Source organism: Anser brachyrhynchus (assembly GCF_964034855.1).
Source record: "Anser brachyrhynchus genome assembly, chromosome: 2".
NCBI classification, from domain to species: Eukaryota; Metazoa; Chordata; class Aves; order Anseriformes; family Anatidae; genus Anser; species Anser brachyrhynchus.
In genome coordinates, this window is record NC_137695.1 from 22,723,614 (window position 1) to 22,784,561 (window position 60,948).

Consider the following 60,948-nt stretch of genomic DNA (forward strand, 5'->3'; position numbering starts at 1 on the left):
GCTAGTGAACTAACAGAGAATGTGGTTTTGAGGATAAGTTCCTGATTCTTGTAGACAGTTCCAGACCGTAATCATCTTTTGAAGTTTTGATGCCTATCAATTGCTACTTAGAACGACAAAAGAAAGGGTATTAGATTTTACCAGTTTTAATTCTTTTGTTATAAAGTAAGTAAGAAAATGGGAAGCAAACAAAAGTGTCAACATAATTTTGCATAGGGAGAAGTGTAAGATCAAAATAAAACAACAACAGCAATAAAAAAAAAAACAACAGTGTTTTATATGTTCAGGAATAAAAGTTGTCTGTAAAAATGCCAACAGTATGTAAAACAAGGAGAAGTCATGGTTGTTGTGGGAAACCATAAATTTGAAATCCTTCACTTTGTGTGTTCCAAAGCAGATGTTCAGCTGCTATAAATCAGCATAGCTCCCTGACCCCTAATTTCCTAACCACGGGATTGTGCTGGGGTTTTTTACACTGAATTTATTTAGAGTATCATTATCCTAGCTATTCTAAGAACTACAACACCCCCTAGTGGGCAGAGATTTTTTACTCAGAGATACTAAAGTATACTTAATTTGAATGACCTGAAGCAACCACTGGTTGCATTCTTCAAAATGTCGAGTTTGAGTGCATGACTCACGAGTGCATTACAGTCTATAAAATAAGCTATACATAAGACATAATGACGCATACCATCCTGTGATTTATTTTGGTGTGATAACATTCTGTAAAGAGGAAGTAGGATTTCATCTCAACAAATAAGGAAGCATCACATCTTCTGATGAAAGACCCATCTTAAATCAATTTTTAAGTTACAGTAACTTACTTATGAGCTCCATCTCCCTACTGTTGCCCATCTGATTGGTGCTTTTCTCAGTACTGGCCAATGTCTCCACCGAGTTCTGATTGTCCACAACTCAATGTTCCCAATATATTCACTCCCTGCAAACCTCTTGTCTTTGCATTCTTCCTTACGTATTCTTAAAATGAGGTATGTGATACTTTTGGAGCATGCATAGAAGAAACAAACCGATCACATACCCAAGGAACGCACAGACAGTTGTAGAAAAGGTATCAATACGAAAAGGTATCAATATGAAAAGCACATGAGCTTTTCAGTTATCTCTGTGAAATAAAAAAGATGAAATTATGGATTTTCATAAGAGACCTGAAGGACAAAATTCCATATAGAAAGAAAGAGCTCATTCCAATAATAAAAAAGCAATAGCATTTATATTAGTACTTGAGGAGACAAAACAATGGAAAGATGGAAAATTCAAAGGCAAGGGTCATTAAAAATAAGTACTGTACGTAAAAATGAGATGAGAACATACAGAAAGGCTTTAAGAAAAGAGGAATTTGAAACAGAAAAGCTGAGAAACTAAGAAAAAGAATTTAGAGGGCAAGACTGTTAAGTTGGTAAATGTTTTGATCGCCACATTTAAAGAAAGAGGTTTCTGTCTATTAATACAGACCATTCTCTGACCTTTTTTCCCCTTACCAGCCATCTGACTGACCATCTTCACTGTGCATTCTTCCCACACACAGCCAGCTTGAAAACTAAACTTCCCCGTTAAAACCATTTTTCCCCAGCCTCTCCAACCTAGAAAGAAAATCTGGGCTAAATACTTCAGTGGAATTTTCTGTGGGAAACCAGCCCTTTTGTCTAGATTATGTGTATTAACTACTTTAACATTTAAATACATTGCAGTTATAAAATCAAATAACTCAGTCTTTTGTCTCAAAGTAATTTTTCAGTTTGAAATATAGTTCACATGACTTTTGAAAATTTAACTGCATTACTAGCTCTATCTTTTCTTCTGAGCTTTGTCTCTGCTAGGTGATCTCCTCAATTAACCAGAGTACTGATTGCACGGCAAGTTATTAGCTCATTCATGTCACACCAAGCCCGTCTGAGCCATTTGTAACTAACAAAGCCAGACATATGGTATTAGCATCACTGTGTTGGCATTTGACATTCCTAATTTAATTATATCTCTAATAGTTTTAATAATTACAAACTTTTTGTTGATAATTACAATGCCGTTTTTTTCCCCAAAATTGCAGTCCGTAATCCAAAACAATTTGCTGTGAGCCATACAGTGACCATATAAGCATAATGGCAGGTTAGATCTTAAGCTGTCTCTGTAAGATAACTTTATTTGAAAGGCACAGAAAACCTCAGATGCTTTGGGAGGAAACACTCTTCTCTTTAAACATGAAAGTGCCATGGTAACTCACAAAAAGTGAATAAATGACTGTTTCTAAAGCAGTTTATCTTCTGTCATACTTTTTTTCCCTGCTAACACTTACAAACCCTGAATGAAATGCAACTGTAATTATGAGTAGAATCATTATGTTTTGATGTAGCTTGTCCTGTCCTGTGAAATGTATAGGGATGTTTACTCTTGCCAGTGTTTCTGCAAATGATGGCGTTATAGTTCCACCGGCCTTAAACTGCTTTCCTAGAGCTAAACTATTTTCTATACCATAAAGATAACATATATATGGTATATACACAAGAAAAAAAAAATTCTCACTTGCTCTATGGCTATCACTGAAAGTTGTGATTCTCCTGGAACTTCTTCCCATCCCAAAGGGATGCCAATCATAAACATTCACACATCCAGGACACGGAGTAGCTTGTTTTGTCTCACTTATAGAAGCTGAGAGTGAATATCTACACAGAAATTGGCCATTGTCTCTTTTCTATGATTTTAGTAGGAGTACGTCCTCTAAAACCTTTACTAAATCTAGCATTAATTCATCATTTGAAAAGAGAAAACAGGAGACGACAGAGCTTTCTGCTTCTTAGCCTTGGAGTTCACCTTCTCAGAGGAAGTGGTGCTGAGGTACAGGTAGGAAGTTTTAACTTCTCAAAACAAGGAGGACTATGGAGGGGAAAAGTGAACCACACAAGACTCAGGGTGACTTCATGTCCCTTGGCACTTGAAGAGCTTTGGCAAGCAACAAACTCTGCAGAACTACCCCAATTTGGGATGCAGATATAGAGAAGAAGAACATGACGCTGTTCTGTCCATTTAGTGTCTCGCTGCCTGGCTCAGGATGTGTCCCTCTCCCCCTGCCACTTTGTCATTGCAGTTGTTGAGGTTATCTGTGCCTCTCAACTGAGAAAAAGTTGGAAGAATTGAGGTCACCCATTCTTGTTGCTTACCCAAAGTCCAGAGCTTATCTCTGATGCAATGGATTGAATAATCTTCATTTTGTAAACTGGGAACATTAATTATTCCCCAGACAAAAATGTGCACACAAACAGAATTTTGAGTCGGGGAAGTTTAGTTTAGATATCAGGAAGAATTTCTTCACAGAAAGCGCAGTTAGGCATTTTAGGACTAGAAGGAATGGCTTCAAGTTGCACCAGGGGAGGTTCAGGTTGGAAATTAGGAGACATTTCTTCTCAGAAAGAGTATTCAGGCATTGGAATGGGTTGCCCAGGGAGGTGGTGGCGTTACTTTCCCTGGGGGTGTTTAAGGAGAGGTTGGACGTGGTGCTTAGGGACATGGTTTGGACATGGTTTAGTGGGTGACATTGGTAGTAGGGTGATGGTTGGACCAGATGATCCTGAAGGTCTTTTCCAAGCTTAATGATTCTATGATTCTGTGATTGGAACAGGCTTCCCCAGGGAAGTGGTGGAGCCACCATTCCTGGAGGTATTTAAGAGACGTGTGGATGTGACACTTATGGTCATCATTCAGTGGTGGACTTGGTAGCATTATGTGATGGTTGGACCTGATGATCTTGGGGGTCTTGTCCAACCTAAATTATTCTATGTCTCTATGATTACCATAATTCCTTCTCAGAAATCATCCCCAGAACAAATAGCTACATAACACTTCATGTTGTGCTGTGGACAAAGTCCAAGTACACAATTTTTTTTAGCTAACGTGCACCAGTCGGAAGTTAGGTATCCAGGCAACAGATAAACAACCAAATAATTCTGTGTTTTGGTATATGTGGGTGTTTTTTTTTTTTTTTTTTTTTGGAGGGGGGGCAGGTGACATTTGTTTTATAGGCAATTAAAAGTAAGGAGAGCAAACAAAAGAGGGACCTGTAGCAAACTTTCACTGTAATACATATATTAAATATTAAGTAAATACTCAGTTATAGCTCCTTGCTGATGTCAGAACACGTTAGTCATAAAAGTGTGTCACACAAGTCATACCGGTGTGATTCCCTTTGGAGCTGAATGCACCAAGTAGCTTGGCATTTACTTTCTTATTAATATACTTGTTTTTCCTACCACCCAAGCCAAACAATGTTTTTTGAAGTCAAGACAAAAAAAAATAAAAATTACCTCAGTGCAGATGATCTTCAATGAGATTTGCCTGGCAAAAACATACAATAAGTAAAATAGTAAGTCTTACAGCAGTCTGTCAACAGTTCCTACTGGTAAACCCATAAATCCTTAATTACTTCAAGAACCTTCATGGATAGGTGTTATGCTTTTGGCTGGGATAGAGTTCACTTTCTTTGTAGAAGCTTGTATGGTGCTGTGGTTTGGATTTAGGATGAGAACGATGCTGGTAACGTATGGATGTGTAGTTGCTGCTGGCAGTGCTCACCCAGAGCCAAGGCCTCTCCTGCTCCGTGCGCTGCCCAGCCAGCGAGGGGCTGGGGGTGCACCGGGAGCTGGGAGGGGACACAGCCGGGACAGCTGGCCCAGGCTGCCCAAAGGGGTGTCCCACCCACCCCACGGGGCGTCAGGCTCGGCAATAACAACTGGGGGAGAGGAGGAGGAAGTGGGGGGACATTCGGAGTGATGGCACTTGTCTTCCCAAGGAACTGCTGCACGTGATGGGCCCTGCTTTCCTGGGAGCGGCTGACACCTGCCTGCCAGTGGGAAGCAGCGAGTGAACTCCTTCTTTTGCTTTGCCTGTACGCACGGCTTCTGCTTTACCTCATAAACTGCCAGTATCTCAGCCCGTGGGTTCTCACACTTTTACCTTCCCCATTCTCTCCCCCATCCCGCCTGGGGAGAGTGAGAGAATGGCCGTGTGGTGCTGAGCTGCCTGCCAGGGTTAAAGCATGACAATAGCCTTAATCCTTAAAAAATGCACTGAAGTAATCCAAAAGGGACTGTGCACATGGAGGATGCATGCTGATGTTCTTTACCTCCTCCTTCCACGAAGAACTGTTTTAAGATGCCATATACTGAAATTAATAGAGCCAAGCTAAACCAAATGAGTTTAGATTAGAGGTTAGAAGGGAGAAAATGGTAGTTGCTTTGTTTTCCTAAAACAACAACAGAAACACCACCACATACACACAAACAGCCTGCAAAGGGAATTAGCAGCTTTTGACAAAGAAAAAAATAAGTGAATAGCGCACAGTATTTAAAAGGAAAAATAGAAAGCTTAAGGATTTTTTTAAAGTGCAATTGAAGTCACCAAACCAACCACATGGTGGCAGCACAACGTTTAAAAAATAAATTAAAAACACACACTTCTGTGTACTTAATAGAAGCCATTCAAAAAAATACATAAATAAAATAAATAAAACAAATAAAATAAAAGGAGGTAACTTGCAGAGGAGTCTGCTGTTATCTTCCACACACTCCTAACTTTATAGTACAGCTCATACATCCCAGACTATACAGAAACACAGTTTAAATGACTGTTTCAGAAATTTAGAAAATATTATTTCCATGTATTAATGTGTTAATTTGCACACTCTTCATTCACAGCCCCCAAATCCATGCATATTCTGTTTCTGTAATACAGTATATAGTTTGCCTTCATATAATATAGGTCAACCTGATGTTAGACCTGACTGAAGTCTTAGTTTCCCCCTCAACAAACTGAAAAAAATAAGTCTTGGTGCAATCTAATTCCAAAATATCAGATTTTCGGACCGATGCTTTTCTCCAAATCCCCTTTGTTTCCTCCTCTCTGATTTCAGGACAACTACCTACACAAATTCACATACATATCTTCCAGTCCAATTCATTAGTATATTCAATATATGCATATATAACATATATGCAGTATAAGACTAGTTTATGGATGCCCAGAACTTTAAAGATAATCAGTGACAGATCAAAAGTCATAACAGATGACATCCACGGCCCCGTTTGCTTGTAGCCAGTGTTGTTTTCTATTACTGACTGCACGGTTTGACTTTTACCATTTGTATCACTGAGGCTAACAATTTCAGCGATATTTCCAAAATATTTTCCTAATGCTTTTCTAACCAGCATGGGGCAGATTGTTCCAGTTGGCGCATAAACCCAAGACTGCTCCCTTGTTCCCAGATTCATTAATATGTAGTTGTCTACATCGAATTCCATGTGCTGCACGCCAACTACATCATCAAAATGGGTCAAAATATTTTACACCTTGTATCTCATTACTGTCTTTGCTTTCATCAGTATACTGAAAAACTCTGAAGATGAGTTCACTCTTATCCGCATTCAAACCACATTTTTAGCAGCAAATTGATAGTGTCAGAGGTATTTAAGAGTGAATAGCTGGTGAGACATTTTATACAACATACAGCATAGCAGATTAGCCTGAAATCTCATCGTTACCGCTACACAACTAAACTTACTTCACCAAAATGTGACAATTTGTGATTCTAACTCTGTTGTATCTTCTTTTTATCTTTCAAAGGTTAGAAATATGGGTGCAATTTAGCTTGATATTGTGACTTTTACAGGGTATTAGCTGCTAGCTCACCGATGAGTCTATAATCACAGACACACAGCTGGTGAGCAGTCTTCCACTCTGTGATGAGAAAGTAAACCTGTTGCACTTAGAGCACATTAAACTACAATACCTCTTCCGGCTCAAAACACCTGAAGCTGTGACTGAACTTTTCCTTACATTCACTTCAATGTGAATACCTGTTTGCACCCAGGAAATCAAATGGGACTTTTGGTAACATGCAAATGATTATCCAACTCACCAGAGAAGGAAGTGGAGGAGGATGATATTTTCAGGCCTTTTGGTGCTGCTGGGTAGCGCTACCGAACTCCATATAGTGGTGGCCATTGTCCAGTTGCAGGGTTTGGCATCCTTGTTTGAAGGTGCCCTCTTACCCAACTCTTTCCACTGGCTTCACTGAACACAGTTTCTTGGATTTCACTCTCAGCATCCATGCCAAATTTAAGTTTTCTTCCTCAGAACAAGCCCATCAATGTGAAGAGAGAACCAAATCTTCCAGTTCTTTCTTCCTCCTACGGCCTGACCATCAATGGACAGCCTAAACTTTGTTGAGTTAGTGGACTTAATGCTTGTAGCATAGCTCCATTTTGAAATGTTTCTATTAACCTCCTGCTCATGGGATGCTTACAATAACAAGCCTGTTATACCTAACATTAAGCTCAAAGTATTACATCTACAAGAAAATTTCTATTTTATTGCACATCATTGATTCAAAATTTTTAAATCTAAAGAACACCCTTATTATAATACATATAGAATCAGATTTTGTTATGATGCTTTCAATTCCAATTTCTTTTTTTTTTCACTTGTTTGGAGTTACTCTTTCTTCATGCTAAAACTCAAAATGTGGACATTACAAGCATTATTTATGTAAAATCCAAAATCAATTCTGTTCATCAGTATTGAAGGAAAATAATGTCAGTAACTCAAGTGAATGCTTAATTATGCAAGTACTTGAAAATGCTTACACATCAGAAGTACAACCACACCATCTTCTGATCCATTTCTGGTATTACAGAGGAGAAAGTTTACAAACACACTGATTCTGCCTGTTTTCACAGTTAATTCAGTATGATTGCACATATAACAGTCTTGATATATGCTCAGTCTCTGTAAAGATAGTAACTGTATGATAAAGATAAAATGGATGGGCACAATATTCCAGCCCAATTTCACCTCCAGATGACGAGTTCTGAGTGGCACATGCACTACAGTTTCACGTAGAAAACTTCTAAATTTAAATGTTTTTGTTGCTGTTGTTTAGGTTTGTTTTGTTTTTCCCAAGGGAACATCCTTAATCCAGTTTTGTCAGGGGTAATGGTTACCACCTTTCTGAAGAATTTTGTTTATTGAAGTCTCTCGAGCTTGTGCATGACGCTGACCACAACTCCTTCCATGAAGAATTCCCATTCAAATGGCAATTACCTTCCAGAAAAACAATGGCAGTTATCCCTTGTAAAAATACCAACTCTTGATTTCTAAAACCTCTAACAGGAAAATAATTGTTACTAAACTAGATAAACCCAATTTGAGTTTGTTTGTTTATTTGTTTTGCAAAGTTGAATCTCCAAGTTCATGGGATGTACATTTGACACTGCTCTTAACTGGTTTAAGAAAATCATATGGCTGTCTTCACTCATCATTTCAAGTGATTGTATGAATTTAGGTAAGAGAGCTGTTTCTAAACCAGTAAAAATATTTAAGGTACTCATGCAAGCACTGCATTGTACTTATGCGTCAGGTCGGTGCTTCCACAGAACTTATGCATAAAGAAATCTCTGTGAATACATTAGTAGTCTGACTGAACTCCACAGCTCCCTTGGCACACCCAGCCCACATGCAAGATTACGACTCTTCACACTGACCGCCGTTTTCTTTGTTTCTATGATTCTGTGATATTAAGCCTTAAAGCCTTATTCAGGCATTGAAACGGGTTGCCCGGGGAGGTGGTGGTGTCACCATCCCTATGGGTGTTTAAGGAAAGGCTGGACGTGGTGCTTAGGGACATGGTTTAGTGGGTGACACTGGTGGTAGGGGATGGTTGGACCAGATGACCACGAAACTCTTTCCAACCCCAGCGATTCTGTGCCTAAAAGGCCGCCCCCCGACACCGCCCCTCACACACCAACGGCCGCCAAAAGGCACCGCGCCCCCCCCACCCCCTCCCCCTTCCAGCACCGGGGGCTGCTGGGCAGGCGGAAAAGAAGCGGCGGCGCATGCGCGGCCCCCAGCGCCCGCCCCGCCCTCCCGGCGCGGCCCGGCCCCGGCCCCTCCCCTGCGCAGGGGCCGCCGCCGCCGGCAGCCGCCGCCTCGCCAGCCCGGCCCCGGGGCCGCCGCCGCCCCCTTCTCCCCCCCTTCCCCCTCCCCTGTCCCCGTCATGTCCGAGGCGGCCCAGGAGCTTGTCCAGCTGGTGTGGGGCAAGAAAGCCGGGCCCCGCGGGCTGGCCGACACCATCTTCTGCCGCTGGGCGCAAGGTAGCTCCTTCCCTCCCTCCCTCCGTCCCTCCCTGTCTGTCCGTGTGTCCGTCCGTGTGTCCGTCCGTCTGTCCTCACAGCCCTGCCTGGCTGCCCGGGGGGTGGCCGAGGAGGAGGAGGCGGTGGCGTGGTGGTAAATGATGCAGCAGTTTCGCTTGGGAAAGAAGTTTGGGGTTTGGGGTGGTGTTTTTTTATATATATATTTTTTATTTATTTTTATTTTTTGTCCTCTCGGTCGCCTTTTGCCTCAAATCTCCAAGGGAGCTGCAAGGAGGAGGGATAGAAACCCGTTTCTCGCATCGTTATTTTTTTTCAAAAACCTTCCTTAACGCCTGTTCCCAAGGGCGTCTCGCTCCTTTATTCCACACAGCTTTTGGAAGCGGGAAGGCTAACTTGCCTTTTTTCCCCCCAAGAACATGGGAGCCCCAAATAGGCTCCCCAGGCGTGGGGGTTGGCTTGGGACGGAGTCCCCCTGGCTGTTTATTTATTTATTTCCTAATGGGTTCTCTAATGGTTCAACTAATGGCAGTTGGAGCAGGTGCAGATCGTCCCCAGGAGGTGGCCAGAGATAAAGCAGCAATAACCGTGGCTCCTGGGGGCTTTGCAGTGCGATTTTTCTGTATGTAAATTACACAACCTGCGCGTAATTTCTTCTCGGTGCAGATTTTCTGGTGCTATTTCAGAACTACAATCGAAAGGTGCAATCCAGAGACTTGCCGGTAAAAGTGGTATTCAGACAGTACCAAAATTGGTACCAACAAATAATTCTCTCTTTACTGATAATGTTAGTTTACCTAAACTGATAGTTTTAGGACAGCTTGTTCATAAATGGAGTTTCAGCAGTTTCAAAATGTATTGAAGGATTGATGGAAAGGTCTCTGGTGGCCTTTGGTGGCTCCTGGGAAGAAGCTGATATTTCCCGTCTTTCCATCTGTCCTTAGGCAAAGTCCCGTAACTGTATTGTGTAGCGTTTCTGCTCCCTTCCCTTATATCCTGTTTAGTATAATCAGTTTCGTGTAGTAAAAGCACACGACAGCAGGTTAGTGTGATGTTTGGAGTCCCCGTGCTGAGAAAAAAAGTCAGTTTCAGTCTACTATGTTGTATAGCAACATAATACCTTTACCAACTGTAAATTTCCGTCTTGAAAAGGTACTGCACTGTTTTCCTGCTGCCAAGGAGTCTTGTGAACATTGACTTACCAAGATAAAGCTTGATTTTCATCTGTGTGTGTGTGTATATATATGTATATACATATATTATATATACACACTTATTTCCACAGCCTTCGAAGTTGAGAGGGACTCTTGTTTTGCATCACTTGTGCAAAAGTTACCGAAAACATATAAATGGTGTTTGCCTAAAATAACTGGTTTGAGATTTTTTTGTATGTCTTTTTTCTTGTTGCTGCTTGTGGGTGTTTTGTTTTTTTGGTTGGTCGGCTTTGGGTTTTTGTGTTTCAGAGTGTAGTGACAACACTGGCGTTTATTTCAGATACTTTCTGAATATGGTCTAATCTTTCTCATACTCTTTGGAAGTTGAGAGCTGTAACTTACATTTAGAAAGGAAAATAAGTAGTAGGGAGGGTGTAGAGGAATGTAAGACTCAAACCAGTCGGTTTCTTAGTAAAGATAGCAGTGTTCTGGGAAACCTAGTCATGCACAAAACTCGGTTAACCATTGTATGCGTTTGGTCAAAACTAAGATCAACTGATCCATGGCGACTTAGCAGAACAGACCTGGCTAATGTGGATATGTTGTCTGAGGTTATTGACGGTTCAAAACTCAGAAGTAATTCCTGCAGTTTGTTGCGTTGGCGACTTGAAACACGTTGTCTTGGTTCCAGACCTCACAGAGGCATAACCGCAAAGCTGTTATTGTGTTTGAATTTTCTCTGTGGTGGTGTTTGTCGTTGGTTTTTCCCAAGGAAAATCTTTGTGTGTTTGCAGCAGAAGTTGCAGTGTGAACCTTGTGAGTCCCACTCACCAGAATCCTCAAAGTGGGCGCAGAGGAATATGGAGCAAAGGCTTGGTCTGCACTTCAGTGTTTACTGGTATAGATATGGGGACTTGAGAAGCAGGTAGGAGGAGGGCTGAACCCTAAAGAACCATACCTGCAATAGGAGCAATTTTTTCTTTGATCCAAGAGACAGACTCCATTCACAAAGCTGCTCTGCAGATCAGCAGATACGTAACTGGGAATGTCTGGCAGGTTTAAGTGCAACAGCATTTCAGAATGACCTAAGCTGTTTTCTCCCTGGCCTTTGCAGAAAAGGACATGGAACTGTCTTTTCAAAACAACTGCTTAACTTCAGAAGCATAGCATGAGGGTATTAATACTACAATTTATGCATATATGTATAACATACGATGGAAATAGGTCTGTTTTATCCAGATCCCCTTCTAACTTCCTTCCATATTGAGAGCCGGATGAGTAGTTTGACAGCTTTCCTTTTCGTTCTACCTTTCTCTTTCTAGGTTTCCATGTTTTTACATACCAGGAACTCTTTGGACTGGTCTAGTATATTTAAACATCACCAGATTGGCTTTTATTGCATCCTTGGTTGAGGAGCTACCTCCTATTGCACTGCTTTTAAGTCATTGGAGCTGTAATGTCATTAGACCGTGATCAAGTCGAGGTTACCAGGGAAAAATATTTTTTACCAGATAAGCATGTATATTTTTAAGGAAAAGTAAAGGGAAAAGGATTTGCTATTCTTTAAGCCTTAAATAGAAGTAGCAATTTGAAGAGCGTGCCTTTAACTTAATAATTTGTAATTCACTTGGGTAATTGGAGAGGAGTAGTGCCTGTTATCTGTGTAATTTTTTTTATTTTATAATTACTAGTTATGAAAACACATCTGCATTTCTGTCTGCTTTCTGTCTCTGTGAATTCCATGTTAGTACAAACAGTAAATCAGAAAGAAAAATTTTCATTTTTCATAATATGTGCAGTTAGGGTATAGACGGCTGTTGATTGTGCAAACAGGTGGAGGAAGCGGTTACACCTATTGTGCCAGCTCTACCTGCTTGTTACTGCTTGTCTGCCCGAAGTATTGCCTCTCCAAGTCGGGTGGTGGAACTGTTGTTGAAGCTCCTGCTTTATTAGTGCCTGTCAAAGCAAAAATAAACCCTGGTGGGTGGTATTTGAGTTATGGTCTGGGGACTGCTTCTAAGGCTTCTGTAAAAGTAAAAAGAAGCCAAACCTGCTGCCAGGAATTGGTACATCATGCGAAAAAGTATTGAGGTTTTCAAATCAGCAAGTACTGTAAACTACTGACCTGAAACTTCAGTTTAAACAGAAAATGTTGCTAGTTCAGCCAGTAGGAAGTGGTTTTTTATTAGCACAAGCAATACCTCTAAGTTTGAGAGAACAGTAGCTTTTGGGAAAAACAACAGGGACGTTCTGCTTGAAAACAGCAATCTAACACTTTGGGCAAGAGAAGTTTCGTTTCTTGATTTTATGTTTGTTGACCTCTTTTCTCCCCTTGGAGTGGCAGATTTGTTTTGGGGCAGTGATCCTGTCTTTACAGACCAAGTAACCACATCTTGCTGTTTTGAACAGCAACTGAAAGACCGTCAAATCCCTTTCTGTTCTGTGAGATTTAATTTCTTTATTTCACACCCTTCTGTAACACAGAGTTGTCTTAAAAATAACGGATAAATTCTGACGAACGCGAATGCCTTTGTGAAGTAATGGACTGGGGAACAGCCAGAGCGCTTGTGTAATTGAGATGGGGAAGGATCGGGGAGGCTCTGCACGGGCAGAAGGTTAGCGCTGCCTGAGCTGTGGGTTCCTGCTTCACAGGAAATTTCCTTCATTTGGTTTGAGTACAAGTGAAACTGAACCCAAGATTTCTTGAAATTTCTCCAACTAGGACTTCCCTAAGTTTTGTGTCTGTCCAGTATTATGGATGTTGTTGCCAATTTCTCCTATTTTAGTGAACTTCATTTTGTACCAGAAGGAGGAAATCAGACACACCATGACGCTTGCTGATTGAAAGGTTAGGCTTTGGGGTGGTAATGCAGTTTTTCGAGGGACTGTTGGACTCATTATGTGTAAGGTACAGCCCTTTTGGCACCGTTAAACTGGAAGGGAAATAGAATATATCAATGACTGCCCGAAAACGGGGTGTGAACATGTAAATTAAATTAAGTTAATGAGAAGATTGTATTCTCTGGCCAAAAGGCATAGTGGTTAATGTAGTTGAATGTAGATGTAGTAAGAACTTCAAATGCTCTGTAACACAATTTTCTAAACAGTAAACCCTAAAACTCTATTGCTGCCTGGGTCCAAAGAGGAAAATCACAAGAGGTATTGCTCGTACTGTAAGGAAGGATGTGGTACAAGTAAGACCATTCCCTTCTCTCGATAAGGGTGACAGTCTTAACAAAAATAAAAGCTCTTGAGGAGGGCTCACATAGAAAATATACACATTTATTGAAATTCAAAAGTTTCACAGGGCTCTATTTTTGACAGAGGTGGAGAAAAGCAGACAGGTTGGGACCTTACCTTGTTTTCTGGCAGGTCCTTGCCCAATGTAGCGGCAGCTTGCCAGGTAATTTGGGTACTTTCCTCAAACCCTTCCAGGGCATCCTGGCTCCTTAACCGCAACCCAGTAAGTAGAGGTTTTTTGTGGTATTGCTGTAGTAAATCCTCATTTCTTTTTGTATGTAAGAAAATGTTGTTTGTTTTTTTTTTTTCAGCAAAGAAAATTTCAGAAGTTTAAATTAACAATGTAGCTTCAGAACCCAAAGCCGTATGCAAAATGTGCGTTACCATTCTGCATTTGTCTTTAGAGAAAGGATGAAACATTAAGACATGTTGCAAACCTTGTACTTTGGTAGTAACAGGTTATTCTACTAGTCCTGTCAGGCAGTTCTTACATCCCCAAAAAGAGAGGAATACAGTACTCTGAGAGAAGAGGCCAACTCCGCAGAGAATAGCACAAAAAATGAATAGCACAGCATCTTTGTAGTTAGACTGGGTCAGCGATGGAATAAATTGTTTTTTCTGACGTGGTTAAGGCCACGTGCTCTTTAGCTTCTCCTCTTCTCCCCTTTTATTCAGCTAGAATTGGTTCGTGCACAGGGTGAAAGCACTAAAGGTATATACCACATCGTTTGTGAAATGACGCTTACTGCTGTCTGCAGTGGCATGGATGTAAGATACTTTACTGTCTAATATCTATCTATCTGTATGCACAAAGTGGTGGGGTGATCAGAATAGAAAAATCAATGTTTTTTATAGTGCTTTTTGCCATGATGTGGTGTATTAGATAAAAGGCAATAATATGTAACTAAGTCATACGTTTGTTTTGGCAAAATGTACGTAGAAAAGTTGAGGATTATCTGTAAGAAATATAAGCCTTGGTAAATGCCAAATTTTGGGAACTAAGGATAGTTCCTTCTTTTGTGTGGTTAGTAGTGAATAAAGGATATGAAGACACATCTGCAAATAGCATAGTCGGTGTAACAGAAAATATTGGTGGCATTGATTACCGGCAGCAATCTAAATCGACCATTGTTGCTGTTCTCCACAGCCAAAAGGATACAGCAGGGCAGTGGTGTTGGGGGGGGAAAGGGGGAGGTCAATGGAACAGTTGCTAGGATTATAAACAGCAATGAAAAAAAGTAATCGTTTCTCACGGGCAAATTATGATAATGGTATTTATGAATAAAGACAGGGAGATAGGGAAAAAAAGATTCTTTCAGCTGCGTTACGTCTCTTTTGCTTTTAAGGCTTTATCTTGAGTGAAAGGAGCTGTATGAGAGAAATAACTTGTTGAGAGTGACAGTCGAAATTGGGCTGGATCAGAGATGCTGGTCTTAGCTGGTAGATTACAAGGTGGCTAGGCCATTCCTGTGGATCATTAGGAAAAGTGTGGGGGACTGCCCAAGATGTGATTACTATGCAAAAAAAGCAAGGAGATGGTGAGTGCAAGCTGAGGTAGATTTGAACCCAGTTGGACTTCAGACTGCTGGTTTCTGAAATTTTACCTAAGTTGACTTTAGTTTTTGTAGAAGTTTAGAAAATAGAAGAAGGAAAACAAGGCCAAAACTCCGAAGCCCCTTTTTTTGCTAGGCAGATTTTGGAAGGTTGACAGTTATTAAGGAATAAGCAGCATTTAGCTAAAAAGAAAATGTTTGCATGTTGCATTTGTTTTTTTTCTTTTTTTTCTAGGGTTGTATTCTGTCAAATTCTGCATAATAGCAGTTTTGCATCATCTATCCCGTATTTCTCTCTGATTGATCACACTTCATTTTCTTTACTTTTAGGAGATGGTTTTCAAAAACGGGCAGGGTAAGCAGCAACAGTTTGTGCTTTCTGTAAGACCCCTGAAGAAAGCGAAACAAACTCAGGATTTCCTAAGTGTGCTTTAATGGTACCATGTCCAAGTATGTTTTTTCACTGCAGTGGCTAAATCATTAAAACAACTAAAAATGTTGCAGTGTGCTTGGATGGCATGTAATAATGCTTCAAAGTAGAAGAAAACTAAAGTTTTAATACGGATAAGTGTGATTGTTGAAATGGCTGGTGATACTTCTTGTTAGGGCATGTTAACGGGGGAATGAAATCACGCTAGGGCAAACTTTGAAGTACGGATTAATGCAGCATCACTGCTAAATTTGGTGATGCTGGATCTAACTTAGTAGGCGTGACAAACAGCTGAGATTTGGATAGTAAAGGACATCATTGTAATGCACATGTGCACGTTTGGTTCCAAAAAAAAAAAGTCGCAGCCTCCCTGTCGGATACAGGGGAAAGCCCACTTTTGAAGAGCTATGGCTATGCTGATCTGTCTCATTTTTTTTCACACTGTTGTTGAACAGCTGCCATTTCTGTGCTGAATCTGGCCTCACAGACATACAGTAGTCCTTCCTTGTGCTGCTTGGCATGAGGTACCTGTCCTGCAGAAGTACTGAAGTCTGCACTGGGAGGGACACGTTCCCCAAGTTCAAATTCACATCTAGGAGTTGGGGACACTTCTGATGCGGCAGGGTGTAATGATACAGAGTAGGGGAAAGGAGAAGCTGTGGGAAATATGTGCTGAATATTCTGCTGAGACTGGCACTGCTGAGAAAATATGCATGTGTATCCCTTTTCTTCCTGTCCCCACTTGCTTACGTTTGCTGGTTAGTTGCTGACTACAGTTGCATGGTTTCTAGATTATAATGAACTAGAGTCACTTTAGCACAATGCTACTAGAACTTAAATAATGCAAAATGCTGCTCACTGTAAGCTGTTATGCATCAGCTTCATCAAGGTAATTGTGTATATGCTTTTATCTGTGAGAAATGCAAGCTACGAATCAACAACTGTTGAAGAGAAGTTTAAGAGCAAAGTGATAAATAATTCTGCAATAGTGGCTCCAGCATGTGCTCTATTAAGTGACTGTAAAATAATTCTGACTTCAAAGATGGAGGGGGAAAATAGGTAATCTTGCATCTTGATAGATACAGTGTATCTACTGCAAAACACTACCAGTAAGAGGCTTGCTTCTGTGGTTACAAGTGAATATTTGAGTTACTCAACCTATTTCAACTTCAATAGGAAGCACTGATAGGCCGAAAATGAGATCAGTGAGAGGCAGAACATGTTCTTCATAGAGAATAGAAATGCATTATACGTGTTCAGTGAAGCTCCATTTTTTACATATGCAGGGCAAAAATATCACAAATTTTAGTTGATTAGTAAGAAATAATAAATTAAAAATTGTTTTAAGTGTTTAGCCGCACATACTCCAGTGACAGTTTTACTGTTTAAAAAAAAAAAAAAAACTCTAGCAGTTGGCTCTTTATGGTCATGATGTGATTGTTGAGATATATTCATTTTTCTATTCACCTGTTACCATCTTTTTATCTTTTCAGATAGTTTAACCACATTCTGCTGCATGATAGGGGAAAAAAATCTTGAATACTTGTTAGATCTTTAAAAGTTAATAAATCAAATGTTCTTTCTTTTAGGGAAGGAATATATATAAATGATTGCTTATATATTTCACTAAATACCATCATCTTTCATTTGACAGGATTTGTCTTCAGTGAATCCGAATCAACTGCGTTAGAGCAATTTGAAGGTGGCCCTTGTGCAGTGATTGCACCAGTACAGGTAAGATGCATTTATTACAGGAATTATTAAGATTAATAAGCCTAAAATTTGTTCTTTTCTCAATGTATGTGGATCTGAAATACCAAAATTAATTGCAAATCAGCTAATTTCATAATTATGGTGTGGAGAAAACCAGTATTCAGCACAAGATAAGTCAGAGCTGATCTCATTCTGACCTGTGTGTGTCGAATTGGATTCGTTTGAGGAAGTACAGCGGGTTGAACCAAGCAGAGGCAACTTTAAAATGGGGAATGCAGGATGAAGGGGAAAAGTAAAAGATTAGATAGAAATGAAATCTTAATACTTTGTTTTCTCTCAAATTCCTTGACATTAAGAAGAGCAGTACCTATGTCAAAGTTTTTTATAGGCATTGTGGTTATTTGAGCGATGTTGGTGTTAATGAAAAGCAAAGCAGGGATGTAGACATGTATAGGTTTTCTTTAATGTGATCTTCAACTTACAACTTGAAATGGTTGAATCAGTGCATTTTGGAAATACTCAAGGGATTTTTGACCTCTGACTAGAATTGTCTTGTACTTCTCAGTTATATGTTGCAAAATATTTTTGCCTGCAGTACTGCAATCCCATGAGTCTGGAGGTGTTTAAATATGTACTCTGGGAATTGAAAGTATAGTTTAGGTTCAAACTCAATAAGGTTGAACTTAAGGCCACATTTGTAGTTACTTTGAATGGGAGAAATCAGTAAAACAGTGCAGACTTAAGTCTCTTACTGAGTGATGACGTGCTTGAAACTTTTCTAATAGCATGCAAAAATGCTTTGATATAGAGCTTGTGATGAAATGTAAAACTTAATTGTCATGAATTTTAATAATTATTTGATGCTTTGATATCAAAGGCATTCCTTTTGAAGAGGCTTTTTGCCAGCGAAAAGTCTACTTGGAGAGACTGTCCAGGTACTGAGACCTCTCTTTCTCTTTTTTTTAATTATTCATAAATCAAGTCATAATACAAATTTTTGTTCTTGTAGTAAAATAAATAATTTTGTAATTAAATAATAGTAAATAAAACATTTACATTTTCTATTAATGTGTTTATTTTAAGTGTTCTCCTGTGCCATCTACGGGGCATAAAGTATGTACACTACATTTTATGATAGAATGGTTTGGGTTGGAAGGGGTGATTAAAGGTCATCTAGGCTGCCCACCACTGTCATAGGCAGGAACACCTTTCACTATATCAGGTTGCCCAAAGCCACATCCAACCTGACTTTGAACATTTCCAATCATGGAGCATCCACAGCTTCTCTGGGCAACCTGTTCCAGTCTCTTGCCACCTTCATCATAAAAATAAATAAATTCCTTATATGTAATCTAAATCTACCCTCTTTAAGTTTAAAAACTATTGCTGCTCATCCTGTCTCTACAAGCCCTAGGAAAGTCTTTGTCTATCTTACAAGCCCCCTTTATACGTTTAAAGGCTGTAATAATGTGTCTCTGGAGCCTTATCTTCTCCATGCTGAACAACCCCAACTCTCTATAAACTCTAAATTCTTACTTGCAAGGTCCATGCCAGTCCACAGTACTTCTGTGTTTTATAAATATTTGATTAATTGAAATCTATTATTAGCAAAGGGAATGGGTTAGAAATCATATTGAAACACAATACTCTGAAGACAGCTTTATACGTCTTTGGTCCATTACAGTCACAAAACAATGTTAATAAGATAAAATTAATAAGCTCACTTAATTATTCGCATTATATTAATGTGGTTAAAAGATACTATTAGCATATATAAGGTACTGATTAGCAGCAATTGAACTCATGCAGGTTTCTGATTTTACAGAAGAAGAACAGAAGAACCTTCTCTGTCATACGTTATGTGATATTTTGGAAATGGCTTGCTCTGATAATTCTGAGTCATACTCTCTGGCAACATGGATAAGAGGAAAAACAACTGAAGAAACTGCTAGTATTTCTGAAAGTCCTGCAGAATCCAGTCGTCAAGAGGAACAACCTTGTAAGAAGAATTTCAGCTCTAAATTTCCTATCACTTAGTGAAGTATTATATTGTTTTTGAGTGGCCACTGCTTTTTGTTAGTATACAGATAAGGGTTTTTGCCTTTGTGATTCCATTAGCAGTAGGAGATTTTTGTCTGTTTTAATTAGAGGCATCGGTCCTTTTCGCTGAAAGAAATGTGCTATCACTGGAGTTGATAAATGTGTGCGTCTTCTTGAATTTGAGCAATTTGACCAATCTTTTCACATTTGTTTTTGGAATTTATCGGGACCTTGTGTTACTTTAATTTGGAAAAATGTATGTGCTTCATAAAGCTGGAGGAATATTTTAACTTGTCACTTGCAGCTTTATTTCAGAAGAGCATTTATAAGAAACTCTTCAAATCTTAAACTGTTCTAAAATATTCTGGATCCCTTTGTTGGGTAGAAGTAGCCTTTTGAAGTAGCAGAACAACTAAAACAAATCACCTTCTTTTATTAATGGATTTTTTTGTAGGTTAGAATTTTTCATTTGCCCTCTTTTTGCAAATGTCTTGATTTCTTCATCAGTTATTGACGTGAAAGACCAAGTGAACATCACCTGTTGTGCTAAGATGCTGCATCCAGTCATATGTAACTACTGTGATGCCAGTAATGAGGAATTTTTTTCTGTGTGGATGTGATCATTAGGGATGTATTTATACATCATTTAGTAGGAAACATCTAACATGTTAAAAGTTAAGATTCTTTTTCTTTTAGTTTTTGTTCTCAATGTGCCCTTTGAGAAGTATGAAAGGCTCTTCACATGAGAACATGCTTATAAAGGTGCATCTTTTGACAGAAGGTATCTGTTACTCACGTTTGTGGTGTAATTACAAAGTAAGAATTACACAAGTAGATTTGTATGTGTAAAGCTAGCTAGAGCAATTAGTAGTGCTGGAACTCGTTATGGGACATGTCATCTTCATCTGTTCTCAAATGCTCTATGTGCTTTAGAAGGCTCGATCAGTAATAATTAAAATGTAACTTAATTGGAAAAAAAAACAACCCAAGAGGTCACCACATAAGAGTTCCAAAGTGAGGGTTTTTTATAAAGGCAAAGTATTACTTAGAAAGTTGTATCTGCACTTTTATGTTTTTGATTCTTTTTAAATCTTCCTTTGAAACATAAGGCAGTTGTAACTTTGAAATTTCCAATTTCTGTGGATTTTCCAGTTTGAAGAAAATGTGAAGCAGAGCCTAGCTATCAGTAGGTTTCTTTTGCCCTTTTTGCCTTGTTCTGAAGAGCTTTTAACTACAGCAAGTGTGTTCAGGAGGTCTCAATACTGACACTTACTGAACTAATCCATTCTATTACATATGTACATTTTTCATATTTCTGTACAAGTCTACAATTTCTGCCAGACTTTGTCCTTAGTATCATGGAATGTGCTTAGGAAGAGCAGGTTATGTTTACTATGAGCAGTGAGCAGTCTGCATTTGTCATGAATGCTAATATCCTTGATTGTACCTGATTTCAGATATACTTTGTGTTTTCACTAGTTTCAGATATACTTTAGTGTTTCCATTTTTCTTCTACATGCTGCTATTTTTTACTGTAGAAGTAATTTCAGTTACTTGCCTGCTTAGGCTAGGAACAAAAATATGGATAACAGGGTGTTGTCAAAGATAAGGATAAGAAGGTATTGTTAATAATGTGGAATGGTACCATTGATAGTGCAAAGGAATACATTTTTCTTGCTTGGTTGCTATAATTAATAAAAAGAAGCAGGTTTTGTCATAGTTGGCAGGAGTTAAGAGATGGTGTAGGTTGGTGGTGCAGCATTACAGATGCAATTCCATGTGGCAGGCTAGTACTATTTGGGAATTGCATATGGGGATATGTTTATGGTAAACCTGGAAATAGGGTTAGTAACAACATGATAAAATACCATTCTAAAGAAATTCTATACAGTTGTAGCTTTCATACAGCTTGTGCTCTGTTGTTCTTTGTTCTTCTCCTCTCCAGTAAATATTGTCTTTATCCAACTTTGGGTTACATCTACACTTCTCTGTAGGATTTCTACTTCTTTCCCTTTGTTTCAAACAGTAGTTTTTACCATTTCCATCTGCTCTGTAGTAACAGAATGAAACTGCCTATAATCTTGCTGTGTGAACAAAAGATGGATTCAAGCCCACTTACTGAATACAGTAGCATTTTTCATCTGCTTTTGTGATGTATACTAGTGATTGTTGTTGGCCATGCATTGGCTGTAGTAGTGCAAGTTCCCAGGTTCAAAGATTGCTTTATATGATTGATTCCCTCTAATTTTCTGTTCACAAAGATGTGTGTTCTTCAGGAGGGGTTAATTCCTGTAGCATTTATAGCTTTTCATATAAAAACACTTTTTGCATTAATAGGGGAAGTGGGGGGAAAGAAATCTGTTTGGAAACTTTCTGCAATGTAGATCAGTATTTCATATTTTTCAAAAACATCTTAAAATATTTTAAGTCTAGTTTTGCTCTTAGAAACCCAATTTTTGCAATTCCTCATAGTTGTAATTTTTTAAAGCATTAAAAACTATCTGCTGCCGTATTTCTGAGGTAGAAAAAGAAATTATTCTACTGCTTGTAGAGTCAGTTATATTCGTATGTAGGCAAACCAAATGCACCTTTCAAAATACAACCAGGTGTAAAATGCTATTACAAGGGAATTACTATGGGAAGAGCTGATCAGTAGTATTAACTGTAATGGCTTCAGGTCTTTAATGAAGTATATGCAGTCAAATTCAATAGCTAGGCGATGAGACATTATTTAAAAACTTAGTAGTAAGTGGCCTTAATCAGAAGCAAGTCTGTTCGGAATATTATTCAGTTAGCAGGAAGATAAAGTCCTTATAGACGTCGAGGGCACTAAAGACTTCTACAGTCGTCATAATACTTGAATGCCTATCAGAAATTAATAATTACACAATTAGCACACTTTTAAAAGTTCATTTGACCTCCCTAGTTTGGAAGTGTTATGAGGGGAACAAAGGTATAAAGCCCGTGTTGAACTTGGGAAGACACTAAATGCTGTATTTTTTTTCTGTCTTGAAGGTAATATTTGAATGGCTATTTAACCATTATTAATATAAAATGGTGAAAAAACTACTTAGAAATAGAATGTGTAACACTTTATAGACTAATTCTACTTTATTTATGATATTTGAATAAGCATTAAAAGGGGAAAACAAAAATTTCAGTAATACAGATGTATACTTAAAGGAAAAAATACAGCTTTCCTACATTGATAAAATGATCCAAATAATCGTGCTTGCTCTTCTAGGAAATACTTGTTGACCTGCAAAATTAAATCTATAGCATGCATATGCTTGATGACTTTGAGACAGTCATGATTTGTACAAAATCAACAGCTTGGCATTTGACAGATATTTTCAAGGCTACGCGATCCAGTGGCTTTGTGCTTTCAATAAATTGATTACTCCAAATAGTGTTTTCACTAATTTGTATGGTCTAAACTTAATGTTATGGTAAATTAGCTTTATACTAATCAGTTAAAAAAAAAAATTCAGGGGCAGGTTTAAAATTAAAAATATAATTAATGCTTGAAAGTATACTAGCTTGCTGTGTGTATCTTGTGTCATTTTTTGCCATGTGTAGTGCTGAAAAGTGTCTCTTGTGTATAGCTGCCTTGGCTGTGGAAGAGCTTGGCTTTGAGCGATTTCATGCATTAATTCAGTAAGTAATATATTGGAACATTTAAAATACAATATTTTGAAATAACACTAATATTTACAGCCCTGAAAAGGCTTTGTTCAGAAGCTTCTTGTGTGTTACACATCAGGTTAAATTTGGTTTTCACGTTTGGGGCTTGGGGGGGTTGGTTTTTTGTGTTGTTTGTTACGCATTTTACAGTTTAAAATGGAATAATATTTTGAACGTAAGAATTTTTCTTTAAAATAAAACTGGAGCAATGTAATACATTAAATTGGCTGAATGAACACAGCTAGTCAAGGTTCATATTTAATTATAGATGTTCATCCTCAATTTTTTTCATACACAGGTGATTGTATTTGAAATACTTGATATATGCACTGAAAACGATTGTCATCTACTGTTATTTGACTCAGGATTACCCAAGAAATATTTATAAAAATGTTTCATATAGAGGACTCTTTTTTGTCTCATACTTTACTGTTTTCTTTTTGGGGTGTAAATTCAGAGCTTAACTAGTGAGTTTGTGTTTAAAGGCAACTGCCTTTTGTTTTCACAGTGAGGAGTTTTAATTCTTATAAAGATAAATATCCAAAGAGGAAAATAAAAGCAAGAGAACTATTAAAACGCTTGAGATGGAAAATGTTACTAATTAGAACTGAAATAACTACTGATTATTGTCTTCAGTAGTAATTACAGTTTGTGCTTTAAACCTCTTGTCATATGAGAAAAGAAGAAAAGGGGATATTTAAATTTCTGTAACTTCCTCCCCCAGTCCCAATTCCTGGATTCATGATACCCACTTCAATTTTTCCTCAGTATATCTCATTGGAAATGAGCACTCTTGCATGTCATTAAGTTGAGTGATGGATTTCAGAAACAGTCTTTGCCTCTGTCGATAATGAAGTTAGTTTAAAATTTTCAAGTATTATCCAGAGTGAACTCTCATATGGATATACTTTGCAAATGTACAGATAAGCAGCGAATGTGATTTACTTTGAATTACTCAATAAAAAAGCGTGTGTGTTCTGAAAAGCAGTATTCGATTCTATATTTCCCAAGACAGACCAAGTGCATTATTTCACTGGAACCTGATGGAACTTTTCCTCAGTTTTTATTTTACTTTATTTTTAAACATAAGATCACCTGGTGTTACCTAATCATCCAGGCAGTAATGCTATTATGCAACAGGGTATTTTCCCAAATGTGGATGTACCACTAGTGGTTTTGAATGTTTGGCTTTTTCCAAAGCTAGAGTCTAATAAAATCAAGTTCTCAAGGGAAAGGTAACCATTACTTCTAAAGGTTGAAATATTATTTTTTTTACCTGACCAGGTGAAGTTTTTTCTCCATTGTCTATGAACTGAACATCTGTCATAACAATATGTAATGCAAACATTATTCTGGACATACAGTCTATTTGTGATTTCAATAACAGCGTGTGATAGAATTACTGGCTCAAGCCACTCGGCTGTTTCACAAATATATGTAGCTTTAAGCTTAGTGTTTGCATATAAAAATACATGCATTTTTACACATTGCTCCAGAATTATTTTTCTTCTTCTAATGGGTAAATAATAATGACTCCGTGGTGGTTTTAGTAACTATAGAACAGCTGCTGCATCATTCTGTATGTAACGATTGTTTTATGCTGCTTTTACTTGGACAGTTTCACGTTACGTCTTTATATTTCTTGTTTGTGCTTTGTGGCACTGTTCTACTTCATCTAAATATGTTCTTCTTTTCTGTTATTTTTGTCTTTAGCAAACGAGCATTCAAAAGCTTCCCTGAACTGAAGGATGCAATTTGGGATCAATATTCAGTGTGGACAAACAGATTTGGAGTATTGCTCTTTCTGTATTCTGTGATACTGACAAAGGTTTGTAGGTTATTTGATTTTTGTGTGTGTCTTTGTTAACAGAAAATTTGATCATGTAACCCTTTTCCTGTAAAAAGGTGAACACTAAAGTCAATTGGTAAACTAGTTTAAATCTAGATAAATGGATAGAATGCTGTTTTCACTCATGTTGCAATACATTTGCAGCATGAAAACTTGAAAAGCTCAATCCCTTTTGTGCCTTTTTTCTTCTCATCTGGGATAATTACAGATTTTTGTAAACATCCTTCCTTGTTTATCTCTACCATCAGCTATCAAGAAAAATGTGCTTAGGTTTCAATTCACTACATAAGAACATCAGCCTCTGCAGTAGTCTGTTTCAATACTGCATTCTGTTGCTTTCCATTTCTGTTTCTATTTTCTATCATGAGAAACAAGTGTGTTCAGGTCTCGGCTCATAGAAGAGGGCCAGCCTCCTAATGTTTTACTGTTGCATTCTGCAGTAAATGTCTATTCATTCCTCAGGAGAGCAAAAATATTTATTATTTTTTTGCAGGGTATTGAAAACATAAAAAACGAAATTGAAGATGCAACGGAGCCCTTAATAGATCCTGTTTATGGTCATGGAAGGTAGGATAGAAAGTGTGATTGCTACCATTTCAAATAAATGAGCATGAGTTTTTTATGTTTCTGTATTTGAGCATCCTTTTAGGAAAATACTGACATTATGAGAAGGATTCAGTTATAACTTGGTAATAGGTAAAAGCAACACTTACCATAGCATACCTTTTTCACTGCTTATTCGGGCTACATTTCTACATCAGTGTTGTTAGAGATTGTGTTAGTATCACTGAATTACAAATACACCCTAATTAAAATAATACAGTTAGAGAATGATAAAATAATGTTTTTATTTGGCTATTTTAAGCTCTTTTAACTGCTTTTTCAGAAATAAATTGCCACTTTTAACAGGCTGTTTCTTTCTGTTGCATAGCCAAAGTTTGATTAATCTCCTGTTGACGGGACATGCTGTTTCTAATGTGTGGGATGGAGACAGAGAATGTTCAGGAATGAGTAAGTCAATTCTATTTTATGCTTGTTCGTAATTTTTACCTAGCGTGAGATGCTGACCCTACAGAAATTCACAAGTACTGGCAATCATCTCTATATACCGCTGCTGTCAAACCTTCCGACTTGTAGTTGTTTGATCAGAATAATCTAAGGCAAGTAACCAATAACCAAACCAGAAAAATATATGTAAGGCCAAGTTAAAAAACTTAATGTTTGCTAATTATTTTTTGGTTATTTTGACACCTGCAAACCCTTCAACATAAGAAACTCATAGTGTTGGTAGAAAGGAAGCTTAAGACTACAGCCAGAGATAAAAAGATACATGAGAAGTGATTGAAGGAAGAGAGAAAAGATGACAAAAAAGCATTGAGAAAGCAGATGTGACGATAAATCCAAACTTGTCTTGCTTAAGAAGTCTTGAAGAGTACAGTCTGGTCTCCCCCCCCCCCCCCCCCCCTTTTTGATAGACTACACAAATCACTTTCGTAATAGGTACTGATTAACTTTAGAAAACTTAAGATAGCAAATGAAGCTAGTTTTGACTATAATTATCCCAAGGGTTTGGAGAAAATTGAGGGCTCCTAGCAGCAGTTAAGTCTAATTACTGACCTGATGAATAACAAGACATATGTTACCAGATTCTTAAAATGTGCTAAAGAGTATTTTCTGCTTCTCCATTCTCCAAAATGGGAGACATGCTTCTATGGGAGCTTTGGTCCTGGACTTCTGACTTAGGTCAGAACTAATTGAGAACCTAAATTCATGGTATTACTGTGTGAAAAGAGTTCAGTATTCTCAGAAAATAAAAGATTTCTAACTTGGAGTACTAAAGAAAGTACTAAAGGTCTCCCAGAAAGATAATCTGAAAAACAAAGGAGGGAGAGAACTGCAAGGAAAAAAAGGGTCAGGCATGTTCAAGTTCGCAAATCCTAATGCAATTCATTACATGATACTTAAGTAGCTAGACAAACTTAAGTCTCAGAACCATTAACGATTACCATGTGTATCAAAGACAGGAGGTGTCAAAATATTAGAAAAGGGAAAACAGGGTACTTAACAAAAACGACAAGAAATGCTAAAGGAAGAACCCTGGAGAAAGGACAATTTAAACTTCCAAAGGGTCTTGAAATAAATTAGTAGTCAATATGCATGCATGAGAAGGATGAAAACCAAAGAACAGCCAGCATAAGCTCATCAATAATAGACTGCAGTAATCCAGTCTGAATGCCTTGGTAAGAAGTCTAGCAAATAAGAGTGAGAAGAGTTAGATACAATATCTAAATGACATTCTGATAAGACTGATGCAGAAGTACAGCCTCTATGGAATCATAAATAGGTGGAAGCCTAAAAAGTCTCAAAGGAGATTCCGCTACTTGTACATAGTCAAACCAGAGCATTTTAATTCAGATCTTGCATGAATCTATCTTAAATTTCAATTCAAGTCAGTATTTTCAGCAACGACTTACATGATGGAAAATCCTTGTGTAAAAATAAATAAAAAAAATACAGGCTTTGTATTTTTGAAACCTGAAACAGACTTTGTAGAAGCAGAGGAGAGGATGTGAATACCTTTAGAATTTGAAGTGTTCATGCTTTCAGACCATCATCTTTGTAAAAATAAATTAACAACAAAAATCAAAAGCGCAGTACAATTGAATTGAAAGAAAAAGTACAAAATGAAGATCTGGCCAAGCACAACAATAAAAAAAAGTCAATGAGTACTCATATAAGGTATGGTAGAATCACAAAATAATGCATTGTTGAAAGCAAAACAATCTCTAGAAGTCATCTCATCCAACCCCCTACTCAGTGTAGTTCCAGTTAGATCACAGCTGTGGCCACTCGAGCTTTGAGTATCTCCAGGGATGCAGATTCCACAACCTACCTGGGTAACCTGTTCCATCATTTCGCCACTCTCTTGGAAAAGTATTTTCCCAGTACTGGGATGGAGTTTCCACATTTCAGCTTCTGGTCACAGCCTCTTGTCCTTCCACTGTGTTCCTCCAAGAATAGCTAGCCCCTGACTCCATCATGTCCTCCCGTCAGATAGTCATAGGCAGCAATAAGATTCCCCCCATCACGTTATCGTTCTCTTGTTGGGATGAAACAAACTCATCTCTCAGCCTCTCCTTGTACATCATGTGTTCCAGCCTCCTAATCATCTCAGTGGTTCTCCACTGGACTTGCTCCACTTTGTCAATGTCTCTCCTGTTCTGGGGAGCCCAAAACTCCAGTGGTGGTCTCACAAGTGCCAGAGAGAGGGAACCATCACTTCCCTCCATGTGCTGGCTGTCCTCCTAACGCAGCCCAAGATGCAGCTGACCTTTGGTGTAGTGGCACACTGATGACCCGTGTGCAACTCGTTCACACAGACCTCAGGTCCTTTTCCACAAAGCTGCTTCCTAGCCAGTCAGTGCCGGCCAATTGTGCTGCATGGGCTTATTCCTGTGTGGATGCATGACTTTTATCTGCCCTTGGTGAATATCATAAGTTTCCTGACAGTTCATTTACCTAGCCTGGTGTGTCTACTCTGAATAACGTCCCTGCCTCCAGTGTACTGGCCAATCTTCCTGACTTCCTGAGACTGTTTCCCTTTCCGTGATCCAGGTCATTTTATAACCTCAGCCTGTAGCTGACAATCCTGTATTCACTGATTAACATTAAAGATTTTGTGCAGTTATGTTTTATTTCCACTAGAGGTCTGCTAAAAATCAAAGTACAGTAAACAAGGAGACTATCCAAGCAGGAATACGACACATACCATGTTTGCAGGGACCACAGTGAAGTAGCAGTGAGAAGACTCAGCCTCAACGCAGAAACAGGAAAAACAATAGGTGATAATATTATCATAAGCCAATACACTTATGAAATTTTCAAAATTACACTTGCCCTGTGTTTTTATTCAGAGGTTGCATAAAGATACTTTAACTCTTGTTCAGTTATTTAAGTAGGTAATTTTTAATTACTGAAGTAAAATTTTCAAATTAATTTAAAACAATTTAAAAATTTAAAAAAATTTTTAAAAACAATTTAAAAGTTACTGTCAGTAATCTTTTTAGAGAAAAAGAACATACTGAATTACGCACTTCAAGAATTACCAAGTAGTTTGCAAGTGACACTCAGAGCTGTAACTTACATGGTAATGCAAATTTTCCAAGTTGGGCAGAAGTTAACCGGCGTTTTTCTTAAGCCACCACTTGTACAACTACCAGTGAAATGTCGGTCTTCTGACTTCCTAGCTTTCTTCTCGTTTCCTATGTACATATTCCTGTTTAAACTACTCATCTTATTCTAATCTCAGTTGCTGTTCATTTGTCTGTTCTCTTTTCATGAAGTAATTTCTGACAAACTAATCAAATTTTGCATCAGGCATTTTAAGGAGAAGCTCGCAAAAATTTCATGAAAAGTGAGGACTTTCAGAGAGAACAAACTTAACGCTTCCCATGCGATAGATTGCATTCTGGACTCAAGTGTTGGCTGTTGCTTTACTGGTCAGCACGTTAGTATAACTAAACTGCCTTGCATGTGTGGCCTTGCTAGGCTGGTAGTGAGGAAATGAACAAGGAAATTGAGAGTCAGGGATTGTGGTGGAGCAGGGGACAAACTATGAAGGAGGACTGGGCGTGGGTGTTTAAGATATTGCTTGAAGAGGTTCTAATAATAGAAATCTTTGAGAAATACACTTTTATTTTTACATTCTGTGTTTTGTGGGATTTGTATTTTGGCTGGAGCTACCCTGCTTATTTTCAGTTCAGTGTTTTAAAACCAAAACTTTATTGATCTTAGTTAATTAGAGTAAACTTCCTGTCTTTCTTATGTGAAATGTAAGAAGTGTTTCAAAAATGAAATCCTGGAGTCACTTTTTCTAACTAATGCCAAGAATTTGTGATGTTTCAGATAGTCGCTAGGTGGTAGTATTCTTATACCGTTGGTAACAGTATCATTAAATTCTAAAATCATCGTTAATTTGTGCCTGAACTTTTAAAGGCTCTGCATTTCTCCATTTTTAGAAATCTGCTTATACTTGCAAAGGTACTTTTTGTCAGGGGTAAAAAAAAAAAAATCTTAATCTGGTTGGTTTCTGAATCACAGAATGGTTGAGGTTGGAAGGCATCTCTGCAAGTTGTGTGGTACAACCTCCCTGCTCAAGCAGGGATGCCTAGAGCAGAGTGTCTAGGACCACGTCCAGGTGGCTTTTGAATATATCCAAGAAGGAAGGTTCCACCACCTCTCTGGGCAGCCTGTTCATTATAACCTGAATCATTGTTTTCTGACTAGTAAATATTAATTGTGTTTTTGTTCTGTGCGTCAGCTCTTAAATCTGAAGCCTTTGTTTATCAGACAGAGTTTTACATTAATTTTATTGATTTTTTCCAAAATGTGATATGTTAAGATTATGTCCTTAATATGTAGTGTTACTTCTGTGATTCATTTCTCTTTGTTGCACATATAAATATGTTATTTCAGAGCAATAGCTACTCCCTAGTTTGAAGAATCCTTCAGTACATTCTGAATTGAGATCTCTCTTGCCCTTGGCTCAAATGAAGGTTGAATTGTCAAAGCATATTGCAGTTTATAGCAGCTGCGAAGTTGGTGAGGTAAAGGGGTTCTGCAAAGAAACGTCTATGCACCCCCGTATGTTTTAATTCAAGAAAATTTGAAGATAATTCTTGAAAGCGTATTTTCAGATCAAAGAATCCTAGGTTGCGAAGAGGTCCTTTTACACGTATAGCTGCCAACTCTAAGGAATGAGTTGTACCTGCAGGCCACAAAGGTAGTAGATGAACTAACATTGTAAGTTTGGTTTCGTTATTCTTAATGGTGGAGGAAAAGTTAAACCATGTCTATAATAACTGTTCTCCACTGTTGCAAAATTCAGTCATTAAAACTCAAAGTTGGTGAAGGAAGCGTGGCATAGGCTCCATGCACTGTTGAGATGATGTATATGTAAGCCCAGAGCTCCTTCAATTCCATACGGTTATGACTAGTTTCTAAGCCTGAATTTTGAAGTACTTTCTTACTCTCTGATAGAGATCTTCAAAAAAGCTGAGTGCTCTTTCAGTCAACTTTTTCAGTACAGCTCTTTCAGTAGTATGTAAATAGTCTAGATGTCGCTAACAGCTGTGTGTGCTTGAGAGCTGTATGATTCATTAAGTGGAAGTTGGTATAGAAAAATCAAATTGAGAGAACACTTTATTTCCTACTAACAGAACTGCTAGTTACAAAATTCTCATGTTTTATTGTTCAGAATGTGAAATGTTTAACATAAATAAAGCTGTGGAACTCTTAAAATTAAAAGAATACACACACAGATCTTTTCTTTCCCCTTCAGGAAAGCTGTTTTTCTTAACTTTTTCTGAGAATAATTTTGGTGTAAGATACAAGTACTTCTAATAAAACCAGCAACTTTTGAAAAGAGGTATCAACAGCAAACTTCATTTAAAAACATCTGTTTGACTCTAATTTCTTTATAGAGAGGGAAATTATTAAACCTTTCCAGTTTTTTTTTTTTACTATACCTTAATGATTTATCTTTGCTGAAACTGCATTACTTTTTAAAATTGTTGTTCCTTGACCAATTTTGAAAGCAAGAAAAAGCAACTTAAAAGAGGCTGTGAGGATTTTTCTGGAATAAATCTGGGTTTTGTTTTGAACAGAACTTCTTGGTATACATAAACAAGCAACAATTGGCTTTTTGACATTGATGGAATCTCTGAGGTACTGTAAGGTAAGCTATTTTCTGTATAATTTACAATTTTTCTTTCACTGTGGTGTTTTGTGCTTCTTTGACTATTACTAAAAGCTTCACTGTGAACAATGGGAGATATTACAGAACTTACAAAGTATTTTCAACTTCAAATTAAAACTGAAAATAATAGTATATTAAAGAATTAAAATTGTTAAATGCATCTTACTGAGTAAATGTATGATGCTATTTAAATTAAAACTTTATTGCACCAACTTGAGATAGCAAGTTAGAAGCTCATATTATTACCAAAATAATGCTTAATGCAAGTTATATAGGTGGTTATGAAACTCTTGTCTTCAAACAGTATCTAGTCCCAAGGAGATTTGCTAATCGTGAATGCTGCAGTTCTAGTTTTCTTTTTACGCTATTGCTGTCTTCCACTTAAAATGCCATAAGTATGAATTGTAAAACTGTTAAGTTAAATGTTAGTTAATATAATGTATTGAAGATCTAGTAATTACTTTGTATACTTATCTATGCACATCTGAAAGCTGCTGAAGTTGTTGAAAGTTGCTTAATCTATGTTGTTTCTTCATGTCATGACACAGACTTCCTTTATTTAATGATTTTATTCGAGAAATTGTGTTCTAGAAAATCATACTACTACATGCATACTACAGCATTGATAATCTTAATTTCAAAAGGCTTTTTGATTGATCTCTGCTTCTTCTTCAAGCTATATTGAATTCTTTTAACTTAGCTCATGGTTAAAGAGGATTGTGTGGTTTTCAAAATACCGTGTATTGATAGACACTGCCCCTTCATTTGTTAATTGTCATTTCTGAATTGATACATCCAAAACCAGGTAATAAGTGGACTTCTACCTCATTTAGCATCTGATTACATTATTGTTAGGCATAGGAGTAGTTAATCCTGTGCATTTTGAAGTGTCTCCAAGGCTGAAGTACTAGATATTGATGATACCACTTTCTCAATGATGTCATCTTTCAGTTAATTACTGTAAGTTACGTTGTTTTCCAAGTCGATCAGGAATCAGAGATTTAACCTGTAATCCAAGTATTTTACACAGTTTTGATATTTTGTTGAACATTTTATAGTAGTGTTCAGAGCATTTGGGTCTCCACTGACTGATTTGTCATTAGCTTGATCGCTGATGAGATGAATTTCCTGGGTTTGCTTTGTGATTCTTATTTTATTACAACTTTTTAGGTTGGCTCCTATTTGAAGTCTCCAAAATTCCCCATCTGGATACTCGGCAGTGAAACACATCTCACAGTCTTTTTTGCCAAGGTATGTTAGATGTGATTTTTGTTACGTAACCTCAGGCAGATAAACACCACATAAATCCGAAGTTCAGATCTTGCCACGACATGAGTTTCATGTGGCTTCGATATAAAATGTAGTCACCAAAACTTTTAATTAAGCCTACCTTTGAAGACAGACTTGAAGTGTTTTAATGATACCTGTTAAATTTAGTGAAATCTTTTGATTCTGGTTTAATTTATTGAGGGTATGGGGGGAAGGGGGTGCTTTAGAACACCGTAATTGTGATACATACTGTCTTGAATTTTTATTGTGCAAGAGAGGGATAAAAAAGAAATAGTTACATGTAGGTGACTATTAGTAGTTTAATCTTTCTGTGACAGTACTTTCACAGATTTTAATCTATAACCATAGATACCTTTGTCCTAGGTTAAAAATAGATACAGGACACTTGCAATAATTCCTTTTATTTACTCTAATAGGTATGTATGATAATCACAAGTCCTCAGTTTAAAACCTTAGACCAAAGTTTCTGATCAGTTTCTATTTGTTTAGTAGAAGATTGTAAGATTTTTTTTTCTCATACACTTATAATTTCTACAGAACACTTTCTGATTAAAAACACTTACTGAAACTTTATCTGGTACTTATTAGTGCATTTATTAGTCTTTATTACAAATGAACTTTCCTATACTTAGTATCTTACAAATGAATGACTATTTTTAGGAATAAATCTTGAAAGTAAGTAGTAGAACGTATGACAAAATGAAGGCCATAATTTCTTCAGTTGTTGAATTTGCCATAAATAAAAATAAAGAAGAAACAGAGTAGCAGGCTTATATAATAAAAGTGAACAAAAGAAACCCACGATAATTGGAAGCGTATATGCAGCAATTTCTTTAACCTTACTTTTAAAAAAATACACAATTAGCTCATATTCTGCGTTGAATTTTTTGCAAACGCTATACTAGAACTTCCTTGAATTCCTGTTGGTCTAAAAAGGAATTGCTTTTTCTTTCCCACACTACAGAAAAAAAATCTATATTCTACTTTACTTGTTTTCTGCCTACTATTTCCCCAAACAGTCTTTTCAAGTAAATTTTTTGGATTTCAGTTTCGAAGTTTTTTCACTTTTTTTGGAATAATCCTATGTCAGTACCTTATTCTGTAGATAGCGTTATGAGTCATGATAGGTATAAATAAAATAGACACAATCGTCCTGTTATCCAAGTCAGGTAAACCTGTCCAGAATGTTACTGTATCTCCAAATGTTTTGTGTTTACAGGGACTATTTCCAGGTAGAAATCCATTTCGAATGCTCTTTCTTTTACAACGTAGAGGTCTCTTTGCTGGGTTTAAGGTAACTAGGCGTCAATGCCTAGTGCTTCCAGTATAGCTTGGCTCTTCTTTCCTTGCTGAACTCCAAATAGGCTGTGAAAAACTTCATCTTGTGATTAGTATCTCAGGAATCAAAGAGCAGGAAAAGAAAGCAATGGGGGCTTGGCAAAGAATTTCCCAGATTTTTTTCTTATGAAAAGAGGTGGGAGCTGAAGGTGTGTAAAAGTTCCGTGAGTACTTTGTATGTCTGTCCTCACCCTAAAGTCAGGGTTGGTAAGCATTTCAGGTGGAGCAGAAATGTCAGCTATGCAGAGGAAGTACTGAATCATGTTACAGTTACCAGTTGAAGCTGCTTGCTGAACACTGTAGGAAGAAACCTGAATACGTTGCCAGATGGTTAGTCAGTAAGTTGTTAAAGTAGTGTGTGTAGTTCTCTGGATGATGCTTCATACTGAGGATGTAACTTCCAGCTCGATGTTGAATATGATTAGACAGAGAAATCTTCAGAACTGAACGAGGAAAATGGAGAGGGAAGACAAAAGCAATTTAGATCAGGTTTGGATAGAAATAAATATGGCTCTAATTCTCTGAAGCTGCGTATAATTGACAGGAGCCTAAACCCTTATGCTTAAATAGAACATCTAAGCAATTGCTAAGCAGAGGAGTAGTCGCTGTTGTAGTTAGCTGTGTAATTAGGCCAAGAAGCCTAGAAAAAGGCAATCTTCCTAGAATATCGTCCCTATGGGCAGATTCTTCATTGTTCCCTCAGGGACCTTTATTGAACGTGAAGGTTCAACAGACAAAAAGTTTTACTTAAATGCTGCATACCACCCTACTCAAAATTGGCAGCTGTTGTTTACTCAGTTGCTTCATTCAGGTTTTACGTTTCATTTGAAGTACGGCAATAAACATTGGTGTCTTCACTGTGGAATGAAATCATCCACCATGGTTTTCTATCTTAGAACATTTTATATTAAATACGGAAAATGTTATAGACAACTGTTGCTGTCTGCCAGAATATATTTGCATCACTAAATCTGAACCGTTTTGCTGTAGCTGTGACTTTCAGAGCAATGTTTAGTCATACTTTCTAAAATAAATCTGTCCATAGCAACCAGCCTGAAACTTACCTTCTACATTTTCAGTGGATTTTAATGAATGAGCAAAGTGCAGCATAGCATTTTTGTGCTGAAAATCACACTTTAGGATAAAAGTGAAAACAAAAAACAAACTAGTTCATGACTAAGCTTAAATTCTCTTGCTGCTGCCTGAAATAGCCTTAAACAGTGACAGCTGAGTCAATTCCAAGTTGTAGCAAAAGTCTACCAGTAGGTCAGTAGTTTCCCCCATTATTAATGGAAGTTGAAATAATGGAGATTTTATCTACATGGTTTTCATCACCATGTCAGGATTGTCAAAACTCATTTGGGATGTACAGAGATATTTCAATCAGCCTCGTTTCATTACAGGGAATTGGAGGTACACAGAAATGACATAATTAGTTTCTTCCTTAATGAGATGAACCTTCACCTCACATTTTCCGTATTTTAGTTTCTTAGGTCTCAAGGAAAAATGCTACAGATTGTTCTGTAGTTCAGTATGTCATAAAGTTGGTAAGGACATACGAACGCTTGCATTACCTGAATAGTTCTTCAGAACTCTCTGATACTTACGTCTGTCAAAGTAGATCTGAAAAAAATGGGGTGAAAAGTTGGGAGGGGAGCAAGTGTTAGCAGGGGATTGTAATTAGTACTAGAATATTTTCTTTTTTTTCCAATTATGACTGTGTACGTATATGGTTAGAAAGTTGCTTGATGCTCAGCAATCTGAATTTAATCTTGATGGGGGGAGGAAGGGTGGCTATTCCTCCTAGTTACCTATCATAGATGCTGCATTTGTCACAAGGTGGATTTTCCCTGAAAAACTGACTATGTAGGTTCTTCGCAGGCAGCTAAATCCAGTCTGCCATCATTTCTGCCTCTCCCTGCCTTCCCTTCCTCTCACTGAATAAGACAACTCTCAAATGGCCTCAGGCCAACAAAAATAAACAAGGAAAGCTTCATCTGACATTCTAAGTATCCCTGTCAGACGGTGATCATGCAAATAGACAGTATTGTAAATGTCCTCTAAAATCAACTTTTTTTTTTAAAATTGTGTAGAGAAGAAAATGAAAAATGGGGTGGTTCTGACAATGTAGAGATAAGGAGGTGATGCTCCGGATAAAATGCTGTATGGTCAGGTTTTGGTTGTTTTTATTATCCTCATAACAGGAAGTTATGACAAGCTGAGACTGTTCAGAACCTGTAGGAATGTCAGAGCGTCATCAGGCACTGTAAAAAAAAAAAATCAACTAGTTTGTGGTTTTCATGTAAAATAAGAAAATGTTTCAGTGAAAATAATAGGAAGAACAATAGATTAATAGCTGCTTTCTAAATAGTGTCTGCTGACATACTAACTTGCATGTTCTGGAAGTTTGAATTCAGAGTCTTTAAAAGTGAAAAGACAACATGGAATGAGTCCCCAGGGACTTTGGGTTATTGTACTTCATTCTCGGTTCTTGGAGCGCACAGACCTCAACAGAATCAAGCTGTCCACTTCCATTTTTAGTTACAGCATTGTAGCATTTCTAGACTTCAGGAATCACATAAGCAGAGGAAACTACTGGCTGAGACATCTGAACAAGTTACAAGTAACGCTTTTTAAGGAAAATGTGCCTGTTTTGCTGGGTTGGGACTATTCTTATGGTTTTGGATTACAGTTTTCTCTTTTTCTAATTTTGAGTGCTGTAACCTGTTTACGTATTCTCAGGGCCTTTCTGCAGTATCCTCAATAATATTATCTCTCGGAAGAAAAGTCATTTACCTCTCTTCCTAAACAAACTTTTAAACCAAATTTTAGTAGAGAGACACCTGAGCAAACACTGGCATTGCTATAGGAAATCCTGAATTTGGGTCAGTGGTGTTTGCCAGCACTGCCCAAAGGAGGAATGTTACTGAATATGACATCTAACTTAAGAACATCAACAGAGAATGACAGTGGCCGTGAAAGAAAACAAGATGTATGTGTAAAAATTCAACCGTTACTAGTGTATGCTAACAATAATGTTCTATACAAAAGAAAACTGTGTGTATCTGAATAAATTATACTTCTCCATTAATAGAGGAGTTCTGTGTAGGGAAGGTAGTGAAAAATGTCTACTCCCTTCGTTTTGGGTAATCAGGTAATCGGATTTTGAAGTGTTTCTTCGCTAGAGAAGAAATCAGAATCAGATTTTGAAGAATTCCACCTCAGGAAATGGTTACAGAGTATGTGGTTTCAGAGTCTTAAGTTTCCAAGAGTAAGTGGAATTGGTTCTGGTTGGGACTGTCTGGCAGGAGGATGTAGATGAGTATGTAAGTCAATGGCGGTAACTTCTGGGCTCAAGCAGGGGGTTAGTTTTCTGTGTTGCTGATGAAGAGCAGGGAGACAGATGCTGCTCTGTTTTTGACAAATGCTCTGACCTGATTAAATCAGCAGTGAGGCTTCAGATATATTTCCATCAGTTGTTAAGAGCTCTTTTTGCAAGAAAAGACCCCTCTTTGAAGTGAATGTTAGGGCAGGGTGTTCCCTGTGGTATCTGTGAGCCTGCAGAGAATTTAATTTATTCCGCTGGTTACTTTGAGCTTCACAGTGTAAGTGCTGTTGTTAAACAAATGAATTTAAATTGTTCTGAATAATGCAGTAGTTCACAGGGGTTGCTTTGTCCGAATAGTTTTGTAGCCAAAAGGCCAGTTCTATTCTCAATGATGGTTTCATCGTTGGAAAGGGGTACCTCAAAATACAATACTTCTGTAAGGTATCTACCCTGTTCTGGCTTTGCAAGATCACAGAGCGTGACTGTGAAACCTTATTCTTCTCTTTGTAGGTCTGCTCCAATCTTACTTTCTGATTAAATTGTTCCTAATGCAGATGCGTGTTGGTGTCTCAGAGCAGGCGCTTCTGGGCCATTTCTTTGTCTGTCTGTCTGGGAGGCTTCCTATGGGGAAACAAGTACTTTCATATATATATGTAACTTACACAGCAGCATTTGCCCAAGTAAATTGTAGGTTAAATTTATTTATTTTTTAATTAGTGGAATGGCATCTTCAGGTAGGGCCTTTCCTTGCTGCCACATGGTATGCAGAGGAACTGTGGAAAGGCATTGGAGGCACTGCTTCATAACTTGTATCCATGCTATGCTGAACCACGTTATATCAGTTACAGCTTTTGTCCTTGTTCCAATATAAGGATGCCTAGAATTGTACACAAGATTTTTTGAGGATCTTAACCTCAAGGCAGAGTTGATGCTGCTCTTGTCAAAAGTGCTGTGCATCTCCTAGTATAACTAGCAATTATGGGGACTTAGTGTTTAGATCACAGAGGCAGTAACTCAATCATAAGATTTTTACATTATTTGTTCTCGGAGTTGAGACACTGAAAAATTGTAACATAGAGGTCATTAAACTGAGAGGGCGTAAGGCTTACAATATTCATCAAACCGGCTATTTGGGGATTTACCAACAAAAAGAATGCTTTCACTGTGTTTATCCTGATTTCTCTGACTAATTTCAGACACTTATCTTTATTTATAAGTTCCCTAAAGTTTCAGATATTTTTAACATTCATCCCATTATGTATAGCTTTCACTGTGATCATTTAAGGACATTGTTCATGGTTGGCTGATATAGACCATGAAATGTAATTGTATATACCCCTAAGCAAATAAGCAAATTACTTCCTTTTGGGAAAAGATTTCTCATCCATCTGTTTTCTTTCAGAGGGGGAATTTGAGTTTCTATACATGATGTAGATGAGAACAGGACTGCTTAGATGATATCACTTTTCATGTGTTTATGTTGTTCCAATTTTTGTGTCACTGAATTATTCCTCCTGAAATATTACATGTTAGTACTGTTTTGTGCAGAAGTAGAGGAGGGAATGACTTTGTACTGTCGTCTTGGATGCTGTTTCCAAGCCTAGATGAAAACTCGTGAAATGGGGCAGAAAATAGTTCTAGTAGTTCCAATGGGAACTTTTGGTCCAGTAAAATCTAAGTCTAAAAATTCAAAGTAAAATGCTAGCACTTGTTACATGAGGTGCCCTTTGAAAACAAGAAGAGAAGGAGAGATTAAATAAGAAAAGAAATAAAACCAATGCAATGTAAGGAGCCTTTTGTAGGTCCACAAATGAAAAAAAAAAAAAAAAAAAACCTCCTTTCCTTGAACTGTTAAGTTCTCAATTTAGCATATTGTCGGAGCACTTCCAAATTGGAAAAATTACAAAGAAAATACGCTTAAGTAATAGCCATGAATATCACACTAAAAATGCCATTTCTTAAGCATTTCAAGTTTATTTCTAAATACGGTTAGGAAGAAAAGGGATTCTAGTATTCTAGAATTCATCTGTTTACTGAGTTTTCCTAGTTCTCTTCAAAACATTTGTTCTGTTTACTTTCAGTTTTCTGAGTTTGTATATCAGTTGCTTAAAAAATAAACTCGTCTGACTTTAAAGATTAGCAGTAGGCTTTGGGGGCGGGGTGTAGTCATCTCTGAAAATTATTTTGACTAACTTAAATGACACGTTGTTTATGAAAGGTATTTTTTATTGGAACACTATAATGAATGTATAAGCTACTGTTGTGAAAAATGTACAACACATCATAAAAATCGTGGTTCGTTTACTGCCCATTTGTAGGCAGAGCAGTCCTGAGAATTATTTTTTCTCCTTTTCCTCATGCTAGAAGTAAATGAATGACTTTGTCATGACTATGTAAACTGCAATTGGGGAGTGGAAGGTAATGGATTAGGCCTTACCCCATAAAAGTACTTACTAGCATCCAGAAGGTTTTATAGTGTCCTGCTTAAGGAAACAGGGTATGAACAACGTAGTTTGTATATCAGCCTGATCAAATGAAAGGCTGATTTTTGAAGAAACACATTACAGTTTTTTTGTTAGTATATGCAGAGTGTCTCACAAATAGTAAATGCATCAAAGACATTGTTAAATACACTTTTATAAAGTATAAGTCACTGTATCAAGTAAATTCTGAACGTCAAAGCATAGAAACGAAGGCTGAGAACATCACTGTATCATTCTGTATCCCTTTTAGGTATGAAACCAATGTTGGTTCCAGCTATATTTGATACAATAGAGAAGACATGGGGCCTGAGTCATCACATGACGGGTAGATATTCTGTTTTTCAAATTTGGAGGAATAGGAATCCCAGCTTACTATTAAAAATGATGAATAAAGTGATAAAATTTTTAATAGTATTACAGTTTTTAAATATCAATCATATTGATATTTACAGAAACATGTATAAAAAGTTATTCCTAATTCCAGTTCAAGTGAAAAACAAAATGCTGATGGCTTTTTCTCCATCATCTGCTTTTTCCATTAGTCAGGTACCTTGGCCTCTCCAGCTATAACTTGTACTCAATTCTGGTGTTATCACCTTAGTGATATCACTGTAATTATCACTTTAGTTCCGTTTTCAGCTATATTAAATAGCAAAGCATTGTTCATGCTATTGCTCAGTAGTACAATAGGATATAGCCATCCAGCAAGTCCTGATCTGAAGTTTTATATCCACACCTCTTCTAATATAATGTTCTCTCATACATTGTATTACTGGGTTTTGTTGTTGTTTGTTGTTTTGTTTTTTTTTCTGCTGGTCATGAAGCACGTCCACCTCATTCAATGCATTAACATTTACCAGTTGTGGTCTTGATTCTGCATTTGGCAAGTGGTATGTTTGCAGCTGCTCCAGTCTGCAGGTAACGTTTAGAAACTAGGCATTTATACTTACGTCTTTACATAATTTTTTTACAGACCCTTTCTTTTGGATAGTTGTCACTGAATATTATACAAAATAGCTTAGAATCCTTCCTGTATCTGACAGCTGCTGAGATGTTGTACGTGCTTTTATGTTTAGCTCACAAGAGATCTTGGCCTGAAAAACACAACTACTTTAAAAGTCCTCTTCTCATTTGGAAATTTAAGTTTTGGCTCTTTAATTTTTAAAATTATTTTATACTTTTAGCATTCTGCATATATTTAGTTATTTTTTCAAGTTCCCACTGAATAACAGAGTTCAAATAAAAATAGTAATATTATTAATAATGGAGCAGGTATCATTACACCCTAACCAATTTGTAGTTTATCCAGTATTTGTGAGTAGATGGAGGGGAGAGGAATAAACTTATTCCCTTAAAGGCTATTTAAAGTCTTAGCCCAAAAGCTGTGACTTAATAAATTTAGCGTGCTTTCATTTCTTGCTGGTTTAGAAATCATTGAATAATATGTAAGAAAATACTAGTTTTCTTAATAGGTAAGCTGACAGCAAGTGAGGAATGGAAAGAAGGGATTTAGTTTGATGCTGTAGAATACCCCTTTCTAGAAAATATATGAATGCAGTGCAGTGGTCTGTTCCAGTGTTCATGCCAGGTTTTGGCACGAAATTGTGCTTAAGAAAGAGAGAAGACAGAGGTAAAAGGTACTGTTTTAGTCATTCGATGCTGTCTCAGCACATGGAAGGGGGAAGAAGCTGGGTTTAATTTCCATGCCTTTTCAACAAGTATATACATGATTGTCAAAGCTTCTAAACTAACGCAGGTCAGTAAATAAGGCAATTTATGTCAGCAAATGGTGTAATCAGACTAAGTGATTTTCTTAATGGAATCATTTCAGAAAGGGAATCTTAAGAGATTTTAATGAGCTGTTTCAACACAGAACAAATTTTTTTCCCAAGGGTCCTAAAACCTGACCTACTGCCTTCCGAAATACGGAATTTAATATTTGTAGTAATGTAGAATTGCAAAGAAGAGACAGGATAAGTCAAATATAATGACTAACTTCTCTCCGTTTTCGATATATTCTTATACAAGGTGATATATAGAAATAATAAACTCTGAAAATGCCAGGCCTGTCCTATCCATTCGTCGTTCCTTTTGTTGACTTCCTTTTTATTTTATTTTCTAGTTACAGCTTACTAACTGAAGGAACTGTTTAGCAGATATTGATATTAGGAATATTATTTTACCATTTTTAGTGAAACTTGGAAATGAAAATTTGGTAGTCACTACATTACCAAACAGCAGTGCCAGAATTAGTGTAAGAACTGGGGGTATGACCATTGTGTTGTCCTCAGTTAGCAAAAATCAGTGAGTATGAATGGCTGTTAATCTGTATTTGCCTGCTATAAATACATGTTCTAGATTGATTCTTCATATTCTTTCTACCCCATAGAATTTTTCTTCTTTATAGTGAAGCCATAGATGTATTATATAGCTTATGAAATAGGGAGTTTTAAGTATAGTTATCGAAAGCTTGTGAAGTGGTTTTGCGCTAAACAACAAAAATAAATTTGTGTCCGTTTTCTCCTTCCCCCCAAAAGTCTTAAGACAGATGTTCATTCTTTCTGAGCAAGATGTCCTGTATCCTTGGGAAGATTTGGGAAGATGACGTTTTCTTTTTAATTCTCATCTCTGCTCAGCCTGCTTTATTCTCATGTTCCCAGACCATACTAGGCTAGATGCAGGGAACTGAAAACACTAAACAAGATGCCAACATGACAACATATGCGTCAATAGTTTAAAAAAAAAAAATCTTTAAAATAGTAAAATAGTAGCAGTTATAGTCTTGTTCTGAAATTTCAGGCCAAACTTCATGTTTCACAAAACTCCCCAGCTGCCTAATAAACGTGTAACATGACAGACTGAACTGGTGTACAAAATCCACGTTTCCAGGAGACCTTAGGTAATTTTATAACTGGCAGGAACCTGATTAAAATCAACTTGGATTTTAGCTATTGTCTGATTCACAGAACCTTAATGCATGTGACAGCTGTTGAATCCCTGGGAACATCAGAGTGAACCCATATATAGCATCTAATTTCATCCTTCACAAGTACAATCACAAATACGCTCAGAAGTCCCTTTCTAACCACTTTTGAGAAGCATTCAGAAATGAGGTTTACATTCCTTGGTCATCTCCTTTCATACTGATAGCAACCTCCTTTGATAAAGCAGCTCTACTTTCAGGTTAGAAATATGTGAATAAATGAATTGAAAGTCTAAATGAGGAAGGAAGAAAAAAATATGAAGAAAGATGTGGGGGGAACCACTTATGGTGGAAGAAGCTTTTAACTTTTCCTAGCTGAGTTGGAGCAGTTATTTAACATGCTACTTTAATTTTCTGTCTTTATTTCTCCCATATGTAGCATCGTAGCATCAGAAGTCATATTTTAATAACTGAGTAACATGTTTGTTTCTAAAATTTAAGTAACCTCCTTTCAGTTTTTAAATGCTTTTTTTTTTCCCCCACTGTTGATCTGTTTTACATGAGAAGGGTATGAAACATTAATATTTTCTCATTTGAGTTTGAATTATACCCATTTGGGTCTACTGCTTTATAGTTTAGGGAATCTTTATATGTCTGTATATGTTTATATAGACTTTTTGAAAAGAGCAGTTTTATGTTAGAGAGGTGCCAAAGTTGCCAGTCTAAGATGTGAATAAGTTAAAGATACTTTGCTACAGGAATATTGAGACAGTATGGATGTATTCAGAAATAAAGTTCTGTGATTGCCTATGCATAATTAAGAAAACTGATGTAATCGGTGTTAAATGAAATGGGCTTTATTGTGTAACACAGCTGTAAGGAGGAAAATAACACAAGTTTTGTATTAAAGGAATAAACACGCTGCCTTTAATGTGAGGTAATTGTTGTATTCTGCTGTTACAGAATTAGGTACCTGAAATGCCAAATTCCAATATGAACATAAAAGGCAATACTGTTTTTAAAAAGAAAATAAGTGTAATGTCCCTGAGTACGTAGTATTTTCTGCATATGTACACAGATTCCCTAAAATACTGCTTATCAGCACAAAATAGCAGTGGTCACATGATGTTCTTAATATATTGTTGTCTTAATTACTTTCTAAAACTCATACTTTTCACATATAAAGCCATAAGGTGTTAGTCAGTAATTAGCCAAGTTAATGTCTTTTAGAAACATTTTTGTCATATTTGAATTACAAAATAATCAATCTCACAATCACACCCACTTTCAAAAACATTTCATGATTCTGGGTTGAAGCAAACCAGGGCATTTTCATCTTCCCAAGGATGAATTACATGGTTTAAGTGGCAAACTGAATACCTGAAACTGGTTTCTAACATGAAGTGAGGCTCCCAGTACTTTGAGTATTTAAGAAGAATTGAATTTCTGAGGTACATCTTCGAACTGTGCCATTGCATGTTCCTGTCATACCTGTTCACCTCCCACCTACTTAGTGCAATTTTCAAATAGAGTTAATATATTAATGCTCACCAAGGGTCGTATTGCAAGTGCTTCATGTCTGCAGCCTGAAATGGTACTAGATACAGAAATACTATTTCATATAGATTTTTTTTTAAAAGTTGACAGCTAGCATGATAATAAAAACTACAATTCATTTTGAGTAAACTTTGTTGTGAAGTTTTTGCATGTTGTCAACCATGAAACTTGACCACTTCCAGTTTGGTTCCTCTTAGGAGTGAAGATTATTTTTTTCGTTGTTGAGGACAGAATATGATACTATTAAATAACAAAAAGTAAGGAAAAGCTGCCCTTTTCGATTAAACTTGAGAAGGTGGAGGTAATATTTAATTTAGTAATTAAATAAGAATTCCAGGAAACTAAAACTTATCCACTCCTGTTCTGTAATTCCAGTACCACACTCTTGCTCTCAAAACACAGGCTTTGTTCTGTGTTAGTGAGAAAGACAAGTTGGTAATTGAAATAAATAAAAGTGAACGCTATATAACCACTCTTCATTGTTTTATGGTAATCTCTTGTAATACATGCTTCAAAACAAGGAACATGGATTTCCTGCCCCCTTTCCACCTCCTACCCCCCCCCCCCTTTTTTTTTTAATGTGGCAGCAGTTGCGTTCTTGGGATGTTGTTGAACATGTTGTTGAGGAACTGAAGCTCCTCATTCTATACTTTGGAGCGCTGTCTAATTCGAAAAGTATTCTGGTCATGTGTGAAAGACCTATGCATCAAATGGTGATACAGTTACAGAGTACGTTAGTAGGATCATATGAAATTTCTTTTCTTTTTCAAAAGATAATCTCTAAGAGAACCTTCATGACAATTAAAATCAGATTTCTTTATGAAATGCCTCCACAGCAAGATTAAGTGAACGAGATTCTTCCTCTAGGCCATGCATCAGGTGCCATTATAGTCTCACAGTATTAGGATAGATCTGACTTTCTTTTTACTTCCTATAGTGTTAAAATCTACTTTTTTGTGTTTCCAATGGTATGCTGGGTTGAACAGACAGATATTGGATTTTATCCAGTTTAACTTGTCTCTGGAGTCCTACCCAGAGTAAAAACAGAACAGGACCCGGGTGTTTTTTGACATGGTAGGGATAGTTTTGTTATCGGGATCTCAGTCCGGAGTCCTGACCACTACATGTGGACCAAAACCAGCAATTAAACTATCAGATCCATCCACACTCAAAAATTTTTTCAACACTGATGTGTGGATGGCTGTCTTTGGATAAGAATTTTCAAGCTTTGTACTTAAGTTCAAATAACAATTGTCACTTGTCAGGGCATTGTGGTTTTATATTTGAATCAGTTATGGAAGCATTAAACTTGAAGCCATTGGGTTAACATTAAGAGGAAATGGTGACCACTCTGAAAAAGTAATTTATACAATAAGATTGTTACACATCTCTAAGTACATGTTCAGTGTCTCATAAAGACCAGGTGAAATTGTAAGATGAGAACTGTAAATCTAGAACTTGTTAGAATTATAAACTAGATTGGAAAGAACTGCTAGAGGTTTTAGGATTAAGCTCCCTGCTCAGAGCAGGTCTTGCCCAGAGCAGATTGCTCAGGGTCTTGTCCAGTTGTGTTTTGAATATCTCTGCAGCCTTGCTGGGCAGCCTGTTCCAATGTTTGACTTCCTTCATCATGGGGGGAAAAAAAAATTTGAATTATAATACCTAATCTAAGTCTCCTGTTTTGTGATTTGTACCCATTGGCGCTTGTCCTCTCTGTACATTGCACAGTCTGGCCCCGTCTTCCCTGTTGTCCTAGTAGGTAGTTGAAGATAGCAATGATCCTCCTGTTAACCTTTTTGAAGACTTAAGAAATCCAGTCCCCTCAGCCCCTTCTCCTATATTACATTCTTTCCCCACGCCAGTCGTTTTGGTTGCCCTTCTCTGGAGTTCTCCAGTATGTCAACATCTTGTGGTCAGGAGCCCAAACCCGTTCCTTGTATCCCAGGTGGAATCTCAGAGGTATAGTGGAAGAATCACTTTCCTCCAACTACTTACAACCTTCCTGCTAGTACAGCCTTCCTTGACACAAGGATGTGCTGCTGACTGATAGACAATTTGTTGTCCAAAAGAACTCCCAAGATACCATGGCCTAACTTTCTGAAAAATTTATTTCATTTTATCTTTGAGGGAAAGAAAGTAGTATGCAACGAATGTTTTGTCAGATTTTGCTATAGGGTGAGCGGGCTTCCAAGCCAAGGCACATTGTGGAAGAGCAAACCAGACAAAGCCTGTCTTTCAGCAAGTTGTCTCCTAGACAACCTTAAATGTTTTTTCTTCTTTTCCTTTCCTTTTCTCTCTTGCACCTCTCTTTCTACTTCTCCACACACACGGATACGTGCTATGGTAGCCCACCACTTAATCCCCTGCAAGGGTGCACATGAGGAGAGTCAGGCATGGATTCACAAGTCTGAGCTTGTGCCTGCAGTAGTTGACAGCCGTCTACCTTCTGCCAAACGCAGTCACTAACAGCAGCGTCTGCCTTCTGTCTTGCTGGGAACACAAACTTGTGCAATTCCTCTCTGCCTGGACTCCAGTTTCAACAACCAGTCTTGAGACTCCAGCCCTTCTGTCAAATAAAATTGAAGTTGAGCAATGCATCCAGAAGTCAACTAGAGATACGGGAATTGGTTTCAGATCCCATCAGCCTTGTTTTCTTAGGAAACAATTTTGGAAAAGTTGCTGTTTTGAAAGCCAATGATTACAGCATTGAAAAAGACACTGTTTTGTCTGTAATACAAGATTCCAAAATACAAGATACAAAATAATCTTGGTTCTTGCATATCCGATTAAATAGTTAATAAATTACCAGTGTTTCTGTATTGTTTTCAGGCAAATTTTTAAGAAAAGAATTAGTGCTATAGTATGTAATTCTTCCATGTATCACTCAACAGTGGTACGTGTGGAACTGTGAAGTGGGCCATATGCAAACATTTCATTTTCAGGGGCAGCAGGTCTTTCAGCAAGGGGTCTTTGTAAAAATTCATAGCCAGAATGTCAGTGTGGCTTATTCATTATGTTATGGTTTTGATTTGTAAAATGAAAACTTCTGGAATGTTTTCATTAAAACTTATGAAGAGTATTTTTTGCCTCTGAGGGTAAACATGGGATCTTAAAATAACTGGTACCGCTGATGAGAACAACTTTTCAAAGTAATACAAAATGACTTGTTTGTGAATCGTAAGAGCCAACAAGTGAAATGTGATTTTTGGGACATGTTGTACTTAATATTGCAAATAATTATTACAGTTAACTGTTGATGGAATTCCCTTATATGGAACTTTCAATGCATGGCATACATCAAAATACAATTCATAAGGCTGGGGGTGTGTGTTTTGGCACATATGATGGAGTATCAACTTGGGCAGCTGAAGTATGTTTTCATTAAATGTTTGTCACGTTTTCAATTTTGCTGCTTGAGGGAGGTACGGGTTTGTTTTGGGGGGAGCGAGAGGGGCGTTAGCTAGATAGAAACGTATGGACTGGCTGAGCTCTCTAGTTTTTCTGGATAGTGGATATATTCAAAGTTAGGGGATGCATGGGGTTTGTATATACACAGCTAAAATCTTGGAATTTTAATTATTTATGGACCAACAGTCTCAGAGGTTAGAACAGTTTGGGGTTCCACACTCCCTACAGATATATTTTATTTACTTTTTCCTTTTTTAAAGAATTAATTTTAATCTTTTGTAGGGTTTTTCAAACATAAGAATTTTTTCTAATCTTTTTGCTTCTTAAGTCTCTTACCAGCTTAAAAAAAAGTTTAAGCATAGGCAACTATGAAGATACTGTTGAAGTGTTGATTTTCTGTAAGTGCTCTAGTTGTCATTTATTTACGCAATCACTAATATTTTTCATCAGTGTTTTTGTTCCAAATCAGTCATATTTAGACCCTTAAAATTGCATTTTGATGATACAGGATTAATATAACAATTTAGCTTTTATTTTTCCAGTCTGTTAAGCAAGTACTGTAGAATTTGTTCTCACCGGGAGAGACTAAAAGTATGAAGGGACTTCTCCTGAATTAGTGTCTTCTGTAGGCTTCCTACCTTGGAGTACTCAGATACAGGGTGATGGAGAAGTTGCATGTAGCTCGGGGAGACGTGCAGTCCTAGTTCCTCTGCAGGCCAGCCTACTTCTGATATAAATGAAGATGGGTCCAGAAGTCCAGTCACAGTGAGATGCGGTACTTGTGCAGCAAGAGGCCCAGTAGGCTGGAGCCTGGAATTGACTTGGTCCTGGTAAGGACTTTTCACGTCTTTAAGAACTAGGAGGCTTCCAGCAGACGTGATTCATTGGATTAATCTGCATTAGGGACTTAGCATGCTTGAGAGTTTTCTTTTAGGGGAAAATTCCCATTGCATTGATCCTTTGAATCCTGCAGCATGTAACCAAGTGTCCAACAGATGTGCTGAAAGCTTTCTCTAGCTGCGGAGCCCATGCTGAAGTTGCACATTGGGATGCTGCTTTTCAGAGAGCCTTGCCTGTGGGGTGGACACGAGCAGCTGGCTTTGCTTCCGCACAGTGTGCATCTAGGGCTGGCATTTGGCCCAAACTTTATTACCACTTAAGTTGCAATACGGGTACCCCGTAATAGATCACAGCAGATTGAACCCCGATCCTTCCATACAGGCACCGCACTGCTCGGTAATGTAGATTTTTTGCGTGGTGTCAAGCAGCAGGAGAGCAGGCCTTAGCAGAGAAAGTATGATGAGGTGGTGTTCTAGTAGCGCCTTGGCTGGCAGCTCAGATATCTCCTCCTAACTTCTATATACTATCCTTCTTAAGACCAAACACTGGCTGTCCCATGTACAGAAATCAGGGGAACTCTAACCCATGATTGTATGCACCTGCTGCCAGTAATAGCTGTATCTCTCATGTCTGCAAAATAAAACTTGCTTGATATTTTAAAATGTGTGTTGTGTCGCATGTTACCCCTTTTTGTGTATTCCAGGCAGCTGGCTTTCATTCAGGAAAGTTTTTTAGGCATGTGCCGGATACTGTTAGGTGTATACTTAAAATTCTTGGCTGATTTGGAGTCAGCTATTAAGAGAAAATGGATAAGAGTGGAATTCTGGTAAAATCTGTGATTTGCTACTGTTCTTTCCCTGAAGTAGTTTTTTTAATCTGTTCAAAGAACCATAGATCGCTATACATTTTTGAATTCTATGTTTTTCTGATTCACTGTTGCCGCATATAGGTATAATGAGTAGATATTGTGACTTTATCTTTTTAAAAAATCTGTCATCTTCAAAAAGTTGAGCTGAAACTAGAAATAAAAAGATTGTGTACTTTTTAAAACACTTTTTGATTTGTAAAAACGAATAAATTTACTCAATACAATATGAAGAAACAGTTTTGATGTTTACTGTTGCTTAGAGGAAAGCCAACTTTTTGTTTGTTTTCCTGTTCATAGCAAAGCAGGTAGCATTCATTTCTACTTTGACAGGAAGCAAAACTGTAGGGGGGCATTGTCAAATGCAGCATTTCCTTAGTAAGTTTTTCATTTCCCTTTCTGTGTGAAAAATAACATACATGATCATAACTTTTAAGAGGAGATGTAGGACTTGAGGTACTCCTAGTGAGCAGTTATTTGGTGTTTTATGTTCCGTGTTAATCTCAGGTTTTGGTACCTTTTTAAGCTAACGGGTATGTTGAGTATGGTGCATTTCTTACCCTTTTTATCGCTTTTTATTTCTCATGAATAGCTTACCAGTTTTACTTTTTTTCATAATGTTTTTGGCATAAAACCAGAGGAATATGCTTTTTGCCATTTTACGATAGTAGAGAAAATGTCTCCTGTATATGAGTTTTGGAAAGCAAAACTGTATTTGAAATGAAACGCCCATAAATAAAAGCATTACAACAGCTACTATTGGAACCATATTTTTTTCATGCAACTAACAAGTTTGTGTTCTGCCAGCCTGTGAAGTAGACTTCAAAACATTGTCTTGCAGCTTTCTATCTAAATAATTTTTATCTTTTTTTAATGCATGCGTGCATAGTACACTCACTAAATTCCTCTGCTACTTGTTTGTGTTTTCGGATATGAAGAATAATACTATAAATCTAAATCTCTATTTAATACACAGACTCCAAGTAGTTTTTCTGTGCCATGACATCTGCATAAAAAATTACGTAAGCATTGTCTAGAAGTTTAATGGTCTGTAACATATTTCTTGATAGCTTTAAGTCACTATCAGCAATATTTTCAAAGTACCTTCAGTTATTCTTCTCTTGTATTTAATTTGCATTCATTTAAGGTCCAAACCTATGTAGTATAGCTAAATTTTTCCTTAGTAATCTGTATCTGAATCAAGAATATCCTGAAAGTTTTATTTTTCTTTTTTTTTTTCTCCAAAGGATATGGCCCTTGTTGCTCCTGAAGCGCCTTCAGAACAAGCTAGGAGGGTCTTCCAAACATACGACCCTGAGGGTAAGGGCTGTACGTCTTGCTGAAGTGTGATTTTTGGATTGAAATGCATTCATTCGGTAGAGACAAATTTCAAGGAGTAACGAATGCTGCATTCTGTGGTGTATCTCTTAAAAATAAAAAGGATTATTATTTTATAAAACTTGTTCTAAATACTGCACTTTCAAATCCATTGTGCTTTCTATGTCAGGGTAATACGCTCTTTATTCCCACACTGATTAATAGACAAATAAAGTACTTAGTACTTAAGACAAGAAATTTTTAATACGGCATTCAATCTATAAGTGGAACAAATAAATTTTCGAAAACTTTTTGTAGCAAAGGAAATTGAGTACAACATAGTGTAACAGGAGTTAGAGTTCTTAGAGCATATGCTTTTTAACCTCGTAATATTGTTTGTAATTAACAGAAGGCTTACATATAATTTGATTTCTCTTATATTAATCTTTCATAAAATAACTGACCTGCTATGATTGCATTTGTCATTGGAAATTGCTTTTAAACGTATATGGCACAAAACGAAAAATTTCTTATGTTTTGAAAAACAAATTGTGTAACATTCAGTCATGATTTTAACTGTTCAAAAACAAAAAAATGAGCAATTATTACCCCATGTATCAAGTGGAGATTGCTATAGGCACTGAATTCTTAGCAAGAATTAAGCTTTTAAGTGTATGAATGATAAACCTACAGTTTCTGTATTGCATTCTTTTAAAGTGGGAGAGAAGTGTTTGAAAACTGTTCCTTCTAGAACCCCACCATTTGTTTTTAAGTTTTAGAGATAAAGATATGCGATATTTTTTAGTAAATTCTGTGTTCCTGTAAAGCATTTTGTTTCTTTTCCTAATGAGCTTTGTTACTTCTTTAGATAATGGCTTTATACCTGACACTCTCCTAGAAGATGTAATGAAGGCTCTGGACCTTGTTTCAGATCCTGAATAGTAAGTATAATGAAATTTCAGAATACAGAAGTATCATTGAGCCACATACTAATTACTGTTTTTTTCTGGATTTTTTTTTTTCTAGCCTGTACTCTGGGCACAGGATGTTATTTTGAAGTGCCTAAGTCAGCTTTCAATGAAATGGAAGGGGGGATGAATTAGAATTAAAATCTCTCTAACTTTGGTAGTGATAACTAGAAGCCAAAAAAAAAAAAACAAACCACCACCAACCAAAAAAAAAAAACCACTACTGTCATTACTATGTATTGAGGAGACGGTCATTTTTGAGTATATTCCCATACGTTGACTAGGGTGAAACTGTGTGACAAAAAAGATAAATCACTAAGGCACGTGAAGGCGGTTTTGCCTGATCTATGTACAGAGTTTAAAGCTGAAACTGCTTCACTTGCATTTTTGTTCCAGCAGCACATGGTATCTTCTGTTTATAACTGACATTTATTTCCAGAAATGGCACATTTCCAGGATTAGAGTCAAAACTACTAAGTGAAAAAGGTAGTTTACTTTAGATGTTATATGGACTGACAGGACTAATATTCAGTGGCAGCAGTTAAACTTCAGTTTCTAATCATGTCTTGACACTAAATGTTTAAGCCAGGAAGGAGAGCTATGTGCTTAATATTTTTATTTTTATTTTTTTACATCTTCAAAAGATGGTTCTGCTCTTTCATGAGCATATGTTCTAGCCTATTATAGTCTAAATCAGTTGTTCCTGTAAAATGGCTGTGGAGGCTGCAAGTGGATTTACCACAGACGTGAAATTTATTGATGTCATTTTCTGTCTTCCAAATGTTGCAAACTACAGCAAAGATTACTGAGCTGGGGAGGAAGAGTGAAAATTGGAATCAAAAGACACCCAGGAATCTAAAACCAAAGGAAAGACGAGACAAAAATACTAGTATTTGTGTCACGTTAGTAAATTGTGCAATTTGCAAAAGTTTTTTTTTAAAGGGCAAAAAAGCCTTCATTTAAAAGGTCTGAGAAACTTTTGTTTTGGCCTTCTCTTCTGTTGCATCAGTAAGTCTGCAGAAATACCCTTTCTGCATCGAGCAGTTTTTTCATTCGGCTGTTTGGCCTTCAGGGCATCTGTGGCATAACCCTGGCCTATGTTATTGTGCTTAGCACATCAAACATAAACTGATGTAGGATGACAGTCAGACAGCCTGCTATATGGGAAAGACCTCACTGGAGATCAAACCATGGAATATTTTGTCTTGAAACATCTCTTCTTAAATAAAAATTTTGTCTAACATTACTGTCTTGAGGACCTATTCTATTTTGTTTCTAGTTGCCCTGTCCATTTAATGTGGAACAAAGTGTAAATAACACATTTCAAATTACATACAGACCTTTCTGTTCTGTTTTTGTTGTTGTTGTTAAAGTAAAATTAAAGGCATTGCTTCCAAGAGTGATATTTGCACTTTTAAGTTTGAGAACTAAATAGAAGTTGGTTGTGATCATCTTATCTAATGCTTTAAGCTTTTTGGAATCTCAGGGTGAGTAACGAAAGACTATCATTGGCATGTGAGAGGTTTCTAAATTCAGGATTTTCATAAAAATAAATACAGAATTATGTTCATTGTTACTCACTGTACAAGAATAAGGTGTCATCAAACTGGATTAGCAGGTAGCAGTTGCAAAACATACGATGCTTATTTACAGTTTCTTAAATTTAATTTGAGTGGAGTTGATTAAATACAACAAGTGTGTATGGGTTCAAAGCCAATTAGGCACGTGCATGGAAATTTCAAAAAAATACCAATCTCTGTGTTTAGATACAGCCTCTCACTGAAGATGTCTTGAAGCAGCAGACTGCTGGAAACGGGGAGGGTAAACTAAGGGTATCACTCTATGCTTGCCCTATTGTACTCTATTGTAAGCATCCACTACTGACCGGTGTCAGAAACAGTACACAGGCAAGGCAGTCTGTTGGTTTGCTCCAATGAGGACATTCTCCTGTATGGTACAACTTGTAACTTAGACAAAAGGATAGGATAAATATAAATAAATGTTTAAACAATCTGATGTCTGTAGAATATGATGTTTAAGTAGAAGCATAAAGGTATAATTGACATTTGTTCGTAGTGACCCAAAATTACACCATATTCATGCAGAAAGGCTTTCAGATTATTCCAGTGTACTATTAATAAATGCATTATTTTTTTGGCTTCTTTGTTATCAAGGGCACAACGTATACATGAAATGTTAAGCTTAGTTTTACTTCAGTGTGCTTAGTACATCCTGGAGGCTTTTCAAATCTCTGTTTCAAAACAGGTTGTTCGGCAGTTGCGGAACTGTGTTTGAGAGATGACTGTTTTATGTATAGCTCAAGAATGCTTACAAGACAGCAAAATGCCTTTTGGGCTGTAAACCTAGTTTTAGATTATATGGGTTTCAAATTACTTTACCAAATATGGTGGTCCTTCAGAATTATCACTTATTTAATTTAAAATAACAGATTATTTTTACTTAAAAATAACTGTGTTTTGGCAACTTGCATGCCATTCTGGTGCATTTTGTCACTTAGGATTAAAAATAGAATAGTATTGATATACTTGGCAGCCAGCACTGTGGTAGCCGAGCGTAATTTAGTCATGCAGGAGTAAAGACGTCTTACTCATACTTTTATATCCGATGTTTTTGTCATAGTGTAAACCTCATGAAGACCAAATTAGACCCAGAAGGGCTGGGCATCATATTACTGGGTCCTTTTCTGCAAGAATTTTTCCCTGAGCAGGTAATCAATATAGCTTCATTGCTGCAGAGCACTGTCTCTTTAACTTGTCTTTGAGGGTCATAAAGCACTTTGATCAATATCATAAAGACATTTTCAAAAATAAGTATTGCATTCATTTGGCAGGTATGACCAGTAAATAACTTCTTGCATTGCATAGCAAACCATAGACTTCCATTTTGCATAAGGTATCTCTGATTTTGTCAGCTTTACACTGGAAGGAAGGTCCCTTGTAGTGACAATTCCAAAAATTAAGTTCTGGAAATATATAATTATGTTGCATATGAAATTGAACCACTTCCCTAGCCAGAAAAGGAAGTTCATCTGAGTTTGTTTTTTCTGAGAATGAAATGACGGTCTGTTTCTATCAATATTACAAATGTCTGCTATAATTGCTACCCAAATAGGAAAAGATTGCAACATATGTAAAACTATGCATCTCTAATCATGTAAACAGTATAACAAGAAGTCATTACAGATTTATGTTTAGTATGTGTGGAAGTCAGTATCTGCCAGGGTAATGAAACAGATTGAGAGCTTGAAAGTAATTTTGCATATATTCATTAAGAAAGCACCACTGCGCTGAAGCATGTGTTAACCCAGCACTGCTGCCCGCCTCTCTCTTTGGCCTGGGTCACATTCTCCTGCTGTCATGCTGCCTTCCTCCTGCCATGAGGAACATCTTTGTACAGATGTATGTTAAACCAGAACAGGCAGCTGGTCCAGACGAGAGCAGTCTCAAATGTTCGTATCGGCAGAAGAGAGAGGGTTTTCCCAGGGACGGAAAGATACAATGGTGGAGGCAAGAGAAGGGCTGGGAGGAGTAATCCTTTGGAGGCTTTTGTGGTTTAACATATAATTGACGCTGTGGCTTAATTTTTACAACCAAGGTAACGTGAAACTAGTATTTTTAAAATACCTTCAGGAAGACTCTTTTTGTTAGAGTTGCACAGAGTATTACACCCAAACAGTACTGCGCTGTGAAACGAGATGGCCATTTAGAATGCACTGCCAAAGATGGTAGTGACTGAATACATCATTAAGAGATGATTCAGCATCTGGAGGACAAAAGAGCAGTTAGTGTGCGTTTTCTTGGGATTTACAGAACTAGACACACGTTGTGTATTTGCCAGCTGTTTCGTCTTCCTTTCATTTGTACTTCCAGAAGTGGAAATATCTTTAAAAACGAATATAATTTAATCTTATTTTTTACAATTATATTGCACTTTTAAGTCTAGAAGATTCCAGTACTTAATTTTAGGTCTCAGATGCCTAAAATGGAGTTTAGAAAGCCAAAGTACCTATTCTATAACTGGCTGTACCTAAACTGTCCAGTACTGTGGGCCATAACTGGAGGGGAAAAAAAAGTCCTTGCTGGGGACTGCTGAACTTGTTGGCTGTTGCTGTATGCCATCTCTGACAGGCCAAAGGTAGCTGGAGAAGGAAGCATCAGGGAGTCCTGGGCAGATCCCCACCTTAGTCACCTGGCGAGCTGGTGGAGGAACTCTGTCAGCTGCAAGGGTGGAGGCCGCAAATCAGCGCCTGTCCATCAGCTAATTCCCTGTTGCCATGATTCCCTGCCATTCGGTTTTCCCTGAGCTGTAGAACTGGCTCTGGTACATAACATGGGGAATGTTACTGCCTAAAGAGTACAGTCTGAACAACCAGCACGTTTTGGACTGGGAGATGCCACTGTCAGTGAGTGACTTAATGCTGAGGGCACAGGTTGTCAAACCTACCCGTGTCTCTGGACTGAACAGCAGGAACCCTTCCTTACCCATACTGATGCCTAGTTCAGAATTCTTTGTTAAGGTAAAATTCTTTGGAAATTAAGAACAATGTCTTAAAGTAATGTGAGGAAATAGCAGATGCCAGCGATGGTTGAAATTGTTGATATTCCCCTTTACGTAATATATGAACACTTAGTGCTCAGGAGATCCCGATCAATTCCTTCTTTCCTGAGAAGGGATTCTCATTCTTACTCTCCTAGAAAGTACTAAACTCCACCTCAAGAGGAAGAAGGGATCTCAGCTTTCCTTTTCAAAGCTGTTGACTTAGAAAAATAGTCAAAAATCATTTAGACTGTGCAAGCATGACTCTTCAGTGGTTAGGTAGTCGCTTGGAGAGGGGAGTACTTGAACTCTCGTATGCCCTTTATTTGGGAAACAATTACTGCACAAAATTCTTAACATCTGTGGGACAGGAACTGGAAACCAGCACTTCTCTTCCTTCAGGATGAGCATACCTTTATCAGGGAAAAGAATGTGCCCTCTTACCTTCCCACCAAAGCGTAGTTTTATTTGTCTCTGTGAAGCAACTTCAGTAAGTTCCCTTCTCCACCCTCCCTTTGCTGCATAACCTCGCTTGCTGTGTGAGACCCATAGCATGGCACAGTTGTTGAGTCCTTCCAGAGAAGAAAAACGAACGGGGGCTTTCTGTAAACTGATGAATGTGCTGTAACCTGAGCAGATGTGTCCTCATTTCAGCCTTTATTGCCGTGTATTTTAAAAATGGGAAAAGCTTTTGTTTGGAGCCTGGACCAGTAGGTATAAAAGAGGTGATATTACGCCTAATTTGCATTTCCTAATTCAGTTACATGCAAAACGTTTCAGTCCTTTTAGGACTAAAGCACTTAAACACCTGGAGTGGTAAAGGTTGACAACTGCAGTCCATCTGTTAGGCATCAGCTGAACAGGTGTCCTCAGAATTAGTGTGCAGGTAGGCAGGCATGTAAAATAGAAATTTCTCTCTGCCTTTCAAACGGAGGGTTGGAGACTGGATCTGGTCCTTACTGAATATTTAACTTGGCAGTATCCAAACAGTTATAAATACACACAACTGTGGCTACTACCTGAGGTGTCTTAACTTTAAAGAGTAAGACAGTTTCTACATGCTGAGTATTGAAGGTGTGATTTAAAGTGTCCACATGAACACTGAAAATCATAAGTAGCTCTTGAAAATGTTGGGGGGGGTGTTGGAGGAGTTTAACTGTTAGTTTAATGACATCTTTTAATAATTCATGATGAGGAAAGCAAGATGAACAAAATCTTCAATATGTCACCTGAAAGAAAAAGAAAAATAGAAATGGTACACTCCTACAGTTTCCTTGAGCCTTCCAGTTTAAATGCTTTTGTCTGGTTGTAAAGAAAAGATACTCTTAAGGCACAGCGTATATATTACATGAAATTAACCATTTTCTTTCTACTAGGACTCCAGGGTTTCAGAGTCATTCACTGTTTACCATTACAACGGACTGAAACAATCCAACTATAATGAAAAGGTAAGATATAAGAAACAGAAATCTAATCTTAATAACAATTAGCCTACAAAGCTGACTCCCTGCCTTAAATTGTAGAACTGTAGTGGCAGACAAAATACTTCACACTGGCTTTTTCAAAAGTATTAATTTTTCTTACAAAGGGATATATTTGGAATCAGAAACTGCTTTGTGCTTATGATCATACTGTAGATAGTACAGTGAATAGGTTGGCTAGACTGCAGCTCTTCAGCTGTGCTTTTTGAGTAGAGATTTCATACCTCATTTCATTTAAAAATAAAAATAAATAATAAAAAGATAGTCATGGATTTGATTCTTCTTTAGGAAAAAAAACGTTTTGAACAAACATAAGCTGACATATTTGGATTTGTTTTGACAGGTCATGTATGTAGAAGGCACAGCAGTTGTTATGGGCTTTGAAGAACCAATGCTACAGACTGATGACACTCCCGTAAAGCGCTGCTTGCAAACCAAATGGCCATATATAGAATTACTGTGGACCACAGATCGATCTCCTTCTTTAAACTGAATGAAACGTATAAACAACATGCTACTATCGGATGCTTGAATGGGGATAGACAAATTGGTATTTGCTCGGAAAGTGGTATACTTTGGCTGTGTGAAGTTATACACTGGTGTCATTGATGAATTGTAAATAACGAATACAAACACTTTTTCAGTGTTAATTGGAATATTTAATTTTTTAATCAGATTGATTTCTATTATAATAGTTTGTCTTTTTTTGGCCACTGTAGTACTGTTAATGTGAGTTACCCTTAAAAAAGAAAATAAAAAATACTTATAAAGTCTTAACATTATTTTGCCATCTCATAAAGATTTGAAAAGTGTCTGATATTGCAGAATCTGCATATTAGATGTCAGATCTTTAAAACATAAGACATATTCAGCTTCTGAATCATATAGGCATGTTTTATTATTTAAATTATATTGGCTTACATTACAGTACCATAATGTGTGGACTAGACTGGCCTTTGCACTGGATATGTTTAAATGAGTTTAAACCTTCTGCAGTTTTTCCTAAAATCCAATCTTACCTAAGGAGCTTGCACAATGTGACATAATATGATACATTTCTAGGAATGTTAATAAGTATAACTCATAAATACTATTTCTTGGCAGTTGTATATTACTGTGGCTTAGTTATCAGGCATGTTAAAAGTGAACACAATCTGAGAAAAAATAGATGTATTAATATTTATTTGAATTTGTATAAAAAAATGTAAAAAAAGAAACACAGCAGAATTTCTTGTTCCATAATCTCTAAACTATTCAAACTTATATTGCCAAATACCTCTTCTCAATTTGTCCAAACAGCAGTGTAAGCCAGCGTTATTGTATGTGTTAAGTGCATGAGAACATCTGTTATTACATTATTATATTCCTTTATTTATTATCAACTTGTTAGCCCTAAAATAAATTTTTTTCCTTGAATCATGATGTGTTGTTTTTATATATATATATATATATATTTGGTTTTAATGTGACTTGTTTACCACTTCTGTAAAATGATGAAAAGGGACCTTGCATTTAGAAATGCCAGGTTTTGAGATGAACACATCTCAAGAGGGAGTTGGGGGAGGGGGGTAATTTATTGCATCTTAACTGACTGAAGAGCCAACAGGGCTGAAATTCGCATTCAGAACTATTTTACTTTTTAAAAATTGCATTCCTCTAGAATGATCATCATGCAGGAAGACAAACAGGCATGGTCAGAAATGGAACACGTAGGTTTGAGGTGAAATCCTTGTTGCACTGTAAAGTAGGTAGTAATGGCAGAAAGAGAACATCATTTGCATGACACTTGCAGATATGTTCTCTGCAGGGCTATAGAATGTATCTGTTAGTTTTTCATCTGGAAATGAGTGAACAGTGCAGGTCCAAATAGGACTTGTTTAAAAATGTAGCTCCTGCAATTAACATGACCATTACTGAATGCTAATCTGACAGCAGTGTATCTTAACTCTTTGAGGTTTGTTTAAAAAAAAAAATAGTCATCTCGAAAGTATTTTTTAAAAAAGATTCCTTAATCTATGTGGTCTGGATGGTAAAATACTTGTGCAACAGTAGTATTGCTACTCAAAAGCATATAGACAACTTAAGAAATTAAGAGAATCTGTTCTAATATTTAACTGGACTACCTGGCAAGTTTGAAGCTTTGGTTTTCCCAAAATGCTCAGGCTTGATGGGTACTTGCTTTAGTTTGTTTGGGTAATTTAAGAAAAATGTTTTCAGACGGACTTTGAAGGTGAGAGTTTACTTCTCTTGCTCCTTCTGGATTCTAGTGTCTGTCTTGGTTTACAATACAGGGTCTCACAACAGAGCTTGCACTGAATCTGTTAGAATGAACAGGCTCTTTCAGTCCTGTGTCAGATATAAATTATTTTTCATCTCACAGGAGAAAAAAAAAATAGAAGCCCTGCTGCAATACTCTGTAGGAATTTAGCTGATGCCTCATGTAAAGGAACCCTTTTTCTTACACCTTTCTTTTTTCCTTCAAACTGGCTGGTTGTTTGAGGCCTAACTTGGATGTGTACTGAAGTTTGCAGTTAGATATTCTCAATAAATAAATAATGGAAAGATGTTTTCCTAAACTGTGCAAGGTAAGCAGCCGGTATAAATCCAAATGTGGCTATGCTTGTTATATTCCCCATGAAGACCCCTTTAAACAGTACATAAGTTAAGTATTCACAGGGCACTTTGGCTTTTGAATACTTGTGTTGAAGTTCTTGGCTTTATCTTTCAGACAGTGCTAATTTCTATCTGATCCATCGGTGCGCTTTTTTTATTCTTTCTTCTCTTCCTTGTGAGGCTGAATTTAGGGCAAAGAAGCCCAAGCTGGGTCTAGATAGTGTATATAGGTGATGTGGGAATAAGATGTGGGTAGTGAAATGACAATGTCTGCACAACACTTGGTGAGCAGGAACAAGAACAGCCATTAGTGTAACACGTGCCATGCTGCATTTGCTTTCCAGCTAGATGAGTGTCTACAGAGAGCTTGTGGCCAGTTAGTCTGGGTACTCGTTTGCACGCTGA

The 60,948-nt window shown here is 37.2% G+C and overlaps 1 protein-coding gene across 2 annotated transcripts; it reads left to right on the forward strand.

Annotated features, from left to right (window-relative positions):
- The first annotated feature begins 8,929 nt into the window (after positions 1–8,929).
- Positions 8,930–59,346, forward strand: MINDY3 (MINDY lysine 48 deubiquitinase 3). Of its 2 annotated transcripts, XM_080578567.1 has the most exons (15): positions 8,930–9,158; positions 17,187–17,266; positions 18,123–18,180; positions 19,071–19,244; positions 22,891–22,942; positions 24,683–24,797; positions 25,312–25,385; positions 25,750–25,829; positions 31,484–31,554; positions 32,746–32,826; positions 50,855–50,927; positions 51,793–51,865; positions 54,533–54,620; positions 57,826–57,897; positions 58,274–59,346. In XM_080578567.1, the coding sequence occupies exons 1-15, from the start codon at positions 9,062–9,064 to the stop codon at positions 58,421–58,423; spliced, it is 1,338 nt and encodes a 445-aa protein (XP_080434693.1). In that variant the 5' UTR covers positions 8,930–9,061; the 3' UTR covers positions 58,424–59,346. The 2 variants fall into 2 exon arrangements, with proteins under 2 accessions (XP_080434693.1, XP_080434694.1); XM_080578568.1 differs by lacking the exon at positions 8,930–9,158 and having other exon boundaries at positions 19,055–19,244.
- The last annotated feature ends 1,602 nt before the right edge of the window (positions 59,347–60,948 follow it).

Excerpts from the sequence above, each read along its gene's own strand:
- MINDY3 (XM_080578567.1), top strand. The coding sequence starts at position 9,062 with ATGTCCGAGGCGGCCCAGGAGCTTGTCCAGCTGGTGTGGGGCAAGAAA. Across the intron at positions 25,386-25,749 it reads CCTGTTTATGGTCATGGAAG|CCAAAGTTTGATTAATCTCC; the intron begins GTAGGATAGAAA and ends TCTGTTGCATAG. Across the intron at positions 32,827-50,854 it reads TCACAGTCTTTTTTGCCAAG|GATATGGCCCTTGTTGCTCC; the intron begins GTATGTTAGATG and ends TTTTCTCCAAAG.